The 60,460-nt window shown below is 33.1% G+C and overlaps 7 protein-coding genes and 1 long non-coding RNA gene across 11 annotated transcripts; 5 read left to right on the forward strand and 3 right to left on the reverse strand.

Annotated features, from left to right (window-relative positions):
• Positions 1–2,535: 2,535 nt before the first annotated feature.
• On the forward strand, positions 2,536–12,258 carry LOC11408623 (zinc finger HIT domain-containing protein 2). 2 transcript variants are annotated; one of them, XM_024783580.2, is made up of 9 exons: positions 2,536–2,806; positions 3,216–3,293; positions 4,341–4,754; positions 5,428–5,500; positions 5,928–6,084; positions 7,535–7,585; positions 7,711–11,410; positions 11,524–11,892; positions 12,053–12,258. In XM_024783580.2, the coding sequence occupies exons 3-7, from the start codon at positions 4,681–4,683 to the stop codon at positions 8,574–8,576; spliced, it is 1,221 nt and encodes a 406-aa protein (XP_024639348.1). In that variant the 5' UTR covers positions 2,536–2,806; positions 3,216–3,293; positions 4,341–4,680; the 3' UTR covers positions 8,577–11,410; positions 11,524–11,892; positions 12,053–12,258. The 2 variants fall into 2 exon arrangements, with proteins under 2 accessions (XP_024639348.1, XP_024639347.1); XM_024783579.2 differs by lacking the exon at positions 3,216–3,293.
• LOC112422018 (putative receptor-like protein kinase At3g47110) lies at positions 11,129–11,906 on the forward strand. Its single transcript, XM_024784717.1, has 3 exons — positions 11,129–11,240; positions 11,324–11,410; positions 11,524–11,906. The coding sequence occupies exons 1-3, from the start codon at positions 11,129–11,131 to the stop codon at positions 11,904–11,906; spliced, it is 582 nt and encodes a 193-aa protein (XP_024640485.1).
• A 5,501-nt stretch (positions 12,259–17,759) lies between the features above and the next one.
• On the reverse strand, positions 17,760–21,044 carry LOC11407070 (probable LRR receptor-like serine/threonine-protein kinase At3g47570). Its single transcript, XM_003612467.3, has 2 exons — positions 18,327–21,044; positions 17,760–18,242 (listed from the first exon to the last, which is right to left on the reverse strand). Exons 1-2 carry the CDS (start codon positions 21,013–21,015, stop codon positions 17,878–17,880), a joined length of 3,054 nt encoding a protein of 1,017 aa, XP_003612515.1. The 5' UTR covers positions 21,016–21,044; the 3' UTR covers positions 17,760–17,877.
• An 11,529-nt stretch (positions 21,045–32,573) lies between these two features.
• Positions 32,574–33,634, forward strand: LOC120580619 (putative receptor-like protein kinase At3g47110). Its single transcript, XM_039834634.1, has 2 exons — positions 32,574–33,528; positions 33,624–33,634. Exons 1-2 carry the CDS (start codon positions 32,574–32,576, stop codon positions 33,632–33,634), a joined length of 966 nt encoding a protein of 321 aa, XP_039690568.1.
• Positions 33,635–33,668: 34 nt separating this feature from the next.
• LOC11405832 (probable LRR receptor-like serine/threonine-protein kinase At3g47570) lies at positions 33,669–35,959 on the forward strand. The gene is made up of 3 exons (XM_039834265.1): positions 33,669–35,165; positions 35,280–35,648; positions 35,732–35,959. The coding sequence occupies exons 1-3, from the start codon at positions 33,695–33,697 to the stop codon at positions 35,752–35,754; spliced, it is 1,863 nt and encodes a 620-aa protein (XP_039690199.1). The 5' UTR covers positions 33,669–33,694; the 3' UTR covers positions 35,755–35,959.
• A 3,192-nt stretch (positions 35,960–39,151) lies between these two features.
• On the forward strand, positions 39,152–42,969 carry LOC11413493 (probable LRR receptor-like serine/threonine-protein kinase At3g47570). Its single transcript, XM_003612473.4, has 3 exons — positions 39,152–42,123; positions 42,238–42,606; positions 42,767–42,969. Exons 1-3 carry the CDS (start codon positions 39,423–39,425, stop codon positions 42,865–42,867), a joined length of 3,171 nt encoding a protein of 1,056 aa, XP_003612521.2. The 5' UTR covers positions 39,152–39,422; the 3' UTR covers positions 42,868–42,969.
• Positions 42,970–43,868: 899 nt separating this feature from the next.
• Positions 43,869–52,317, reverse strand: LOC11409434 (rop guanine nucleotide exchange factor 14). 3 transcript variants are annotated; one of them, XM_003612474.4, is made up of 8 exons: positions 52,162–52,317; positions 50,438–50,595; positions 46,383–46,775; positions 45,781–45,935; positions 45,618–45,692; positions 45,160–45,429; positions 44,631–44,978; positions 43,869–44,413 (listed from the first exon to the last, which is right to left on the reverse strand). In XM_003612474.4, exons 2-8 carry the CDS (start codon positions 50,511–50,513, stop codon positions 44,054–44,056), a joined length of 1,677 nt encoding a protein of 558 aa, XP_003612522.1. In that variant the 5' UTR covers positions 50,514–50,595; positions 52,162–52,317; the 3' UTR covers positions 43,869–44,053. The 3 variants fall into 3 exon arrangements, with proteins under 3 accessions (XP_003612522.1, XP_024640406.1, XP_039690200.1); XM_024784638.2 differs by having other exon boundaries at positions 50,438–50,558; positions 52,162–52,310; XM_039834266.1 differs by lacking the exon at positions 50,438–50,595 and having other exon boundaries at positions 52,162–52,285.
• Positions 52,318–55,215: 2,898 nt separating this feature from the next.
• On the reverse strand, positions 55,216–56,390 carry LOC112421704 (uncharacterized). Its single transcript, XR_003011915.2, has 2 exons — positions 56,091–56,390; positions 55,216–56,007 (listed from the first exon to the last, which is right to left on the reverse strand). It is a non-coding gene; the product is annotated as an uncharacterized lncRNA (long non-coding RNA).
• Positions 56,391–60,460: the final 4,070 nt, after the last annotated feature.

Consider the following 60,460-nt stretch of genomic DNA (forward strand, 5'->3'; position numbering starts at 1 on the left):
TTGTCTCATTCTCTCTCCTTCCATAATTCTTAGTCATCTGATCAATCTAATGGTACACAAACTAAAAGACAGAAAACAAAAAGGCTTAATTATTCTTTTGATCCCTTAACTTATTTTTTGGTTTCGTTTTGGTCCCTTAACTTACTTTTTGGTTTCGTTTTGGTCCCTTAACTATTAAAAGTTTCGTTTTGGTCACTTAACTTATTTTTTGGTTTCGTTTTGGTCCCTTAACTCTTCCTCCGTCAACCACTTTGGTCTTTTATGTTAGGATGAATGTATTAGAGTTAAGGACCAAAACGAAATCAAAAAATAAGTTAAGTGACCAAAATGAAACCAAAAAATAAGTTAAGGGACCAAAACGAAACTTTTAATAGTTAAGGGACCAAAACAAAACTAAAAAATAAGTTAAGGGACCAAAACGAAACTTTTAATAGTTAAGGGACCAAAATGAAACCAAAAAATAAGTTAAGGGACCAAAAGAGTAATTGGATGGGATATTGCAACTCTGCGAGAAGCTTCTTCATCTTCCTTTCCATTGTCTCAATTCCTCCATTTCTATGTTTTCTCATTTATGCACTCTCATCACTACAAACTTTATAATCGTAAGTTCATAATAGCTTGAATTTGGGATTAGTCTTATTGTGTCTGTGAATTCCATCTTTGGATAGGTAAAATCAAACTCATGATCCCCGTATTTTTGAGTAGTTTTTGTGAGTGGGAGGTGCAACTAAGGGATTGACAGACAAGTGACTAACATGCTTATCTTCATCTTTGAAATTAATTGTTGTCAATTTACCTTTTTTTCTCTCTTGGATCTTCATTTTTGTTGCAATTACATTTTTACAAAACAATGGCTTCGATGATTGGTGGAATCACATTCAAATTTATAGAATTGTTGATAGACACTAGCGGCGGAGTTAAGATTTGGTTTGAGTTATTTCCAACAACCAACAAAAGAAACCTTGAGTTATTTTGTCTTTTAATTTGTACACCGTTAGATTGATCCAATTACTAAGAATTGCACAAGGAGAGAGAAGGAGACAATTTTGAAGAAGAGGATCCGGTTCCCTAAAAGACTCACTCAGTGCAAATTCAATTGAACGGCGGCCTCTCTCTCTATCGTTCGTTCTTTTCTCCGTGCAATCAATTCAGAACCCTAATCAGTGTATTGGATTGAGATTTCAATGGATTTTAAAAAACTTTTTCGTTTTATAAAAGTCTTGTGATATTCAATCAAAATTTTTAAGGAATGTAAAACATTCTTGTGGTATTCAATTAGGATTTTCAAAATTTTTTAAAGAGTCCAATAAAATCCGGTGGTATTCAATTAAGATTTTGTACAACTTAAAAATTGTCTATTGGTATTCAAAATTCTATGAAATTTAATAGATTGTTGTCAGGAATGGATTTTGTGAAACTTTTTAGTATAAAATGTACATACTAACAATCTCACACCTAACCTTAAGACTTTTCTGTCTCCCCTTGAGATTTTTTTAGAAGATACATATACATTTTTTTTGGTCTAATTTGTTGTTATGTTTTAGTCCGATTCTTTCTATACCGTGTTATTTACATTCGTTTTTTTTTTCTTTCGTCCAAATTGTTTTAATTTTACAACAATTCATTGTTACTATTTTATTTTATTTTATGATTTGTTGTTACTTTTTCTTTCCACAATTGTTTCACTGATATTATTTTATTATACTGATTAATCATTTTCGTTTTATTGATATTGTGTTGTTGTTCTGGTTGTTGTTGTTGTTGTTATTATCATCATCATCATCATCATCATCATCATCATCATCATCATTGAGTGTTATTTTTATTATTAGGTAGTTTTTCTCTTTATTTTTATTGAATATATATTATTTGGTATATAGACATCATACTTTTGACAATTAGGAAACAACAATTGTTTTAGTAAAATAACTAGTTCGTTCTTTGTACATATTAGTGATCAAATGAACAAGAAAGCAACCGAGAGAATGGTAAAGACAAAGATATTTATGCAGCTTGGACCAAGGATAAAACAATTATGTTGTTGCACCTCCTTGTGGATGCTATAAATAAGGGGATGATTCAATAAGTCGTTAGCAACAAAATGTAGAGAGAATTTTTACGCAATAATCACTTTTTTTATTACGGAAAAACACTCGTTTTTTTTTTATTCAAATTAAAAAAATCTTAAAGGTAGTGTTATAAATCCATTGAAATATTTCTTATAAATCCATTAAAATATGTGATATAAATCCATTGAAATATTTCTTATAAATCCATTAAAATATGTGATATAAATCTTGAGTGTAAAAAGTCTTTTAAAAAAAGTCTTTTAATATCTCACAGAATCAATAGAATCTTACAAAGTCTATCTTACAAAGTCTTTCAAAATCTGAAACATTTCTTTTACCCAAATAGTCTTTTAAAATCTTAATTCAATACATCCCATGAAAGAATCAAAATCCGGGGGAGCCACCGCCACCCCCATCTCTAAAAAAAAAAAAAAAATATTTATACACTGGAAATTACTATAATGCCCTTAACTAATACGAATATTACCAATTCAATTTCATTTCCTCTTCCCCTTTCTCTTTCATCTGATGCGCGTTCCTCTTTTTTCTTCTCCCAGCCAAAGCAAAACCACCGAACAACATCCACCACCACACCACTGCCGGCGAGCCGCGACCACTCTTCTCCTTCTCCATCCATCACCGCCGCACCCCCCTCAATCTTCTGTATTGATTCTTTAGTTTAGAGAGCTATCTCCATCCATCTCTCTCCACAAACCCTAATTGTTGTAACTTGTAAGGTAATGTGAAATTGAATGTAATTTCCTTCAATTGTGATTCTGATTTGATGATTACATGTTCTTTAGTAATGTGAAATTGAATGTGAAATTGAATTTTTTTAGTTTTCGATTGCTACTGATTACTACAGAACTCAGAATGTTTTACTAAGACATGAATGTTCTGCTTATTATTATGGTTTAGAACATGAACTCTGATTGCTACTGAACTGTTTCTTGTGTTTAAATAATTGTATTGAGTGTGAGAGACGAATTCCAATTGAAAGCCTCGGTTTTAAATAATTGTCTTAAACAATAGTAGAATATGAAAGCCTGATAACTAGTCAAATTGTTTTAGAGTTACTATAGGTAATTAAGAAAAGTTAACTTACTTCCTTTGCCAATTTTATTCATGTATGGCAATGACTTTGAGAGGAGGACGTAATCAATAATCCTAAATAGTAGAGGTGGAAAACATGGAAAATGTAAGCTTATTTGATTCAAAAAAAATGTAAGCATATCTTCAACTTCTAGCATGCCTAGATTAGCTAATCTTCCTCTATTTTTGATAGTGTTTGGTTTTTCTGTATATGACTAGCATGTTCTAGCAACTTGTCATGAAAAGTAGCAACATTCATGGCATTTTCCATCAGAAAGATCTATCAAACCTGGCTCAACTTTTGAATTCAGCTATCATCGTCTTCTGTTTATGAAAATCAAGTGAAATTGGTTCATTTTGAAATCATTTATGTTATTTCAATGAAATTGAAACCGGCCATTGTTATGAAATTTGAATGTTATTAGAATTGATGTAACATTGAAACCATGTATTGTTAGTTGATTTTGAAACTGTTTCAACAGGAAAAGTTAAGATGAAAAGTCGGGATGCGTAAAGCATCACTTTGAATATGATGATCGGTTTTTAGTATTATTTTGTTGAAATTTTTTATGAACTACACCGAAATGGGTCGTATTGTATATTATATGATTTATATATTTTAGTTTATTTTTAAAGCTGCCACCCCAAAATTTTAGGTCTGGCTCCGCCACTGCAAATGTGTGATCAAGCTTAGCTAGGCTAGTTTCTTTCTGCAACATTATGCCACTGTATTATAACCTTAATATCACACTGAAGCATCAATGTTAGAATACTAGATGACCTTATCTCTTAATATCAGGAAATATTGAAATTTTAGTAGTGCTTATAGTGGATCCTCAATTTTTGTAATGTTTTCCCAAATAATATGACACAGACATACATCAGCATAACATTTTTATAGTGGAGTTGTTGCCTTGTGTCTAGGATATCACAAGTTGAGCTGTGAAATCAGCCATTTGCAAATGCAATGTAAGGCTGCAATGGCAGGGGATTTATGGCACCACAGGGTTGCCCTTTTTTTTTTTTTTTTTTTTTTTTTTTTGTGATTGTATGTGGAAATAAAGTGCAATGTGTTTAACTTCTAGTTGATTTATTTCATGCAGATTATGTTTGAGAATTTCGTGGATTGAACATTTTAAGATAATTTGACCAAGTGATTTGTGATTTTTTTTTTAATAGGAAATTAATAAAAATACCGAGAAGCCTTACCCAACAGAAGTTCAACTTCTAGGTGATTGAGGCTCCCGAGAGTAGAAAGCAGCATGAGGTAGTTTGTAGCTGATTGTGTTGTGATTTTCCTTGGAGAATGGTTGCTGATTGCAAACTCTGATTAGTGATCACAACTTAGTGTCAATTTGAAGTGGCTTGAGTATTATCTGAATATACTGAAATATCAAATACTTGCATTTGCTATCTGGACCCAACACCTTGGACTGGAACTGAAATACTGATTTCTCAAAGGAGAAAATTGCAGTTGGTAATCAAAGGAAATTAATTTGTTTGCTCCGGTGTTTGAATAATGGCAGATACTATTGTTACATCTGACCAATCTTCTACTTCCTCACTGAACCCTGCCCGAATAATCTGTCATGTGTATGTTACTCTGGAACTTATCAGTGTTTTTTTTTTTTTTTTTTTTTTTTAACATATTAGATTTTTTATACTGAGATCATGAATAAATAATGTCTGCCTGCTTTTGTTTTTTATTCATTTATTTAATTTTCAAAATCTCATCTCATGTAAGAGAAATATAACTCTGTTTCTTTTAGCTGTTTTTATAAGTGAACTTTATTAGGACCGATGAGCTGATATTTACTCATTTTTTCAATAGTTTCACTTTCAGTTGTTAAGCACGTAAGCTTGATAGTTGAGTCATGCAGCATGTCATATCATGTGTAGATGAAATAAATTTACTTTTACCAATGGTTAAAAGGAATTCTGATTACTGTATTGAAGTAATCTGTGAGACTTGCCAAGAGATGTATAGTGTTTTTCTAGAATAACTTTTGAAACTTACAAGCATTCTAAGCTTTATCATTATCACTGAATGTGTATGCAAAATAGTTTGGATTTCACTTCCTTGTAAATCATACGGTACTAAGACCATAGACCCTGGTTCTGGAAAACTGGTTTGATTTGAGTTCTATGTCGTGTTAGCCTTTGCAATGAAAATTAATCATTTTATGTAGATTTTTTCAAATATTCATTTCTCTGTTGAATACTGATCAAACTACTCTATTTTATACTTTTTTTCATACAAAAACAGATGTCAGAAGCAGTTCTCCCAATACACATGTCCTCGATGCAATTCGCGATACTGCTCCCTCCCATGTTATAAAGTAAGTAAAACTACCTCGAAGTAGATATGAGCTGGTTATGTTTAATTTGTGTTGCAAAGCTGTGTTTGTGACCCAACACCTATGCGGTAAGGGAAATATGTCAACATGTGATCTGCTTCAATATATCTAGAAACTCAGTCAAGTTTCACTGATCTATATTATTGAGTCTTTTCTCTGCTTTTAAAGATTTCATAAAACTTCTGATCATATCCTCAAAATTCTCTAATGAAAATTGTCAATCATTACATTTCTCTCATGAGGAATATATCATCAAACGAAGAAAAATTAGGAGACCAAAACCAAAGTTCATCTTGTGGACGTGAAACTATATTAGTAATTCATTCCTTTCTATAGATACTCTAAGTTTAAATCTTGTTCCTTGCTTGTTATGAACTTCTTTTGATCCCTTTTATTGTAATTTTTACAGTCTCATAGTCTTCGTTGTACTGAATCCTTCATGAAAGAAAATATAGTCCAAGAGCTCCAGCAAATGCAACCTAATGAACAAACCAAACAAAAAATGTTGGACATACTGAAGAGATTTCATTCAGAAGAGGAAATGGATGGCATGGATGAGGAGGATTGTAAGTTATCTGTATTTTTTGCTTTACTTTCAGAAATTCAGATATTTAAGAGTTGTTTCAGAGCACTCTTTCTGTTTGATATTTATCTTTACAATGCATGAACAGTATTATTAACTGTCACTCTGTCAGTTATTTCTAGCTGACATAGTTAATAGACACTAATCTATAAAGCTCTAAGAACTGCAGTTAGCATTGCTCTGCTCACTGTTCAGTGAGAGAGATTAGGATTATTCATGTACTCCTATCATACACGGACCATGCATCATTAGAAGCACTTGGCCGATAATTATTATAATAACGCCTATTTTCCTGTGTGTTATCCCCATAAGATGGGTAGGGTTTTCCAGAGAGAGCTGACTGGCTGAGATACAGAGAAAAAATGGAGAGAGATGATCAATTGAGATTTTTTATGCGTGTTATCCCGCTGCTCATCCGACCCTTTCATAGAATAAGGGTTTCCTTTTATTATTCTCAATATTAGGTTGATGAAAATCTGAAATATCCCCTAATGAATAAGATGGGCTACCCTCCTCTCTCAGCTTGGCATTGTCATCCCACTGTGCCAGTATACCTGTTGCTGTTGCCATGTCCTCGTGCCATTCTAATAGTCAGACTCATTATGGATCTAATGTAGTAAATTTCAAGAGACGGATTCCGCAAAAAAGTGTTGCAGAACCAATATAAAAGGAGTTGCCATCAGTTTGCTTTTTATTTTATTCTGTCAATGAAAAACATCTGTTTGCTGTTGCTATTTGTTACAGGACCACTAAATGTTTGTGACTTTGTAAAACAAGAACCCTAATTTTTCAATTTCTGTTTGGATCGATAATCCTAAAAATTAATATATGCATTCTTTTCTTCTCTCAATATCGATAAGATCCGTACCAAAATCATCGAGTTTTCACTGCGTAATTTGCCATGAATAATCGGGTTGCGCCGTGGGTTAATAACGACCCGTTTTCTCTGCAATCGGGTGAAGAAGAAACCGCTATTAAAAAAAAAAAAAACTGCCCACTTACGCATCTAGCTCGTGATAACATGGGTGCGAATTCAAGGAGAATAGGTATCGGGTCGGATTCCCTTGATTATCCCGGATACAATTTTTGCACTAATCCGGGTCCAAACCTTTTCTATTTTTGTTTTAAATGGGCGTGGCCTTATTCTTCTTACTGATCTGGCCTAATTTTATCAATTTTGAAGATGGTCTTTCATAGTTGCTGAATGATGTACAGTCATGGAAGCATTTAGTTTAGTGGATTTTAGAACAACTACAGCCTAGCATTTTGGATCATTTAACGAATGTAATTTTGTAAACAAATTATCACATCATAAGTGAACTCTTATTGTTGTGTTTGAATATGTTGTGAAGAGTTTTTGAGGTCATAATTTTCAATTTCCTAATTATACCAGTAAAGAAGGGTACTAAATTTCTATCTGATTGTTTTCTCAGCTTTTGAAGATTCTGCTTTGTCCGAGGAGACGATGGAAACAATAATGTCAGGTATGTTCCTATTGAATACATTTCCTTTATTGTGTGTCTTCTAACTGCTCTACCCTTGCACCACCAGTAAGACAGATTTTTGTCTATGGTTGGGTGAGGCTGATTTTATTTTCATTTCCCTACAGGACAAGAAATCAGTTTTGATGATTTATCTCTTGAAGAGAAGAAACAATTTCAGAGAGCTATTGCTTGTGGGGAATTGAGCAAGATGATCAAACCATGGGATCCATGGTGGTCAAAGCCTTCTGCCAGAGAAATCCGTCTTAGTAAAGAGGGTACTCAACTTGTTCAAACTCTTTCAGAGCAGGAATTGGAAAATGAAACTGAAAGTAATGAATCAAGCGAAATTCCTCTCGGCCCTGAAGTTCCGCTACCTCCTCTAAGTAGTCTTAGTTCCAAGGAGCCATCACCCCTTTTAACTGTTCACCTTGTTGATATATTATACAGCTACTGCTTCACTCTTCACCTCTACAACGGAGATTGGAGGTCAGATCCAATAGGGTCAGTCATGGTTGTGTTGAGTGTGTCCTCAGTTTTGGGTCAAGGTGGGCAGCCAGAGACTGTACTGGGAGCCCTCACTCATTGCTTGGAGCAGGTTTGCTCTCCAGCTTACAGACACATGGGGGGGCTGCCATTTGGTTTAGGTGTTATGGATGATGTGATCAGTCTACTTTCATTGGGAAGCCCTGCTATGGTGTGTGCCCTTTGCGACATGCATCGTTTGATTCAAGAAGGAGAAAAGGAGGTGAAATCAGAAAAGCCAAGAAAGTCGAGGAGGGATGAGATTAGTAGTATTAAGCAGGCAGAAAGGAAGATATATTTCATCATGTGTTGGGTTCATGAGCAGCCAGAGGAAGCTTGGTCCTCTTTAGCAGCCATCGTAACGGCACAAAAGACATCAGCCATGGAATTCCAGGGGAGTAATAAGCCTGAAAAATTGAACAATAGAGCAGAATCCAGAGGCAGATGTTTGATTGAGGAGATTGAATGATTTACACATATTGCTGTCCCCTTACCTTTTAACCACATTTATTTACCTTTCATTCGGTTTAGGTGTTATTCTCGTATCCCACCTAATTATCAACATCTAGCTCTCCGATCACCCCCCAAAAAAAGAACACCCTCTGTATAGCTCATCAACCAAATGAAGCCTTATATTTTCATGTTACCTATGTCTTGGTATGTATACCTTCATCTCTTTACCTTAGCCTTAATGTGGTTTGCCACAAACAGAAACGTGACAACGGCACAAGGAAACCAAACCGATCATTTCGCTTTGCTCCAATTCAAGCAATCAATATCTAGTGATCCATATGGTATTCTAGATTCTTGGAATGCTTCAACCCACTTTTGCAAATGGCCTGGAATCGTATGCAGTCCCAAGCATCAAAGATTTACCAAGTTAAAGCTGCCAGGATAAAAGTTGCATGGATCCATATCTCCATATGTTGGCAATCTTTCTCGTTTGAGATTCCTCAACCTTGGAAACAATGGCTTCTACGGAAACATTCCACAAGAAACGGGTCGTTTATCACGATTAAGATATTTTCTTCTATCCAACAACTCTCTGGTTGGAGAATTTCCTTTAACCTTGACAAACTGCTCTGAGCTCAAAAGCGTAGACTTAGAAGGAAACAAACTTTTTGGAAAAATACCTAGCCAATTTGGCTCTCTTCAAAAGCTTCACATTTTCTATATCGGAACAAACAATTTATCGGGAAAAATCCCACCATCCATAAGGAATCTTTCATCTCTTAATATTTTTTCAATTGGTTATAATAACTTGGTAGGAAATATTCCACGTGAAATTTGCTTCTTAAAACAGTTGAAGTTTATAGCAGTGCATGCCAACAAGTTGTCTGGTACATTTCTTTCTTGTCTTTATAATATGTCATCTCTTACGGGGATCTCAGTTGAAGCGAATAGCTTTAGTGGTTCTCTTCCACCCAATATGTTCAACACTCTCCCTAACCTCTATTTCTATGGAATTGGAGGAAATCAATTCTCTGGTCCAATCCCAACTTCCATTGCAAATGCTTATACTTTGATAAGGTTTGATATTGGTGGTAACCATTTTGTCGGACAAGTTCCATGTCTAGGGAAGCTACAGAAACTTTGGTCGCTAAGTTTGCAAGATAACAAATTAGGTGACAATTCCAGTAAGGATTTAGAGTTTTTAAAATCATTAGCAAATTGTAGCCAGTTGTACTCTCTCTCTGTAACCAACAACAACTTTGGAGGTAGTTTGCCAAATTTGATAGGTAACTTATCCCCTGGTCTAAGTGAATTATATATTGGGGGTAATCAAATATATGGTAAAATTCCTATAGAATTAGGAAATCTAACTAGCCTTGATTCTCTTAACCATGGAAGATAACCGTTTAGAAGGAACTATTCCAAAAACTTTTGGGATGTTTCAAAAGATACAATACTTAGGATTGGGAGGAAACAGGTTATCAGGGGATATACCGGCCTTCATAGGAAACCTCAGTCAGTTGTATTATCTGGGACTTAGTGAAAATAAATTAGAAGGGAATATTCCTCCAAATATAGGAAATTGTCAAAAGTTAGAATACCTAAACTTTTCACAAAATGACCTTAGAGGATCCATACGTTTAGAGATCTTTAGTATTTCCCCTTTGTCAAAACTTGACTTTTCACGAAACATGTTGAATGATAGATTACCTAAAGAAGTGGGTATGCTAAAAAGTATTGAGGGGGTAGATGTCTCTGAGAATCGTTTATTTGGGGACATTCTTGGAACCATTGGTGAATGCAGAGTCTTACAAGTCCTCTAATTGCAAGGGAACAAGACCATCCTCTTTTGCTTCTCTCAAAGGTCTACGGTATTTAGATATTTCAAGAAATAAATTGTTTGGACCAAATCCCGATGTTATGCAAAATATCTCTAATTTAGAATACTTAGATGTTTCTTTTAACATGTTGGAAGGTGAGGTACCAACAGATGGTGTCTTTGGAAATGCAACCAGAGTAGCAATAATTGGAAACAATAAACTTTGTGGTGGTATTTCAGAGTTACATCTACCACCATGCCCTTTCAAGGGTAGGAAACATATAAAAAACCATAATTTCAAGTTGATAGCTATGATAGTCAGTGTGGTTTCTTTTCTTCTCATACTTTCATTTATTATAGCTATCTATTGGATAAGTAAAAGGAACAAAAAATCATCATTAGATTCTTCAATAATAGATCAACTAGATAAGGTTTCATACAAAGACTTACACAAAGGAACTGATGGGTTCTCGGATAGAAACATGATCGGGTCAGGAAGTTTTGGTTCCGTGTACAAAGGAAATCTTGTGTCAGAAGATAATGTTGTTGCATAATGTTGTTGCAGTAAAGGTCTTGAACCTCCAAAAGAAAGGAGCTCACAAGAGTTTTATTGTTGAATGTAATGCACTCAAAAATATTAGACACCAAAATTTAGTCAAGGTTCTAACATGTTGTTCTAGTACAAATTACAAAGGCCAAGAATTTAAAGCTTTAGTTTTTTATTACATGAAAAATGGAAGCTTAGAACAATGGTTGCATCCTCAGATTTAAGTGCAGAACCTCTAACAACATTGAACCTTGGTCATAGATTAAACATCATTATGGATGTTGCTTCTGCATTACATTATCTTCATCGAGAATGTGAGCAATTGGTCCTTCGTTGTGATCTAAAGCCAAGCACACTTCTTGATGATGACATGGTCATGTGAGTGATTTTGGCACAGCAAGACTTGTCTCAGCCATTTGTGGTACCACTCATAAGAATACTAGTACAACTGGAATAAAAGGAACAATTGGCTATGCTCCTCTGGGTATGTTTTAAATTATTGATACTTCCATCGTTTATTTGAATCCTAATATGTTTTGAAGTAGTTTAAAATCATACCAGTGACATATTATTAACACCTTTTGTTACATGCTTTAGAGTATGGGATGGGTTCTGAAGTATCTGCATGTGGTGACATGTATAGCTTTGGAATCCTTATGTTGGAAATGCTTACCGGTAGAAGACCCACTGATCACGCTTTTGAAGATGGTCAAAATCTGCATAACTTTGTTGCAATATCATTTCCTGCTAATCTTAAGAAAATTTTGGACCCACATCTTTTATCAAGGGACGCAGAAGTAGAAATGGAAGATGGAAATCTTGAGAATCTTATTCCAGCTGCAAAGGAGTGCTTAGTTTCACTTTTTAGGATTGGACTTATGTGTTCAATGGAGTCACCAAAAGAAAGACTGAATATTGAGGATGTATGTATAGAGCTTAGTATAATCAGAAAGGCCTTTCTTGCCGGTGAGATAAACTGATATTTTTATGTGTATTCGAATCATAACTAAATCATTATTTGGTTATGGAGTTATCATTTGATTTTTATTATCATATTTTGCATTTAATATTCCTAAACTTCAAAATACAATGGTAATAATGGATTTCTTTTTGATTTGAATTTCAGGTGCTCAAACTTGTAATTAGCAATTCAGCTTGATGCGCAGTTTTTACGAAACTTATAGGTCAAGCTTGAAGCACATGTGACAATGTTTAGTTTACCCATTTGGTTAGCAGTATTTGTGTATTTTCCTCCAACCTAGGCGTTGCTTTAAATAAATAATGTTGCACTGCTTTTCTAATTCAATAAACTGAGAATTGATACTTCTCCCATATTTCTCTTCATTCTTCTGTCATGTATTTTCATTTTCATACTATTATAAATTTATCGTTGTAGTTAAAATTGCACGTTCAAAGTTGTTCCATAAAAAGCTAGTACAATTGGGACAAAAGGAACAGTTGGCTATGCTCTTCTAGATACGTACTAAAGTCTTGAATCTTCCATTGTTTCTTTTAATAATCCTATGTTTGGTGTTGACTTAAAATTATACCAGCGACATAGTATTAACAGCTTTTCCTACATGTTTTAGCGTATGGAGTCTTGGTTTTTAGCTATAGTTTCTAAATTAAACCTGGTATTTTATATTTTGATTAAAATTTTGATAATAACTATAAGGACTTTATGCTCTAATTTTTCAGTGTATGGAATTCGATCCGAGGTGTCAATTTAAGGCGACATGTATAGCTTTTGAATTCGGGTATCAATTTGTGGTCTTATGGAATTGAAGACCCACAAATGAAATGTTTCAAAATGATCATAAATTCACAATCTCCATAATTTTGTGAAACTTTCAATTTCAAATAACCTTTTCCATATTTTCGATCGGTCTATTCTCTTCATTGAATTAGAACACAATACAAACTATGGAAACCTTGGCAGCATTCATTCAAATTGTTGGACAATTTTACGACTCAACGTGATTATGACTCAACATGTAATTGCAACAAGATTGATACTATGCATTCATTTTGTCCGAAGAACATGATCAATTTGACGCTGTTGATTCATAACAGAAGTTCTCATAATTAGGGGTAGTTACAATCTTACAGATTTGGTAAAAGAAACAATAAAGCTCAGTAAATAAGAATAGCAGTTCATATGTGGAGGGACATCAGATGCCAAAGAGTCAATAATTACCGAACCGAGGACAAAGGTTTGTTATGATGACACAAATTAAAAATAACTTCTTAGATACGTGAGTGAGACCGCATTACATCGTATGATTTGGGCTGTACAAATCATATTGTGGTCAACGGCAATCCAATATCTTACTTTAATAATCTCATTATATAGTTGGTGTCTTAAAATTCATTCACAGAGTATGCTGAAAATTGCCAGGTAAAGTCCATATAAGAGAGGGAACTAATAACTACATAACATTTGTTGCGAAGAAGTGGAAGCATTGTCTAATGGGGAGGCACTTTATGATCAATAACAGACCATTGAAGCCTGAAGTTCCTAACTGACCAAAGATGTCAAAAATCACGACATAGATAGACTTCAAAATGAATGGATTTTGATTTTGAATCTATCATAAACCAGACAATGAGAATGAGGATGCACATAATTTTTCATGGCAGATGATGAATGCAGATTTCAGTTTACAAATAATTCGATCAAGATCATCTATTAGGTCAGATGAAGCTTGGAACTCAAGTTTCATACAAGGAACTCAAGATGAACTAGTGAAGAAAATTGAGCAACCAGTGGCAGGTTGAGCAGCTCAAATAGAAATGCATTTCCAATAATGCTCAAGAATTTAACAAAACTGAAACCAAACTCCAATCTATTATGACAACCAACAAGAGACTGAGGTGTTTAATGTTCCAATTGAACTCACACAACCTGCTAAACAAATAGAAATAGGAGTTCATCTTTTTTAAGCAAATTCTCTTGTCTGCATTCTTTATGTAACACATACATTAGTGTTGGTTCACTTACTAAAATTTTAAAGTTCAAACTTCATATATAATACCTTAAATATGTGTAGAATTTTTCTAGGAGGAAACTTTATGTTGAGGTTTAGTATACCAGTGTATCAGATTTTTTTTTAAGAAGCTAAATTAGTCCACCCAATCAACGTATCAGATGGCAATCAATAGCTCTTTGGATTAGCATGCCAAATCCAAAATGAATAAACCACACACCAATAAGAAATCTGCAGAAATCATTTGGACAAATAAGTTTGGAAGACTTTTGTTTCAGTTACGTGTTTATGAAGTTTTGGATATTTCATTTGATTGAGCCTTCTAATACACACTTATTATTATAGTCAAAAATAAATAAATAATACACTTATTGAGATTTTTTTACTGGAAATAGCTCACCTCGTTTCATTAGTAATAATAGTACTAATACAAAACTTATACAAATGGGTATGTGGGTAAAAATGCTGAAATGTGGTCGTTCTTGGTAATACATGAACAACTTCATTGACTTTTCTACTAGTAAACTCGACACAAGAGTTTTAGAAAAAGGACCTTACAGTCTTGGATAATAGCGCCCAAGCTCATAAACACTTCACTTTTACTCTTAAACCTGACAACTACCGTTTGAGAGTCAAGCATAAAATTGACGTTTTATCCAAACTTAGCCCTTGAACCCATTTGAGGGCATGAAGAAGGCCTATAGCTTCACCTTTGTCAACATCTTCCGACCGTTGGCTGCTTGCTTGAGAATGTTATACATTTCATATTCTAGGTTCATGTAAAAACGAAATACGTTTACTAACCTATTTCTAAGGGTAATGATCATTTCCTTGCAACATTATATTAAATAAATAATGCAAGGGAATTTTTGAAATTATGATATTAAACGTGGATATATTAGTTGATAATTTGTTAGTAATTTTGTAAACCAAGGTAAATCAATTTTTGTAAGTCATGACTAATCCATTGAGGTAACTCAATTCTCTTTAACGTTTTTTTTTATACTAAAAATAAGGTTTTTATTTTCCCTTTTATGCTCTAGGTAATGAATATTTATATAAATTTTACACACAAGATACCCGTTACAAAATTAAATTTTTATTAATACATCTTCAATTTATGTGAAAGTGAAATCTCAACATGTTGAGATTGGCGTTGGCTTATTCTGATGATGAAAGCACTCATATCATAACGAACGTATTAAACAAGGCACGACTGGTAGTAATACTCAAATCTAAAAGAAATAAAAACTAAAAAAAGTGGAAAAGTGATGCATTTCAAGAGTGAGGCAATCAAAATTTTAATATGTTGGTCCACAGTTTGGTGTTGACAGTATCTTTGAGTTTTCTACCCCAAAAGAAACGATTATCAAGCTAATATGTTAGTATTTGTTTTTATTATTATACGATGAAAGCACTTATATCATAAGGAACACGTATTAAGCACTGCAGGGAAGGACTGAATACTGATATGACAATGAGACGTAATTTATTTTCTACCCCAAAAGACACGACTCTCAAGTTGGAAAGTCATCAGCACGTAGCATTATCATATACGTTTGTCCACATAGATATTGGCATTGGCTTATCTTCCAGTTTTCTACCCTAAAATATACGATTGCCAAGCTGAAATGCTAGTATTTGTTTTTATTATGATTATGATGAAACCAACAATAAGGTCGTATTCAAGGCAGAACGAAGAGCCTAGCCCAAAAAATAAGTCTAAAATTGGAGACCCCAAAATAATAATAATAATAGTAATAATAATTAGGCCGGGGTCTATTCAGCCAAAAAAAAAAGATTACTTAAAACTTAGTTTTTTATTGTTCTATTTAGAATTTATCATGTGATGTTATTAAAGGGAGTTCAAACTCCTAATTTGCAACAACGGCATTGTTGAAGCTTATAGCAAAATAGAAAGGCACACTATAAGTGAGATTTTGAAACATGTGCAAATTAGACAATTTGTAAACCTCCACGAACAGCTATGTATCAACGTGATAAAAATCTCCGACAACACTTTAGAGCCGTTTGAAACCAATGAAAACTAAAATCATGTTAAAATTGTTTAAAATTTTGTAAAATAGACTTATAATGTTAAAAAAAAAAATGAGTGGCCTGTGACCTCCAACAACGTCATAGAGGTCCGGTTTAAATATGAATTCTTTAGTTATTCACTGATACTTGAAAAAAAAAAATGCAGAATTGATACGTAGAACCTTCATTCACCAGAGGTTTGTGAAAGACCAACGCCAAACTATGATAGGGCAACTTATCTCCAATTTGGCTTAGCTTTAGGGATGTGTTGTGACCTCACATTATCAGTAAATTAGATACTACCCCAATTGAAGACTTTCCTGTAAATGGAGGCTTAAAATTTTGATTGCCTCACTCTTGGAGATTTCACTTAAATTGAAGATGTATTAATAAAAATATAATTTTGTAATGGATATATTGTCAACCGGTTCCGTCATGAATCCGTCTAAAATTGGAAAAAGTGAGGAGGACCAATTAGAGGTATCGAGTTGCAAATCTCATTCCAAATCATGCCTATAAACTTTTATGAATTATTGTCGGGTTTACACTATGTTACTCAAATTATTATGAAAATTCCACATCTTGCTTATATGCCATATTCCATTGCACAGTTTAATAAAATTTTGAATATTCATGTTACTATTACTACTTTGATGGATGGGGAATATTGTTGCTAAAAATATAAAAGATTTGTTTCAAATATATTTTGTGCTGAAAATATATTTATGGACAATAAATATATTTTTGTATCGTATGAAGAACGATTTGATGCAAATATATTTTGAAAGGGAATATTATATTTTTGATGCAAATATTCTTTCACTGAAGGAGAAAAAAAAAACGTATCTTCAGTGTGGTATTTGTTCCAAATTTATGAGTTATACTTTTACTATAAATATAGACCTTGTATCAGGCTAAACTTTGAGAGAGATAGAGGGGCTGAAACAAGGGTTTAGAATGGCAACAACAAAACTAGAGTTTGTCTCTTTGGGAACAAACGATAGGGTTTGAGGGTTGATTCACCTTGGGAAACACTATTAGGATTCAGTCTCTTGCTTACGGAAAGAGATTGAGACTTTGGGTAGAATTAGGCAGGAGACTTATTCTTTTAACCCATTGATTTCTCTTTGTAACGTTACTCATCATATAGTGGATCGGAGGGCTGCTCTCTCCCCCCAGACTAGGTCAATTTGGACCGAACTAGGTCAACAAATTCTTTTGTGTTCTTCTCGCCGTTGTTTTCTACTTTTGACTTGTATTTATAACTTCCATACACTTTGTTTTGGTTGCTTGATTATCCTTGCTCCACACATCAAGTTTGTTATTGGTGTGATTTTCATCGAATTCACAACATATTTGTTAATTATTGTTTTTGCAGTGCTGCTATTTACAGCGAAACAAATCATCAAGAAAGTGTCCCGAAATGTTTTCAGCCGTTGGATATCCTCTTTAGTTAAAGTAAAGATGCTGAAAAAAAAAGGAAAGAAGTGATAGCAAGGCCATTTTAACAAGGTCGTGAATATGTCGGGATAAAAAAATTCAGGATACTTATCATTACCCTTGTTTTTGTTTTTGATTACTCATTTATTGCATTTACTAGATTGGATGTATGTTATGTATCTTTAAAAGTTTTGTGGCGTTCAGGTGTAAACTTCCTAACAATTTGCGCCATCTGGATACACACTTCTAAAAACATACAGTCCACAAAAAAAGTTGTTAATTTGGATACAAAATTTAAGTCTAGAGACAGTGCAACATACTGCATCCGTGTCTATATTACAAATGACAACAGAGAATTATTTCAGCTTTACCTACTCACGCAAGAACACCTGAAATTAGGAATTTTGAAATTTAGAGGTGAATACAAGAAAATAAATTATAATTACATAAGCATATGTAACGAAGAGTAGAAAACGCATATAAAATTTTAGTTTGTCTCGCCATCAACAAAGACCGTTCTGATTATATTTAGCTCTCTTGTAACATCTATTATGCTCATTCTTTCTTTTGGTGATTCCATTGAACAAGCAAGTCCAATCCTTAGAAGTGAAACTAAGCACTTCTCCTTAGCTGGAATAAGATTCTCATTATGTCCATCTTCTATTGAAACAAGATGTGGGTCCAAAATCTGTATAAGATTATCTTGAAATGAACTTTCAACAAACATATGTAGATTTTGACCATCTTCAAACATTTCATCTGTGGGTCTTCTTCCGGTGATCATTTCCAACATAAGCATCCCAAAGCTATACATGTCACCAGATGTGGATACTTCAGAACCCATTCCATACTCTACAAGATTAAGCAAAAGCATTTAATACTCTATAACTAGTAGAATGTCAAATATAAGTGATCTAAGAAAAGTCTACAAAGTACCTGGAGGAGCATAGCCAACAGTCCCTTTAATTCCAATTGTACTAGTTTCCTGATGAGATGTGTCTTCAATAACTGAGACAAGTCTTGCTATGCCAAAATCACTCACATGAGCAACCATGTCATCGTCAAGAAGGACGTTGCTTGGCTTTATATCACAATGAAGGACCACCTGCTCACATTCATGATGAAGATAATGTAGTGCAGAAGCAATATCGATAGTGATATTTAATCTATGAACAAGGTCCAACGTTCTTGGATGCTCTGAATTCACATTCCATGGATGAAGCCATTGTTCTAAACTTCCATTTTTCATGTAATCAAAAACTAAAGCTTTAAATTCTTGACCTTTATAATCAGTACCAGAACAACATGTTAAAATCTTGGCCAAATTTCGATGTCTAACATTCTTGAGTGCATTACATTCGGCAATAAAACTCTTATCAGCTCCCTTCTTTTTAAGGTTCAGAACCTTGATAGCAACAGATTTATCTTGTGATACGAGAATTCCTTTGTATACGGAACAAAAACTTCCTGATCCAATCAAGTTTCCATCTGAGAATCCATCAGTTCCTTGATGTAGTTCTTGGTATGAAACCTTAACTAGCTGGTCAGTTGTAGGTGTATCAGAAGATAATTTCATGTTTCTTTTCCTTACCCAGTAGATGGTTAGAATAAATATCAGTATAATAATGAAAATGACACTAATTATCACTGCTACCAACTTCAACTTGAGGTGTTTTGTAGGTTTTATAACTTTGATAGGGCATGGCGGTAGATGCAGCTCTAAAACTCCTCCACAAAGCTTATTGTTTCCAATCATTGCTAACCTGCTTGCATTTTGAAAGACACCTTTCATTGGAACCTCACCTTCCAACATGTTGAAAGATACATTGAAGTATTCTAGGAAAACAATATTCTGCAAACTTGTAGGAATTGATCCAGACAACTGATTTCTTGACATGTCTAAATATTGAAGACCTTTGAGAGATGCCAAAGTGAAAGGTATTGTTCCGAGGAAAAGGTTTCCTTGCAAATGAAGGTATTCTAAGTTTATGCAATCCCCAATGGTTCCTGGAATGCCACCTGAGAGATGATTTTCAGAGACATCTATTGTACCTATATTTTTTAGCAAACCTACTTCATCAGGTAAACTACCACTCAATGAATTTTGTGACAAGTCCAATCCCTTTGTTAAGGAATAAATTCTAAAAATTTCTAAGGGTATGGCTCCTCGAAGGTTGTTTAGTGACAGGTTTAAAAATTGCAACTTTTGGCATTCCCCTATACTTAGAGGAATATTCCCTTCTAATAAATTTTCTTCCATACGCAAAACAAACAACTGACTGAGGTTTCCTATGAAGGCCGGTATATCCCCTGATAACCTGTTTCCTCCCAATCCTAAGTATTGTATCTTTTGAAACATCCTAAAAGTTTTTGGAATCGTTCCTTCTAAACGATTATCTTCCATGGTTAAGAGAATCAAGCTAGTTAGATTTCCTAATTCTATAGGAATTTTACCATATATTTGATTACCCCCAATATATAATTCACTTAGTCCAGGGGATAAGTTACCTATCAAATTTGGCAAACTACCTCCAAAATTGTTGTTGGTTACAGAGAGAGAGTACAACTGGCTACAATTTGCTAATGATTTTAAAAACTCTAAATCCTTACTGGAATTGTCACCTAATTTGTTATCTTGCAAACTTAGCGACCAAAGTTTCTGTAGCTTCCCTAGACATGGAACTTGTCCGACAAAATGGTTACCACCAATATCAAACCTTATCAAAGTATAAGCATTTGCAATGGAAGTTGGGATTGGACCAGAGAATTGATTTCCTCCAATTCCATAGAAATAGAGGTTAGGGAGAGTGTTGAACATATTGGGCGGAAGAGAGCCACTAAAGCTATTCGCTGCAACTGAGATCCCCGTAAGAGATGACATATTATAAAGACAAGAAAGAAATGTACCAGACAATTTGTTGGCATGCACTGCTATAAACTTCAACTGTTTTAAGAAGCAAATTTCACGTGGAATATTTCCTACCAAGTTATTATAACCAATTGAAAAAATATTAAGAGATGAAAGATTCCTTATGGATGGTGGGATTTTTCCAGATAAATTGTTTGTTCCGATATAGAAAATGTGAAGCTTTTGAAGAGAGCCAAATTGGCTAGGTATTTTTCCAAAAAGTTTGTTTCCTTCTAAGTCTACGCTTTTGAGCTCAGAGCAGTTTGTCAAGTTTAAAGGAAATTCTCCAACCAGAGAGTTGTTGGATAGAAGAAAATATCTTAATCTTGACAAACGACCCAACTCTTGTGGAATGTTTCCATTGAAATTGTTGTTTTCAAGGTTAAGAAATCTCAAACGAGAAAGATTACCAATATATGGAGATATGGATCCATGCAACTTGTATCCTGACAGCTTCAACTTGGTAACTCTTTGATGCTTGGGACTGCATATGATTCCATTCCAGTTGCAAAAGTGAGTTGAACTATTCCATTTATTTAGGATACCATATGGGTCACTAGATATTAATTGCTTGAATTGGAGCAATGCCAAATGATCGGTTTGGTTTCCTAGTGCCACTGCCACAGTTCTGTTTGGGCCAAACCACATTAAGGCTAAGGTAAAGAGATGAAGGTATACATACCAAGACATAGGTAACATCAAAATATAAGGCTTCATTTGGTTGATGAGCTATACAGAGGGTGTTCTTTTTTGGGGGGTGATCAGAGAGCTAGAGGCATGGCCGTCCCTATGAAATAGGAGGCTCGGCTCTCTATTTAAAATAGACGCCAATAAATAAAAACGCAATTTTTTTGTGTAGTTAAGCTTTATTAAAAAATCAGAATCAGAATAGTTTCTAAACATGAAACGAAATACAAAAAAATTAAGTGAAAGAGAGGTAGAATTTACTAACGGTGCCGTTTGGATTGATTACTTATCCGTTGTGGGAAAGGGGATAACGAATGATTTTTGTGAAAAATAAATGATTGTTGTGATTCTTTCAATGAAATAACTTTTCAAATTAACTGATTAAGTGATTATACAAATTGGGGGTGGTTTGATAGTACCATATTTATGTTCAGATAGGAGAACTAAAGTCTAGAAAAAACTCAAACGTGTAAAAAAAGAACATATATTTTTTATTTAAATGGGGGTGGGTATTAGAGTTGATTTTTCTAAAGCCCATAGCTTTTGGAGGCCCGGCTTGATTGAGCACCTTGCACTCCCTCAAGGCCGGGCCTGGCTAGAGGGTGTTGATAATTAGGCCGGAATGCAATGCATGGTGATTCCTTCTCTTTGAGAATGCATTTAAATGCTAGATTCAACGTGAAGTACGAAATGCAAAATTTAATTTTGTGAATGGACACGTAAGAAATAATGATTAAATAATAAGATCAAAATTTGTTGTATTTAAAACATTTTTAGTATGAAAATTATTTATAATATCAAATTTTATTTAATATATGTTGATGAAATATTCTTTAAAAAAATGTTGATTAAATAAAATTCTAAAATTATATTTTTTTTTTGAAAACTTTAATAATTAGAATTGATAATTTGTTTTTTTGAATAATAATTATAAGTGATAATTAAAAGGCAACAATATATTAGAATTTGAACCCAAGAGCACTTAGATGAGATGGAACGGGTCTCTTCTAGATTAACCAAGGTCCTGGGTTCGAATCCAGCCTTGGGCATGCAGCAGTGTTAAAACTCTTAGGGAGAGTCTGCCGCCCATTTGAGTCCCACAATGCTCGAGGGATTAGTCTCTGCAGTTGCGCGCGGAGGATACCCGATTTACACCAAAAAAAAATTAGAATTTGAAATGGAGGGAGTACTAGTTATAACTTATGAGTAATATGGCTTGACTTCCAACTTGAGAATCGTGTCTTTTGGTGTAGAAAATAAGGTGTCATCGTCATGCTATATATTATATATATATGACCCGCTGATGTTGCTGCACACCAATCATTCATTATCATATCAGTATTAGTCCTGCCATGTTTAATACGTTTGTTATGATATGAGTGCTTTCATGGTATAATAATAATAAAAACAAATGCTAACATTTCAGCTTGGAAATCGTTTCTTTTAGGGTAGAAAACTGGAAGATACTGCCACGGCTGAAAGTGACTGATCTGTGACTTAGAAAAGTCACTCAACATTTTCCTCTCACCTTCTTCGTTCGTTCTAACTCCTATTGCAGCCAATATTTAAATCCACTAGAAGAAGAGAGAGCATATCAAACCCAAACACAACCACCATATAGCATAAGAAAACTAACTAATCTATTAGCGCCTTGTTACTTAAACAAATGAAGCCTTTTCCTTTCTTGTTATCTATATGTTTTGGCATGTATACCTTTATCTCTTTCTTCTCCATACTTTAAGCTTAACTTGGTTTGGCCCAAACAAAACTACAACACTGGCCTTGGCATTTGAAAACCAAACTGATCATCTGGCATTGCTCAAATTCAAGGAGTCTATATCCAGCGACCCATATAGAATCCTCGATTCTTGGAATGCTTCTACACAATTCTGCAACTGGCATGGAGTCTGTTGAGATTGTCTTCAAATTTGTGGTCTGGAAGAACAGGGAAATCGTGACACGATTTTGGTATCGTGACACGATTCCGGGTGCCGTGAGATAGGTTGCAGGGTGCAAAATCGTGGCACGATTTGGGAAAATCGTGACACGATCGTGAAACTTGCTCGTTAAGTATCCGTGATAAGGACTGGTCGTTTCTTCGGTGGTACGCAGATCGTGACACGATTTGGGAAATCGTGACACGATTTCAACAGAGGAAGACTAGTATGTAAGTGTTCTTGTGCAGATTTGAAGAGAGAGTTGGAAGAGAGAGAGACTTGGGAAATCAAAGGGGGAACTCTAGGGTTTAGGGTTCTTTGATTAGAGTATCTCTTGGGTAGAAAACATGGGAAACACCTTGTAAAGAGAGAATCATTGAGTGTCTTGGTGAGATTGGGAGAAGGGTAGAAATTAGGGTTTGTTCATAGTGAACTTGTCAAGCTAATTTCTTGTAACCTTTTGTATCCCTTTTGTAAGAACTCATTTGATAGTGGATTGGAGAGTACAATCTCTCCTCCAGAGTAGGTCAAGTTTGGACCGAACTGGGTGAACAATCTCTTGGTGTATTTGTTTTCTACTTCCCTCTCCTTGTTTATCTTGTGATTGTGCTTTGTGTTTCACACTTGTTTCCTAGATTAGATCTAGGTGGTGTTTTGTTGTTTGTTGCTTGCACAATACACTTTGTTTGGTGGTTACCACTCTCCGTCGCTCCACACATCATTATTCTTTGTATTGGTGTGGTTCGATCCGATCTTGGAGATACGGGGATACACAACAGAGTCACATGCAATTCCAAGCATCAAAGAGTTACAAAATTAATGTTACAAGGATACAAGTTGCATGGATATATATCTCCTTATATTGGCAATCTCACTTGTATAAGAAACCTTAACCTTGAAAGCAATGGTTTCTTTGGAAAAATTCCACAGGAATTGGGGCAATTGTTACAATTGCAGGGACTTTTTCTCAGTAATAACTCGTTTACAGGAGAAATCCCTACGAACTTGACAAATTGCTCCAATCTTAAAGTCTTGCGCTTATATGGAAACAAACTCACTGGAAAAATACCAACTGGAATTGGCTCTCTACAAAATCTTCATGCAATGAACATTGGGAAAATAATTTAATTGGAGAAATACCGCCATTCATAGGTAATCTTTCTTCCTTGATAGGTCTTGGGGTTGGTTACAACTATTTAGAGGGTGATATTCCACAAGAAATATGTCATCTTAAAAACTTGACAATAATGTTACTGCCTGTGAACAACCTATCTGGTACATTTCCACCTTGTCTTCACAATATGACATCTCTTACTGGCATCTCAGCCCCAGCAAATAGCTTCGGTGGCTCTCTTCCACCCGACATGTTCCAAACTCTCCCCAATCTCCAAGTTTTTGAAATAGGCGGGAATCAGATGTTAGGTAAAATCCCTATTTCCATTGCAAACGCTTCTACCCTAACATTGTTTGACATCAGTTCAAACCATTTTGTTGGACAAATTCCAAGTCTAGGGAAGTTACAAGATCTTAATTATTTGAACTTAGAATTGAACATTTTAGCTGAAAAATCAATTAAAGATTTTGAAAACATTGACAAATTGTAGTAAATTATACGGTGTTAGTATAGCTGCTAATAATTTTGGAGGTCAATTGCCAAATTTGGTGGGCAATTTATGCTCCCAACTTAGTAGACTAGCCCTTGGGGGTAATGAGATATCGGGAAAAGTTCCTGCTGAGTTGGGAAATCTAGTAAATCTAGTTCTCTTGAGCATGGAAAATAACCAATTTGAAGGAATTATTCCAGCTACATTTGGGAGATAACCGTTTAGAAGGAACGATTCCAAAAACTTTTGGGATGTTTCAAAAGATACAATACTTAGGATTGGGAGGAAACAGGTTATCAGGGAATATACCGGCCTTCATAGGAAACCTCAGTCAGTTGTATTATATAGGAATGCGAGGGATACAAAATGGTAGTGGTCAAATTTACCGAAAGATATAATGCAAGGGAATTTTATATAATAGCTTCACCTTTGTCCACATCTTCCGACCATTGGCTTGAGAACTGAACATTATTTTACAAAAAATTTACCACGAACCCCCGCCAACAAGATAGTCGACATAAAATGGGCGGAATGCGATTTTCAGCTTTATACCTCTAATTGGTCCTCCTCACTTTGTCCAATTTTAGACAATTCATGGTGGAACTGGTTCATCCATTTTATCATCCCTTGGTAGGACTATCAAAACTAGATATAAGCCTTCGTGTTGCGCGGATATCTTCAATGTTTATTTTGTGAAAAAATTATAGAATCAATACCTATTAACTATTTATATAGGGGAGCTTGCGGAAGAAAATGAAAGATTGGTGTGACGGAATTGGTTTTCTCTACTTTCGTTTTTTGTAACCGTGAAAGATAATTTTTGGTCGTTGAGAAGTAAAATTTACTGAAAGATGTATATATGATTTCAAAATTTATTGTGTTGTAGATTCTTATCTTATTTGCTAGCTTCTTTATTTTGAAAGTGTCGTGTGACGGTAATAAAAAACAATTTAATGAAATATTTCTGGTAAAAACAAAACAAATGTTCAAAGTGCAGAGCAATTCGAGGAAAAATAGCAGTGTAATATTAGAAATGAGTTTTTCATCAAAGTAAACAAAGAAAGAAGATGGTGAAACCTCTTCTCACCAAAAACGGGGGTCATTGTCACTGCAAGGGCAAGGTCAGTCCTCCATTTAGTTCTTAGAGTGCAAAAATTGTGAGTATGATGGACGTGACTTGTGAGCAAAAATTGTGCTAAGCCAATTAGAGAAAATATTTTAAACCTCCATTTAGAGAAAAAAAAGTCTTCCATTGGATCATGTGAGGTCACAACACATCCCTGAAGCTAAGCCAAATTGGAGATAAGTTGGGCCATCATCAGTTGGTCCACAGTTTGGCGTTGGCAGTAGCTTCGAATTTTCTACCCCAAAAGAAACGATTCTCAAGTTAGAAGTCAAGCCATATTTTATTCATATTGAATATCCATGTAGCATTATCCTATACGTTGGTCTACATGGATATTGGCATTGGCTTATCTTCCAGTTTTCTACCCACAAAATAAACAGTTGCCAAGCTGAAATGTTAGTATTTTGTTTTTATTATGATTACGATGAAACCAACAATAAAGGTTGTATTCGAGGCAGGACAAAGAGCCTAGCGCAAAAAAATAAGTCTAAAATTGGGGACCCCAAAATAATAATAATAATAATAATAATAATAATAAGGGTTAAATATGTTTTGGTCTCTGTAAATATATCAATTTTTTATTTTAGTCCCTCTAAAATTTTCCTTTAACTTTAAGTCCCTATAAAATTTTCAATCACTACTTTCAGTCCCTATTTTTAAGTTAATTTTTGTATTTTTTTTTAATGAAATTATGCAATAATGTGTAGAATATTGTCAAACTCTTTTCCAAAAAAAAAAGATTTTTTTAACCAAACATAAATTAAATATGAATTTTTAACCGCAAAAAATATAAAAATTCATATTTAATTCATGTTTTGTTAGAAAATTCTAATTCTTTTTGGGAGAGATTCTTATAATATTATCAATTTTCTACAAAATTTTATTCACTTATGAGAATCTCTTAAATATTATAAAAATTTGACATATGAGATTCTTATAATTCTTTCGGTGAATTTCTCAAAATTTGACAATTTGACATATGAGTTTAGACCAAAAGTGAAGATGGAAAACTTTTTAGGGACTAAAAGTTGAAGAAATTTTTTAGAGGGATTAAAACGAAAAGTTGACATATTTATAGGGATCAAAAACATTTTTAAATCTAATAATATATAATAATAATAATAATAATAATAATAATAATAATAATAATAATAATAATAATTAGGGAACTATTCAGCCTAAAAACCCAATACCTAAAATTTTGAGCTCAGAAATAACTAGTTGGAGGTTACTCAAACTTGAACAATGGACTGAATATTAATCTAACAACTAATGACTAAAATTTGCAATGAAAATATGTTATTCACATTAAAAAAATTGCTTATATTTTCTATTGTCAAATTCACCGGTCACCACATGGAAATGGTTTTTCAGGAAGATCTCATGTAGGCTTTGTTCCTATTATGAATAGCTTGTAGAACATATTCTCTGTTTGTGTGGTTGAAAAGGACAAGTCGTTTTTGTGTTTGGGTTTTAGAGGCAGTTTGCCTTCTGTTCGGATTCACAATTGTGGAGTGTCATTGAGTCATCCAGTTTTGCTTGATTTCGATTTCATTCCGGTTTTTAGTAGTTGCTTGTTTCTCTTATTTTCTATTCGGTTTGTTTGTACACTTATATTGAGTACATTTGGTACTCCTTATGTTCTTGTATGTTCTTTACTCGGCTCCCGTGGCTTTTTTTTTTACCCCTGAGCACCTCTTATTTTCTTTAGTTCTTATATTCTATACTAATATTTGGAGCGGATTCCCATTAAACTCCAACGAAGTTAACTAACACTAAATCATCAAATTATATATATTCAGACAGCCGTTCTAAGCACGTGTAAGAAATTTTTATATTTTTCACAATTTTGGTAAAAAAAAAAATACAAATAAATTGTTTTTATATACATATGACATCGCTTCATCACACATCGTGGTAAGTAAATTGTTTCCATGATCGACCTCCTAGACACAAAACCGAATTGGTTATCAATAATTCAATTTTCTTTTTTTAATCTCTGTTCAATCACTCTTATCCATAACTTTATGGTATAACTCGTAAGTTTACCCCTGTAATTTGAATAATTTTTTATATCTTCCTTATTCTTATAGATTGGAATTAAAATGTTTTTTATCCACTTAATTATCTGATATTCGCTTTAAACTCATAATTTCGATAAAAAATTTGGTGAGCCACACATTGCTGCTTTCTCCAAGACTTTCCACACTTCAATAGATATAATTTCAGACCTAACTATCTTGCTACTACTCATCTTTTTCCATGCTTCTTTTACTTTGTGATCTTGAATACGAAAATAGTAGTTATAGTTTCGATCCTCATCTCTAATGTCTAGCATGTTAAAGTATGTGAAATCTCATAACCTTCATTGAGTAATTTAATGAAATTAATACTTTTTCCCTTTATCATTCATATATCTCCTGAACAATAAATATACATTCTTCATTTTTAATACACTAAACTTGATCCAAATCATATAAATTTTTCTTTCCTGTCTCTTATCAAGAATATACACTAAATTTTTAATTAACTATGTTGTTTTTAACAGTAAAATTAGTATCATTAATTAACAATGTAGTTAGTGTATTCTTTAAAAGAAAAAAATCTATGCAGTTAGTGTAGTAGTTAAGTTGGATAAAATTTAATAAATAAAGATATAACAGTTGAAAAAAAAAATAACTACTACATTGGTATTTTAAAATGACAATTATTTTTGGGGTTAATGGTGCTTTACCCCCTGTAATATAGGTCATTTTTTGTTTTCCCCCCTGTAAAATATTTTTTTTTATTTACCCCCTGTAAAATATTTTTTTTTTTAGAATACCCCCTAATAGGTCATAAAAAAACGAAAAAATTATACAAAAAAAAATAATAATAAAGTCGTTTTTTTATCTTATAAAGTAACACCTTACTTATATAAGATACAAAGGATAGCATATACTTGTCAAAACAAAAAGGATAGCATATAAGCTAGTAGTGGAGAAATTTTCGTGTTAAAATTTCCACATAATTATTACAAAGCACCATCACTTCACTTTTGTATTTCCCACTACACGTTGAATCTAGTATTTATGTCCATGCCAGAAGAGAGGGAAGAACCATGCTTTTGTATTCCCCACACCTAATCATCAAACACCCTCTTGCTCCTCAACCAAATGAAGCCTTATAATACCTTCTTGTTACCTATGTCTTGGTATGTATACCTTCACCTTTTTATCTTAACCTTAATGTGTTTTGGTCCAAATAGGGCTGTGACTGTGACACTAGGAAACCAAACTGATCATTTGGCTTTGCTCCAATTCAACCAATTAGTATCTAGTGACCCATATGGTATCTTAGATTCTTGGAATAGTTCAACTCACTTTTGCAATTGGCATGGAATCATATGCAATCCCAAGCATCAAAGAGTTACAAAGTTGAGGTTGCCAAGTTACAAGTTGCATGGATCCATATCTCCATATATTGGCAATCTCTCTCATTTGAGTGAGATACCTCAACATTGGAAACAACAGCTACAATGGAAACATTCCACAAGAATTGGGTCGTTTGTCAAAATTAGGGTATCTCCTTCTACTCAACAACTCGTTGGTTGGGGAATTTCCTATAAACTTGACAAAGTGCTATGAGCTCAAAACCATAGACTTGGAAGGAAACAATTTGATTGGTAAATTACCTAGCCAAATTGGTTCTCTTCAAAAGCTTCAAAATTTCTTCATTGAGAGAAACAATTTATCCAGAAAAATCCCACCATCCATAGGTAATCTTTCATCCCTTGCTGTTTTATCGATCAGTTATAATAACTTGGTGGGAAATATTCCACAGGAAATGTGTTTCCTAAAACATTTATGGGCTATAGCAGTGGATGTCAACAAATTGTCTGGTACATTTCCTTCTTGTCTTTATAATATGTCATCAAGTTATCTCAGTTGCAGCGAATAACTTTAGTGGCTCTCTTCCACCCAATATGTTCTACACTCTCCCCAATCTCCAATATTTTACGGTCGGATCAAATAAATTCTCAGGTCCAATCCCTACTTCAATTTCAAATGCTTCTTCTTTGACATTATTTGAAATCGGTGACAACCATTTTGTTGGACAAGTTCCAAGTCTAGGGAAGCTAAAAGATCTTTATTTGCTAAATTTGGAAATGAACATTTTAGGTGACAGCTCAACAATGGATTTGCAGTTTTTGAAGTCATTGACAAACTGTAGTAAGTTGCAATCGCTATCTTTAACCTATAATAATTTTGGAGGTAGTTTGCAAAATTCTATTGGAAATTTATCCACCACACTTGATGAGTTAAAGATTGGGGTTAATCAAATATATGGACAAATTCCCATAGATTTAGGAAATCTAATTAGCTTGAGACTATTGAACATGGGACATAACCATTAGGAAGGAACGATTCCAACTACTTTTAAAAAATTTCAAAGGATACAATGGTTAAGATTGGATGGAAATAGGTTCTCCGGGGATATACCAGACTTCATAGGAAACCTTAGTCAATTGTATTATTTAAGATTAGATAGAAATCTATTAGAAGGGAGTATTCCTCTAAATATAGGAAATTGTCAAAAGTTACAATACCTAGACTTTTCACAAAACAACCTAAGAGGGTCCATACTTTAGAGTGTGTTTGGTTGAGAGAAGAAAGTGAGAAGAGAGAAATAGGTGAGAGAGTGTGAAAAGAGAGAATTAGACGAGAAATAGAGTAGATTTGTTGTATTATTTGTTATAAGAGAAAGAGGACAGAAATAGAAGAGAAAGATGTGTTTGATTTTTGAAAAGACAAAAATATCCTTATACTATATGTGTGATTTCTTTTTTTAATTAAATTAACTTATTAGGTAACAAAAAGTTCAATGTTCATATTTTTATGGATATAAAATAAATTACATTCCTTGATAAAAGAAAGATTACGTTGATTAACAATTGCAATAATAATAATAATAATAATAATAATAATAATAATAATAATAACTAAAGTGAAACACTATAATAACATAATATATATTCCTTCTACTAAAAAAAATAATATATATTCCTCTTTCTAAAAAAAAAGTAATATATACTCTTTTTTATCTAAATAATATAGCATGTACCATCTTCATAAAATAAAAAAATATACGCTGGACAATGAAGTTAAAGAATGATGATAATAAATGTTCACAACAAACTCAAAGTAAGAATGAAATAAAGGGTATTGTTGGAAATAACAAAAAGAATGCCACTTCTCTGCTCTTTCTCCTTGGTCTAGCGGAGAAACAAAAAGTGGGTGGGACCCATGCTTTTTAGTTCTCTCTTCCCTCTTTCTCTGCAAACCAAACAAGGTGACTTTGCTATCTCTCTTCACTAACTATCTCTTCTCAATCTCTCTCCAACCAAACACAATGTTAGAGATTTTTAGTATTTCCTCTTTGACAAATGTACTTGACTTGTCACGAAACATATTGAGAGGTAGCTTAACAAAAGAAGTGGGTATGCTAAAAAATATTGATTGGCTAGATGTCTCTGAGAATCATTTGTGTGGGGAGATTACTGGAACCATTGGTGAATATGTAAGCTTAGAATACCTTCATTTGCAAGAGAATTCTTTCAACGGAACAATACCATCCTCTTTGGCTGCTCTCAAAGGTCTACAATATTTAGATATTTCAAGAAATCAATTGTATGGACCAATTCCTGGTGTTATGGAGAATATATCTGGTTTAGAATACTTGAACATGTTGGAAGGAGAGGTGCCAACAAACGGTGTCTTTGGAAATGCAACCAGAGTAGCATTGATTGGAAATTACAAGCTTTGTGGAGGAATTTCACAGTTGCATCTACCACCATACTATGTAAAGCGTTGGACGCACACAAAAAAAATCATTTTCCCAAGTTGATGGCAGTGATAGTTGGTGTGGTGTCTTCTCTTCTCATACTTTCAATTATCATAGCTATCTATTGGGTGAGGAAAAGAAACCAAAACCCATCTTTTTCAAATATACCCTTATTAGCATGAAATATATATATATATATATATATATATATACATAAAGGACAATTTAATAAAACATAAACACATTTGTAACAAATTTATTATTTCAAGAATTTTTTTTTTTGGTAAAATAGTTTTATAAAAAAGGACTAACGGGGTCCTATTTAAGATGAAGTTACCTACTTTTTTGTTCAATCAATTTACTTGACTTTTGATTACTTTTTTTTTTCCTAGTGTAAAGCTTACTCCCTCCGTCCTAAATTGTATGACGTTTTGGCTATTTCACACATATTAAGAAATGTAATTAATATTATGTGAGAAATAGATATTATGAGTTATTTTATAAAATTGTCCTTAATAAATGATATGGAAAAGATAAATAAAGGAATTGAAAAAAAAAAAAAGAGTAATAAATAGTTAAGGATATAATAGGAAAAGTAACATTAATATTTCATTGGTATTGTAAAGCTACATATAATTTGGGACAAATATTTTTTCTAAAATAACATACAATTTGGGACAGAGGAGTATCAATTTATATTTTGCATTTCCCAATACATCTTGCATCAAGAAGGTTTGGTTGCAAAATTTCCACATATTTATCACACATAATTATCAATTCACTTGTGCAGTTGTGCTCCCATATGCCGTGCCGTGCTACTTCTTTTGTTTAATCAGTTGACTTGACATTTGATGACTTGTTTAGTCAAAATCAAATTTTAGCATGTCCCACTACATGTTGCAACTTGCATCTAGCATTTAAACCCATATTGAAAGAGAGGGAAGTACCTTGTTTTTGCATTCTCACACCTAATTATCAAACACCCTCTTGCTCCTCAATCAAATAAATCGTTATATTTTCTTTTTAATGTCTTGGTATGTATACCTTCATCTGCTTCACCTTTTTACCATATGGTTTGGTCCAAACAGAACTCTGACAATGGCACTAGGAAACCAAACTGATCATTTGGCTTTGCTCCAATTCAAGCAACTAATATCTAGTGATCCATATGGTATCCTAGATTCTTGGAATAGTTCAACCCACTTTTGCAAATGGAATGGAATCATATGCGGTCCCAAGCATCAAAGAGTTACAAACTTGAAGTTGCAAGGGTACAAATTGCATGGATCAATATCTCCGTATATTGGCAATCTCTCTCAAATGAGATACCTCAACCTTGGAAATAACAGCTTCAATGGAAACATTCCACAAGAATTGGGTCGTTTGTCAAAATTAAGGTATCTCCTTCTACTCAACAACTCGTTGGTTGGGGAATTTCCTATAAACTTGACAAAGTGCTATGAGCTCAAAACCATAGACTTAGAAGGAAACAAATTTATTGGTAAATTACCTAGCCAAATTGGTTCTCTTCAAAAGCTTCAAAATTTCTTCATCGAGAGAAACAATTTATCCGGAAAAATCCCACCATCAATAGGTAATCTTTCATCCCTTGCTATTTTATCAATCGGTTATAATAACTTGATGGGAAATATTCCACAAGAAATGTGCTTCCTAAAACAGTTATGGGCTATAGCAATGGATGTCAACAAATTGTCTGGTACATTTCCTTCTTGTCTTTATAATATGACATCTCTTCAAGTGATCTCAGTTGCAGTGAATAGCTTTAGTGGCTCTCTTCCACCCAATATGTTCCACACTCTCCCCAATCTCCAATATTTTACAGTTGGATCAAATCAATTCTTAGGTCCAATCCCCACTTCAATTTCGAATGCTTCTTCTTTGACATTATTTGAAATTGGTGACAACCATTTTGTTGGACAAGTTCCAAGTCTAGGGAAGCTAAAAGATCTTTATTTGCTAAATTTGGAAATGAACATTTTAGGTGACAACTCAACAATTGATTTGGAGTTTTTAAAATCATTGACAAACTGTAGTAAGTTGCAATCACTATCTTTAACCAATAATAATTTTGGAGGTAGTTTGCAAAATTCTATAGGAAATTTATCGACCACACTTAGTCAATTAAAGATTGGGGTTAATCAAATTTCTGGACAAATTCCCATAGAGTTAGGAAATCTAATTAGCTTGAGACAATTGACATGGAAGATAATCATTTGGAAGGAATGATTCCATCTACTTTTAAGAATTTTCAAAGGATACAAAAGTTAAGATTGGAAGGAAACAGGTTATTCGGGGATATACCAGCCTTCATAGGAGACCTCACTCAATTGTATTTTTTGAGATTAGACAGAAATATATTAGAAGGGAGTATTCCTCCAAATATAGGAAATTGTCAAAAGTTACAATACCTAGACTTTTCACAAAACAACCTTAGAGGGTCCATACCTTTAGATATTTTTAGTATTTCCTCTTTGACAAATTTACTTGACTTGTCACGAAACAAATTGAGTGGTAGCTTACCAAAAGAAGTGGGTATGCTAAAAAATATTGATTGGTTAGATGTCTCTGAAAATCATTTGTGTGGGGAGATTCCTGGAACTATTGGTGAATGCATAAGCTTAGAATACCTTCGTTTGCAAGGGAACTCATTCAACGGAACAATACCATCCTCTTTTGCTTCTCTCAAAGGTCTACAATATTTAGATATTTCAAGAAATCAATTGTATGGACCAATTCCTGATGTTTTGCAGAATATCTCTAGCTTAGAACACTTGAATGTTTCCTTTAACATGTTGGAAGGTGAGGTGCCAACAAACGGTGTCTTTCGAAATGCAACCCAAGTAGCAATGATCGGAAATTATAAGCTTTGTGGAGGAATTTCACAGTTGCATCTACCACCATGCTCTGTCAAGCGTTGGAAGCACACAAAAAATCATTTTCCCAGGTTGATAGCAGTGATAGTTGGTGTGGTGTCTTTTCTTTTCATACTTTCAGTTATCATAGCTATCTATTGGGTGAGGAAAAGAAACCAAAACCCATCTTTTGATTCACCAGCAATTCATCAACTAGATAAGGTTTCATACCATGACTTACACCAAGGAACCGATGGGTTCTCGGATAGAAACTTGATTGGATTAGGAAGTTTTGGTTCTGTGTACAGAGGAAATCTTGTGTCAGAAGATAATGTAGTTGCTGTAAAGGTCCTGAACCTCCAAAAGAAGGGAGCACACAAGAATTTCATTGTTGAATGTAATGCACTCAAAACTATAAGACACCGGAATTTAGTTCAAGTTTTAACATGTTGTTCTAGTACAGATTACAAAGGTCAAGAATTTAAAGCTCTAGTTTTTGATTACATGAAAAATGGAAGCTTAGAACAATGGTTGCATCCTGAGATTTTAAATGCAGAGCCTCCAACAACGTTGGACCTTGGTAAAAGATTTAACATCATTTTTGATGTTGCTTCTGCATTGCATTATCTTCATCAAGAATGTGAGCAATTAGTCATTCATTGTGATCTAAAGCCAAGCAATGTCCTACTTGATGATGATATGGTTGCTCATGTGAGTGATTTTGGCATAGCAAGACTGGTCTCGTCCATTGGTGGTACCTCTCATATAAATACTAGTACAATTGGGATAAAAGGAACTGTTGGATATGCTCCTCCAGGTATGTTCTAAATTCTTGAATCTTCAGTTGTTTCTTTCAATTCTACTCTATTCTGGTGCATACTTAATATTTTACTAGTTATATAGTATTTACATCTTTTTCTACATGTTTCAGAGTATGGAATGGGTTCTGAAGTGTCTATATGTGGTGACATGTATAGCTTTGGAATCCTGATGTTGGAAATACTTACTGGTAGGAGACCCACTGATGAAGTTTTTCAAGATGGTCAAAATCTGCATAACTTTGTTGCAACTTCATTTCCTGATAATATTAAAGAGATTTTGGACCCACACCTTGTAACAAGAGATGTAGAAGTAGCAATAGAAAATGGAAACCATACGAATCTTATTCCAAGGGTAGAGGAATCCTTAGTTTCACTTTTTAGAATTGGACTTATTTGTTCAATGGAATCACCGAAAGAAAGAATGAATATTATGGATGTTACTAAAGAGCTTAACACAATCCGGAAGGCCTTTCTCGCTGGTGAGATAAACTCATTTTTCTATATGCTTATTTGAATCATACAAAGTCGTTAATTGCTTATGGAATTAAAATTTGAATTTCAGGTTTTTGCACACCTTGTAATTAATGTTGAACAGAATTTACAAGTCATTATGGAAAGAGAGGTTTTGCATCATGATGTACTTTTCTGAAGAAGCTGCATGGTCCAGCTGGAACATTAGGCAATACTTAGTTTACTAGTTTGTTATTCACTGAATTCTGGTAGAAACATGTGTCTGCAACGTACTAGTTGCTATAAATAAACAATATTGTTTGTATTGCTTTCTAATTCAATAAAGTAAGAATTGTATGTTCAACATAGATTTTTATGCAACCTATTATGTTATCAAAGCCTAAAACACTCCAAAATTTATAAGAAATCAAACATTTCAAATTGCTTCTATATATTCATAGCGAGCATATAATAATTACAATTGCATTTATAAATCTGACATACAGAAGAAAAAAACCTATGGGGGATTTCTTTACAAAACTTATGTTATTCCTGATAAACATTGTGGAAATTGTATTCATAGTTGCATAGTGAAATATGGAATTGAGGAAAATTCTTATGTTTCTACTAGGTTACTCCATATGTATCTGTCATGTGTAGATATGGAGTATGGAGTATGTTTCAACACTGATCAACGACATGCAGCTCTGAAGGTGTTTAAAGATATGGGAAATTAGGGTCTAGAGCCTAATAAGGCTACCATGGTGAATGATTTAATTGTGTGTATTCGTAGTAGAGATATTGATACTGGGAATTGGATCCTCCAGCGTGTCTGCAAGGCTGGTGATAATCCTTTTATGGTCACATCTAATACTAGTATCATTCTTGCAACTTTCATTCTTGAAATGTATGCAAAATGTGGTAGCTTGAATATTGCAAGAGACCGGTTCAACAAAATGCCGAAGAGAAACATTTTTGCTTGGAAATGTTATTGTGATGAATATTGATTAATGCTTATAGTCAATATGAGAGGCATAGCAAACCACTTGAGCTCTTTTTCGACATTTTGGCTGACGGCCATAGTCCTGATGAGGCTTCTTTCCTGAGTGTATCGAGTGTTTGTGCTCATCGGTACACTTTGACAAAGGGAGAAACTGTTCATGCTTACAAGGATTGCAATGACAATTGGTCATAGTTCAATTGAAATGAAGCTATTAAGCTCATGATAATCTGAAGATTCATTTGGTGACTCAAATTATAAACTATGGTCTGCTGGAGTAGTTGTAGGGTTTGCTTAACTTCTTCAGCTGCCTTGTTTAGTTTATTCCAATTAATATCCAGGTCCTTTTAACTCTGGCACTGATGAGATTTTTGGTGGAAATGTCGTTGAAGACTTGTTTACCACAAAAAGTATAATAATTATGTTATCCTTGTTCACAAGCCTCTAAACTAAAGTATACACCCTTATTCTATATGCATACTGACATACTATTGAATTCATGTCACATACCATTAGAATTGTATCTTTGTTCATATCTCTAATAACAAAACAAGTCATGATGTTGAAACTCGTCAATTAAATATTAAAGATTAATTCAATTGCTAATTTAATTGCAATTTTCGAAGCTTGAGTTTATAAGGCAACCACAATATTGTTAAAGATTAATCTATGACCACAACAGTGTGTGCATATTACAGCTTAATTTCAGTTATTCAGTTAACTTAGTTAACTTTCTGTTTGTGATCAATTAGTTTGTTAGAGCTTAACTATGTTTCCTAACTCAACAATAATTAGAAATCTATATTTCATGATTTCTAATGTTGTATTTACCCAATTCAATCTGAGTACTCTTTATTTTCAATTTCGCACTTTTATTCTCTTCGATATTTCCACTTTTAACATGTTATTAGAGCCTAAAACCACCCAAAATTTATAAGAAAGCAAACTTATTAGTTTGCTTCTATATATTCATAGTGAGCATATAATAATATCAATAGCACTTACAAATCTGATATGCAAAAATCTACTTGGGAAATTTTGAGTAGATACACTTGTACAAGCTATATGTTTAAGGCTAAATTTCAAGAACTCTTGAATATATAGGCTTCCAAAATGGAAGGTCAAATATCCTAGAGAGATAAAAAGATATAAATCAAATCACATTATCACATGATCGCAATACTTTAAAGGTAAAAAGTGCAATTAAACCAAATTATTAGTAAGACAAAAAAGGGGATGAATATCTACTACCAAACAACACCAGTTCACTCACTTGACTTTAGCGAAATTATCAGTTCACTCCAAAGATGGCGCCGGTTGCAAGTTGATTCACTTCATATACATTGTGGAAAATGCATTCATAGTTGCATAATTGCATCATGAAAAATGTATGTTTCATGTGCAGATATTGAGTACGCGTTGAAACTGTTTGATAATAGTCCTAAGTGGAATGTTGTTGTTTTGACTTGTTTGATCGCTGGGTATGAGCAACTGAGGTTACCATTTTCAATGCTTTGATTGCATTTGCTCGCAGTCGAGACATTGATACTGGGAGATACTTTTATGGTCACATGACATCTGATTGTAATGACATTCTTGCAACTTCAATTCTTGAAATGTATGCAGAATGTGGTAGCCTGAATATTGCAAGAGACTTGTTCAACAAAATGCCGAAGAGAAACATTGCTGCTTTGAACTGTATGATTAAGGTATGTCTCAGTTGAAACTGTAATTAATCATTCAACATTTTTGGATCCTTTGTTATGCATTTCTAACCAATTACACATATATTTCGTATTTAATAAAGTATCAATTTTCAACATCTACAGTTTCAATATATTCGCAGCTTCATTTGTTTCCTTGCAAAACAGGGTGGTGTCCTGATATTCAAGCAGAGACGAAGTAGTCTTAATGGTTACTAGGTGGTGGATGAAAGATATGGAAATGAGGTTTGTATGTATGGCCTTGTTTTCGCTACTCGCATCACCTTTTCAAGTTTCAGAAGATCCCATTCTAATCAGTGATTTTTTACTTCATAATTTTTCTTCTATTTGTTGACTTATGGTAAACATAACTGTGATATTTAGTTTCATTGTAATGCAAAAAATTTAGTTAAGGATGAAACTAATAGTGTTCTTAAAGAGTGAATAGATACATACATTTTGGTTATAGTCACTTCATAAAGTCAATAAACTATAACAAACGCAGTGTCAAAAATGTCAGTTTGTTCAAATAATTTGACATTGGGGAGAAAGTGAAGACCTTATTCAACACCACTAGAGAAATTATGTATATATATGGTCAAGTTGAATTATTGATAATGATTTTCCAAAACTCCAACAGCAATAAATTAAAAATTTCAGACCAATTCATTCAGCATGTTGTAACCTATTAAAGAGGTTTTGGCCCACTTGCTGGTGTGGGCTAACCTTTACATCAATTCTACCTTATCTAAATATACTTTTGATTAGGATTTTATACTGGAACATTAATTCTCATGAAAGATATCTTAACCTATAACTCATAAATGCAGCAAGCGTGGAGTTAAAATGTCCACATAATCACATATATAGCACTGTCACTTCACTTTGGCTCCCATGTGCCCTGCTTGGCTGCTTCTGTGTATGTTCAAGCAATTCACTTGACTTTGGAATATAATATCTTTTTGTATGTGTGAAGTTAATAAAAATTCAACACTAACTCTTACCATCAGTATTTAAATGCATGCTTCTTCATTATTTCCCACATAATTATCAAAACCAAAACAAAACTATTTATCATAAACCTCTTTGTCCTAAACAAAATGAAGTCATTTTCTTGCTTGTCAAGGATACTTATGTACATACACCTTCATCTTCTTTTTCTGTTTACCTTAAATATAATGTGGTTTGGTACAAACAAAACTGTGGCAGTGGCATTAGGAAACCAAACTGATTATTTGTCATTGCTTAAATTCAAAGAATCAATATCCAATGATCCAAATGGAGTCTTAGATTCTTGGAATTTTTCCATCCATTTATGTAAGTGGCGTGGAGTCACATGCAGCTCTATGCAACAAAGAGTTATAGAGTTGAACCTTGAAGGATATCAGTTGCATGGATCCATATCACCATATGTAGGCAATCTTACTTTTCTTACAACCTTGAATCTCATGAACAACAGCTTCTATGGAACAATCCCGCAGGAGTTGGGTCAGTTGCTACAATTGCAACAACTTTATCTCATCAATAACTCTTTTGCAGGAGAAATTCCTACAAACCTGACACATTGCTCCAATCTCAAAGAGTTACGTTTGGGAGGAAACAATTTGATTGGCAAAATACCGATTGAAATTGGCTCTTTGAAAAAGCTTCAATATGTGACCATTTGGAAAAACAAATTAACCGGAGGAATTCCTTCATTCGTAGGGAATCTTTCATGCTTAACGCGTTTTTCAGTTACTTCAAACAACTTAGAAGGGGATATTCCACAAGAAACATGTCGTCTCAAAAATTTGAGAGGTTTATTTATGGGTGTAAACTATTTGTCTGGTATGATTCCTTCTTGTCTTTACAATATCTCAGCACTTACTGAACTCTCACTAACCATGAATAGATTTAATGGCTCACTTCCACCCAACATGTTTTACACCCTCCCTAATCTCAAATCTTTTGAACCTGGAGGAAATCAATTCTCAGGTCCAATCCCTGTTTCCATTGCAAATGCTTCTTCCCTACAAATAATTGATTTAGGTCAAAACAATTTGGTTGGACAAGTTCCAAGTCTAGAGAAGTTACCAGATCTTTACTGGCTGAGTTTGGAATACAACTATTTCGGTAACAATTCAACTATAGATTTAGAGTTTTTAAAATATTTGACAAACTGTAGTAAACTAGAAAAGCTTTCTATATCTAATAATAAGTTTGGAGGTAGTTTGCCAAATTTCATTGGCAATTTATCCACCCATCTTAGACAGCTATATCTTGGAGGTAATATGATAACAGGAAAAATTCCCATGGAAATAGGAAATTTGGTTGGCTTAACTCTCTTGTCCATGGAACTTAACCAATTTGATGGAATTGTTCCGTCTACTTTAGGGAAGTTCCAAAATATGCAAATTTTGGATCTAAGCGAAAACAAGTTGTCAGGATATATACCACCCTTCATAGGCAATCTCAGTCAATTGTTTAGGTTGGCTGTACACAGTAACATGTTTCAAGGAAATATTCCTCCAAGCATAGGAAATTGTCAAAAGTTACAATACCTAGATCTTTCTCATAATAAACTTAGTGGATCCATACCTTTAGAGATTTTTAATCTTTTTTATTTATCAAATTTATTGAACTTGTCGCATAACTCTTTGAGTGGTAGCTTACCAAGAGAAGTGGGTATGCTAAAAAATATTAATATGCTAGATGTATCTGAGAATCAACTATCTTCTTATCTTCCTAGAACAGTTGGTGAATGTATAAGTTTAGAATACCTTCTTTTGCAAGGTAACTCCTTCAATGGAACAATACCTTCCTCTTTGGCTTCTCTCAAAGGTCTTCGATATTTAGACCTTTCAACAAATCAATTGTCTGGATCAATTCCTGATGTTATGCAGGATATCTCATGTTTAGAACACTTGAATGTTTCTTTTAACATGCTGGAAGGTGAGGTCCCGACAAATGGTGTCTTTAGAAATGCATCCAAAGTAGCAATGATTGGAAACAATAAGCTTTGTGGAGGTATTTCTCAGCTGCATCTAGCACCATGCCCTATCAAGGGTAGGAAACACCCAAAACACCATATATTCAGGCTGATAGCAGTGATAGTTAGCATGGTTTCTTTTCTTCTCATATTTTTATTTATTATAACTATCTACTGGGTAAGGAAAATAAATCAAAAAAGATCTTTCGATTCACCACCAAATGATCAAGAAGCTAAGGTTTCATTCCGAGACTTATACCAAGGAACCGATGGGTTCTCAGATAGAAACTTGATCGGATCAGGAAGTTTTGGTGATGTGTACAGAGGAAATCTTGTGTCAGAAGACAATGTTGTTGCTATAAAGGTCTTCAACCTCCAAAACAATGGAGCTCACAAGAGTTTCATTGTTGAATGTAATGCACTAAAATTTATTAGACACCGAAATTTAGTTAAGATTTTAACATGTTGTTCTAGTACAGATTACAAAGGTCAAGAATTTAAAGCCCTAGTTTTTGATTACATGAAAAATGGAAGCTTAGAACAATGGTTGCATCCCAAGGTTTTAAATGAAGAGCATACAGCAACATTGGACCTCAGTCATAGATTAAACATCATTATGGATGTTGGTTCTGCATTACATTATCTTCATAATGAATGTGAGCAATTGGTCCTTCATTGTGATATAAAGCCAAGCAATGTCCTACTTGATGATGATATGGTTGCACATGTGAGTGATTTTGGCATAGCAAGACTTGTCTCGGCCATTGGTGGTTCCTCTCATAAGAATACTAAGACAATTGGAATTAAAGGGACTGTTGGCTATGCTCCTCCAGGTATGTTCTAAATTCATGAACCTTTGATCGTTTCTTTGAATTTTCCTATGTTTTTGTGTAAACTTAATGTTTTACTAGTGGCATTGTATTAATAGCTTTTGCTACATGTTTTAGAGTATGGGATGGGTGCTGAAGTATCCACATGTGGTGATATGTATAGCTTTGGAATCCTTATGTTGGAAATGCTTACCGGTAGAAGACCCACTGATGAGGCATTTGAAGATGATCAAAATCTACATAACTTTGTTGCAACACTGTTTCCTGCTAATCTTATAAAGATCTTGGACCCACATCTTGTGTCAAAATATGCAGAAGTAGAAATACAAGATGGAAAGAGTGAGAATCTTATTCCAAGTTTAAAGGAGTGCTTAGTTTCACTTTTTAGGATTGGACTTCTTTGTTCAATGGAATCACCCAAAGAAAGAATGAATATTGTGGATGTTACTAGAGAACTTAACACAATCCATAAAGCCTTTCTCACTGGTGAGATAACCTGACATTTTTATATATTTATTTGAATCATAACTAACTCAATAATTGTTTATGGACTAATTTGATTTTTATCATCTTATTGTGCATTTCAAATTTCCTAAACTTCAAAATATAATAGTAATAATGGCCTTCTTCTTGATTTGAATTTCAGGTTTTCTGTTACAGCCCAAATATGTTAATCCCCAAGTCCAAGTTGCATTAGATATTTTAGGTCACGAGTCAAGCTCTCTTGAAGGATCTGGATCAGTCTAATTGGAGGAGTCATGGTTAGTTTGTTAGGATTATGAAATGCTATATATAAATGTATGATTATCAAGAATGAATATGAAGGAAAGTTTCTCAACTGGTTAGTCACTCTTAGTCTAATTTCTCCTCCATTAATTTTTTTTTTTGAAAACTCGGTATCCGATCCAAGGACAGAATAATTTCTCCTCCATTAATGAATACCTAAAAGGTGGTTCATTACATTTTCGCACTCATAATCAGTAACTAAAGTTGAAAAAAAAAAATCATGTCATTTTCGCTCAGTTATGCAACAGGATGCTATGAAGCATGGACTCCGACACGGACACGTCGACACTGCTTATGAAAAAAATATAGGACACTGACACCGTTACATATATGTTAATTTATTTAAAGACAATCTAAAATGAAAACTAAAATACATATGTGGAAATGCTTAGTTTACTAATTTGTTATTAACTGGATTTAGTTTGCAACATTTGATTCTGTGAAAATTTGTTCGATGTAAATTTGTCTGCAACCTACTAGTTGCTATAGATAAGTAATGTGGTATTGCTTTCTAATTCAATGAAGTGAGAATTGATACTTCTCTCATATTTATCTTCATTTTCCTAAGAATTGTCATGGTATAGTTAATTCAATGGGTGTTGATTTAATCAAATCTTTATTGAAATTTTTGTTTGATTCTTAAGCATCTTAAACTATTTTCTTAACATTTTATTGTTAATATGAAACTATGGTTTTTTATTTGTCTGCTTTAGGTAAAAAGATTTGGCTGGATTTAGTTCAACCAACTATATTTAAATAAGTGACAAGGTAAGGTGTCCAATAAGTTTTTATGCCATATAAAACCTTATCAGCATGAAGACCTGATATAATCAATTAGTTTGTTAGATTTTAACTTTGGTTTTTGATTAAACAATAATTAGATAGCTATATATACTGATTTCTAATCTTGTCTTTACTCAGTTCAATGTAATCAGAATTACCCTACTCTCTATATGTACTGATTTCACACACAATTTTTCTGATATTTCCTCTTCAATGTCAATAAAGAGCTCTACATCTAATATGTTATCAGAGCCTAAAACAACCCAAAAAATATGAGAAGGCAAACATATCAATTTGCTTCTATATATTCATACTGAGCATATAATAATAACAATATCATTTACAAATCCGATATAAAAAAAATCTATGGCGAATTTTGAGTAGACACACTTGTACAAGCCTCTCTACTAATGCACCAGACACTACTCCTGTTTGGTGTAGCTATTATCACATCTTTGGATTTAGCATCAAATGATTTGAGTTCTAAATCTGAAGTACTGTCACAACATTTTCCATCTGCTTTGTTTATCTTTTGAAGTAAGGATTGCTTAATATGTGAATCCACCATCCAAGTTTCAGAGATATTTATTCCAGGGGAGCAACTTAGTGAGTTAGAACTGCTTAGACAATCCTCTTGTAATATATCTCCTATTCTAGACAATATGCTGAAGGCTAAATTTCCAAGAACTCTTGAATAAGCTTCCATAATGGAATGTCCAATATCCTACAAAGATAACGACATAAATCAAATCACATTACCACTGAATTAGGAAAAACTCTTTGGCCACATGTATAACAAAATGGCTTGATAAACTGTTGGTTTCTTTAGTTTAGAAAGGCTGGAATGTAGATGGAACAGATAAAAGTATAACAAAAAATATGTACTCGTATGTTTCATCAATCAGAATAATTTGTCAAATGCGTTATACTAAAAAACTTACCTTGCCATATTGAACTTTAGCAGCATCAAGAAATGTTTGAGGAAGATTAGGATATCTGATTTTAAGCAGCTGTAAAAGTGTTTCAGCACGGTCCAATAATAACTCCAATTTATCAGCTTCTGACATAGGGCCCTTCACAAAAGACCATGAGGTTCGAACCGGTGATTTGCCAGTGACTTGTTCCATAGTTCTCTCTTTCAACGAGAATATAACAGCTTCCAATTTATTAATGGTCTCAAGGGCCATATGTTCAGATTTTAAATTGAGAGATTTAATCATGTCTTCTCCAGAAGTTGATTCAGCTGTCAAAACCTTGTGCAGTTCTTGTCCAAGGTTTGCCTTTCCAGACTGCAACAAAGACACATTCAACATATCAATGAAGATCAATTTAATTTATTAAACATCAGACTGCAACATAAACACAATCAAATGCCAAGAACCAAATCACATATCAAGTGTATACGGTTAAAAGCCTTCGATGCATTAGAATTTATTTGCTTGAAGTTATTCAACATTACAAAACTATTACCTTTGCAAGTGCATCTCTAATAACCATTGGCACAGGCATTTCAAGCAACACATTATCATTGATAGATTTGGCAGCCTTGAATACTTGGCGTACCACCTTCCCCTGATGAACCAACCTCTTTCTTTCGGTATCAGAAAGCCCAGTTTTTGGTACTTGAGGTGAGGGAAGCCACCATCTTTTACTATGCCGCACACTCATGTCTTTCCCTTCAGTCCGGCTTCCTCCCTCTCCATACCAGAACTCTGTTTTCACCATTGAATCAAGTGCATCCTGTCAACAAATAATCCAAACAAAATGTTGCACTTAGCAGCCTAATATGTTGCTAGTAAAAATCTCGTTCAAAATTGCACAGATGTAGAAAACAAATGACATAAGACTTTTCTTAGAATAGCTAAATTTGAAAGAAAAAAAGTAGAACGTTAAAGATCACTGTTGATTGGAATAAAGAGATGACATACGATAAGCATACAGTCCAACTTCTGGAGTGCTGGAAGATTCATGTGAATGTCTGCACGAGCTTTAGGCGTCATTATCTGTTCCAAGAACAAAACTTTCTTATTTGGTGGCAAAGGGATGTATAAAATAGTTTACTTTTTCTTAACTAGCTGAAATGAAAAATACCTCAAAGATTCTACCATTGGCATTGTTTTGCTTAGCAGGAACTAGCTCAACCATATAGTTAGTAGGAGACAGTAACCAGTCCATTTCTCTTCGCCATTTGCTCTTTCTTTCTTCAGATAGCGGTTCCAATTTCCATAGCTCACCAAAAACAGTAACTGTGTATTATCATATAAGTACAAACATTGGTATCAAAAAATGAACCGAAAGAAAAATAGAAATTAATAAGAAACTGTTCATGTACTCTTGCAAGTGAAATTCTATTGATTCTATTAGTTGAGAGATTTTTATGTTTTTGGTGTTTGAACATAAAAACATCATAAGCTTCAAGTGGAAAATAATAAATTTTAGTTCACTTCTGCTATAAATTTGTTTACATGATCATTGAATTATACTATGAAGAATGTTTCAATACTCAGCACCAAATTAGACACTCGTAGTCAACAACGTCACAATCTTAGATAAACCTGAAACGAATCATGTTAATTTTGATAGACTAGATATTTTAACAGTTATTATGATGTAATATAATGTTAACTTCATAAATTGAAGATGTAATTTATCTTTTTAAATAGTTAAGTTTGTGATGGCATAAGAAGGCATACCTGATAAGTTTGTGATGGCATTAGACAGTGCCAAAGCTGTAGTAATGCCCTTAGTTCCTCCAGTAACATCTTCACCAAGTAAGAGCTTTGAAAAATTTTCCTTCATGGCTTCAATATCTGAATGTTGGATTGCATAAGAAGGTTTCTCTTTGACATGAAAATGTTGCGGACTTTCTGAGAGTTCCCATTCCTCAAGTCCTTGTTCATCCTCCCTTTTCATTGTTAAACACTTTGAAGAGAATGATCCAAACGCATCTTTGCTTGAAGAACAGCTTGAATCATCGTCATCAAATGAATCGGTTATGCCTCCGTCTCCTCTACTTGTTCTGCTTTCTTCTTCATAAGACTGATTGTTTAGAATGCAACTCTCAAGGCCATTATATGTCATAATTCCTGAAAGGTTCCATTATAAAAACTAATAAATATTTATGATTTTCCAAAAGGGGTTATGCTTAAATGTAAAAATATTATTACATATAACCAAATATAGTCTAGTACAAAGTGAAATCTTTGACACAAAAAAAACTAAGCAAAAACTAAAATGAAACTTGCTGTCAATACCAAAACAATGCAAGAATATATTCTCTGCTGTTGGACAAATAACCTATGCAGGCATACATCCAAAAATAGCATATGACTAAACAGCATGGTTTCCAATTAATTAAAACATGATATATTTTTGGTCACATAAAGTAACTTTAATTCGTCCCTTTGAGCTTAGCTCAGTTGGTAGGACAGGCATAATATATGCAGGGGCCGGTGAATTTCTTGCCACTAAGCTACTTAAACAAAAAAAAAAAAAAAAAAAAAAAAAAAAAAAAAACATCATTACCCAATTAATTTTTATTATTTAGGCTTACTGAAATCTAAATTATTTGCATTATTATTGGCAAATAGCTCAACTAGGCTCATTTGAAAAAAGTAATTCACAAATACTAAAGAACTTTGAATAAGGAAGGGAAAAAAAACAAATATGTATGTCACAAATGGTCAAAAGTGAATAATTAAGATTCTATCACATCTCTATCACGGATATCTTTTACTTTGTAGTTGATACAAACTTTTATACGGCTTCCAAACAATGTCAAGGATATCTCTGCAAATGCAGTTGATCATGACATATTGATGTACTATTGTATGTTATTATTGCAGAAATACACATGTTGTTTATGTCATAGTAATACTAACATGGCATATCAATTAAAAGATCATTTTTGTTAATCACTTGAATTTTTATTAAACTTTATCGCTTTTAAGAATGTTTGCTAGATCTAACACCTTAGTGGTTCACACCTTTGAGAAGTTTTTTTTTGAGCAAAACTCTTGAGAAGTCATAGATTATATATAATTATAAACCACATATAGTCACGTGCAAGTATTATTGGTGACATTTTTTATTTTAATTTCAAGTTTGGTCAGAGAACTTGAGAACCAATTAGTACGTTAGTACAGATCAATCATTCAATATATAATAACAAGATTATGCACACACATATCATAGATTTATACAATCACAAGATTAAAGTGTTTAAAAGTTTCATGAGCTTATTTTTCAACAAAAAAAAAAAGTTCCATAAGCTTATAAACACTAATGTTTTTCTTTTGATGTCCACTTTAATGTATTTTTACTTGTAAAAAAAGAACTTTCATGTTTTTTTAATTTTGATCTTTTCATAAAAAGGTGAACAAAGGGAAAGGTTTTGATATATTTATTTTCTAAACTAATAAATTAACGATCATGTGTATGAATTAAAAAGCTATTTCTCAGCTTTTGTATTTTAAAAAATATTATTTCATAAAAAAAATATAAAAAAAATAAAAACATGATTACATTGTTTATAAGCACTATATTAATTTTTTTTACATTTTATCGTAAAAGAATATTTAATATTCACTATTATAAGTAATAAAAATTCATAAACTCCACGGTACATTCGGATTAATAGATTCTATGTTACGTCAATTTGAACTTGCTCGATTTGTTCAATTGCCCCCTTATAACTTTTAAGAATATCATTTAACTACTAGTATTAATTTAACGACAAATAAAATTATCGAATGAACAAATGGTGTTTATACAAATATCACATGTATCGATCTGGAGTTATGTCCATAGAAGACTTGCTCCTACTACTATTACGTTTAATATGAGACAAAAGTTTTGAAGACACGAAGAAGCTTCCGAGGCAATGATAGGATAGAACAATGATTGCATCTAACTCAAGCATTTCAATCCTAATAATGAGAAAGAAAGAAAAAAAGAGCCAAGAAGGAGAGAAGAGAGCCCCACAAAAGGATCCTATCCAAATAGCAAGTAATTTGTAATATTAAAATGCGGGTGGTGGTACTCCTATCTCAACATGAATTTGAGTATACACATTCAAACAAAAAAAAAAAAACATAATATTAATTTAGTGTCCTTAAAAAAAACATATTATTGAAGGTTTGCCTTCATTGTCATTATCAAAAAAACAAATAAAAGATTTGTCAAAGTTAATTAGTCCAATTGATAAAGATTTAGCTCATATCTAACAAGGATGCGGGTTCGAATCTTGTTGTCTTTTAGCTTGTGATTTGCATATTTTTCGCATAATCTCATTGTTTGTTTGAGTTTTGTTACCTAGTAGATACTTTCTATGTTTTGTAATCTTCAGTAGGAACCAGGTCAACAATCTTAGCTTCGATCAATGATTCACCAATCTAACCGGTGATCCCGTGTCTTGATCAGATCAATCGCCGGTTTGGGTTTTAAACCACCCGCTACCCCACGGTGAAGCCACAAACTAAATTTTGTGAGTGTCCTTGAGAAGGACCATGGAGTGGAAGTAAAACGGGTAGTAGTTAGGCCTAATAAAAACACTGATGGTCCACCACAAACACGTCTTGTTAATGTATTACCCACCTTCAGATTGTGATTTGAAACATCATACTAACCTTACACATCAACCTCCTACATGCTTGATCTAAATCAAAACGACAACACCCTTATCACATCTAAAATGATAGAACATAACAAATGGTTCAAGTTGTGGGATGCCACCCTTTGTCTTTAGGGCTACACATCATTTTCATCCTTAAAACGGTAAGCATCTTTGAAGAGTGATGACATTTATGACGAATAGATGGCTCTCAATTTTAATTATAGTTTTGTCATCATTTCATAAATTTGGTGAAGTATGAAGTCCTCATTATCTCACAAATTTGTAAGAAAAATAACTAATCCATTGTAAGAGAAATATATGTATAGTTGGTCAGAAAACCCTGAAATCTTCTCTATTTTAAATTGAGACAGCATCTCCTTACTTTAAATTTAAGTAACCAAAATATTTAATCGCAAATGAAACTTTAGTGTGGAAGTTATTTTCATTGGACCACTAGCTACAATCCATTGGCAAACAATTCTCATCTTAAGAGTCCTTTCTGTGGATATCATTACAAGATGATTAGAGTCGTCTTCAACTCACTATCATTACAATAAAATTTAAAAAATAAAAAAAAAAAATGAGCCATAGTAAACTTAAATATTAAGCAAAACGAAACAGAAGTCATACCTTTTATATATTTTAAAATTCTGTGGAATTTTAATGTATCCTTTATCTTTTCAAAACAAAAAATGTATCCTTTTATGTTGAGACAGCTATCTTTTTTTAATGTGAAGTTTATGTGCTTGGTATGTCGCATAAAACAATAGCGAAGGTTTAATGCCTATTTATGACTCGTGAGGGTGGGACTGTAGGACAGGTATAAATGTGTCCTACAATAAAGGACTTGCTCAAACATAGAATGATAGAAATATAGTCTAGAACTAGTTTCTTTAGAAACATAGAGAGAAGTAGCTATGCATTTCAAATTCAAATCTAGGTCAAATACAACCATAGACAAAGTAACAAAAATAAATAAGTTTGTGAGAGAAAACGGTTACCAAATAGTTATGATTTTATCCTACTAACATAGGATAAATAATTAACAAAACAAACTATAGTTTATAATTAGGTGACTCTTAATTCTGTTAAAAAAAAAAAGACTCTTAGGAACAATTAAAAGTATGTACTTACTCTCATGGTCATGAAAATCAATGCTGATTTTCTTCCCTCTGCTGCAGCAAGCTAGTCCTTTCTTCATTCTAAACATCTCTTTCACTTTAACAAATGTACTGTGGCTTCAATAACTCTTACTCTGACACCGTCACCAACAATGTCCAAAATATATTATTCTGTACAATTTTCAATATTTTTCAATTTCTAAAATAATAATAATAACAATGCCCACACTATGAAATTTCGAAATTAATGCAGACTCAGGAAGCAATGGGCCATAATGTCACAGCATAGTGTTCCTAAGCATTTATTTTTACGTACCAAGTCACGTTCATGTACAAATTAGTAATTACTACCTCTGTCCCTTATCATAGGACCTTTTTAGAAAAAAAATTATCCCTTATTATAAGACTTTTTTGATATTTTTAAATGCATTAATTATTTCTTTAAAAAATTACCCCTATTTACTCTACATATTTTTTTGAAAAGCAATAAATTCTTTTTTTTCTTTGATGAAAGAACATCAATAAGTTTAGTGGGAAAACAAGAGTGATTCCAAATTTTTGTAGAAAAAAAGAAAAGAAAGGGAAAGGTTATTCACGTTTCAATTTTTTGTGTTGTTTTCCAACTAGTCTACATTCAATATACAAGGTTCATTCACGTTCATTTTCACAATGAAAAATTAATTTGGTGCATTATTTAAGTAGTAGTGGGTAATTAATATAGGAAAATAATGAATTGTGATTTTAATTATTAGAAGGGTAAACATGGAAAAATAATATCATTTGTCAACAAATTTAACACAATAATCAACTTTCTTAAAAACCGTAATTTTTTTTAAAAGGTCCTATAATAAAGAACGGATGTAGTACAATATACATCCAACGAATTTAAAAGAAAAAATGTCACAATCAGCTATTGATTCGCTCAAATATCATACTTATGTTAAAAATACTATATACTATATTAACTAAAAAAAATTACAAAATTAAGTTATCCACGTCCAAATCAATTATTCACCAAGGATAGCCCAAAGTCTCATTATAAAATTACAGGCCACCTAAATTAATAATGTGACATACGTTTGTAACATATACGGATCATTTCGCTAAAAAAGCATAATTACACTAACAAATTTTAAATGATTCCTTAAAAAAAATGATCATAACAAAATAGATAAATCAAGTAATTGAAATAATTAATGAATTGTAATGAATGTCAAATCCTTCTATAAAACTCGAGTTTAATTTATCTCTTGATCAAACTCGAGATAACTATAACTTATATCTATAAGAATCGAATAGTTAACACCAACGAGAATCCATCATAACCATCCTAATAACTTCTAAAATGAAAATATAATTGGTTAAATCTTTAAATAATTCATACACGGGGCAAAAAGGTAAAAGTGCATAACAAAAGGTACTCATTATGGTGACTTTATAGTCAAAAGAATCAGAAAGAGAGTCTGAAACCAGAACAGTAAAAAATACACTGGTTCGTGGTTACGCAGATTCCACTCTGTATCTAATTTCTGCTTAAAAAATAATTAAAAAAGTTTCTCAAAAGCAAATGAGGATTGAGGAAGATCCAATAAAAAAGACACACAAAAAATCAAAAAGATAGAAAAATGCTTTCTGCAACGTTCATTACAAAAAAAAAATTAAAAAAAAAAATAACAAAATTAATATGAAGTTTTAAGCTGAAAAAAAAAAATAACAAAATAGTAGAATAGAACATACCTTAGATTGCATTGTTATGCAGTGAAAGATTCAATGCTGATGGTGATGTAAAGCTTAAGCATATAGCAATGATGAAGAAGAGTGGTGAGAGTTCAATATTGCAGAGAGAGAGAGAGAGTTGAGAGGAGAGAAATTTATGAAGGAATGGATTTAAGAATGGAGAGATGAAGGAGGCTCTTATGAACAGTAACTGAATTTGGACCGTTGAATTTGATTGGACCTGGTTTAGATTAGACGGTTAAGATTGAAAATGGGATTGGTAAAGTGGGGTCCTTTTGGGGTAGCGACCTATCATATCAATATCAGTATCAGTAGCAGTTTATATTAATTGTGAATCAAGTTTTTGGATTTTCAATTTTCAAATTGTGGTTAGTGGTTACTATTACATGGGGATGAGAATAGGCTAGGTTGAAGTAGGCTTTGCAAGGCCTAAGTCTGATAAGTCATATTTTTTTAAAGCCTTGAGTCTGACATGCGATTTTTCATAGGCTTACTTTTTAAGCTTGAGTCTGACCTTCTGAAAGTATGATACGGCATGATAGTCTGTTTAAAAGTTTATATCTTATGAACATCTTTAAATAAGTTTAAATGGACTAGCAAACTAATAATAATTCAATTAAATTAAACGAGTAAATAGTCAATTTCCCCTCTGAAATTGTAAGTTTCGTCAATTGCCTCCCGAAATTAACAAAACTTCAATTACCCCCTGAAATTGCATAACGTTAATCAATTTACCCCTCCGTCAAATTTTTCTGTTAATTGTTTACGGTTATGATCAAATACCCCCTGAAATTTTGCACTTATATGCAAAATGCCCCCTAAACTTAAAAATTTAGATTTTTTTCTTACCAAAAATCATACATTTAGTTCTTCAAGTAGTATATTGTACCTATTGTCATAAAAATTCTATTCACAAGAAAATGAATGAATATATGCCAAAGAAATCATGGTTTTGTCATGTGCATCATTTTCATTCATATTTATCAACAAGCCTTGTTTCTTCTTCCTTCTGCAGATATTAACATATGGACACACAATTATCAAAGACTTGTGTACTTTATGACTGCATACTCTAACATGATTACCAACTTGTGTAAAAAAAAGTCTTCTATATATGTATATATTTAAAACACATGAGAGTAACATATCTTCCATAAAGATTTATATTACCAATAGCTGCATAAACATACATTTCATACATATTTATACGATCAATAATTGTTAATTTGTTTGCCTTTAATATCTTTTGAGTCAAGGATAAAAAAAAAATATATATATAAATTTTCAAGTTTAGGGGGCATTTTGCATATAAGTGCAAAATTTCAGGGGGGATATTTGATTATAACCGTAAACAGTTAATAGAAAAATTTGACATAGGGGGTAAATTGATTAACGTTATGCAATTTCAGGGGGTAATTGATGTTTTGTTAATTTCAGAGGGGTAATTGATGAAACCTACAATTTTAGGGGGGAAATTGACTATTTACTCTAAATTAAACTCTCTTTTGATAATCAACACGAGATTTTAGGAAATTCGACTATATATTGTATCATATTTCTATTCTAATTTAATATATTTATATATGCAAAAAATTAAGGTATACTAATAAAGCTTAAATTATTATTACACTACCAAAAAAAAGCTTAAATTATTTAAAAAAATTACAAATTTATATTTTAATTCAAAGTACAAAATATAATATAATAAATAATAAATAATATTATTTATATTACTTAAATAGGTCGGCCTAATAGGCTTAAGAGGCTTTTTGGGAGGCTTGTGTTCTGGCCTTTTAAGCTAAATAGGTTTAAAAAAATTCTAAGTCTTCTCTATTTAACAAAAAAGTATGGTGTGGTCTGGCCTGTCGTAGGCTAGGTCGTTAGCCCCTGTAGGTCGGTGTTAGCCAATATTTTTAAAGGCTATCATTAAATGCAGTCAAAGTAGGTTGACCTTGTAATCGAAGGAATTGTTCTTTTATCCTTATCGAAGTTGGGCTTACTGGAGATACTTGAAGGTACGTATCTCGGTTCGACAGACAGAAAACTCTCGAAGGGCAGTTTCTTTTTGGATAAGGTCAAAACAACGGATATTTTCAAGACACATTCGAAATTCAAATCGAATGGATAAGTTTCGTTAGTTACTGCAGTTATAGTTTTAAATTCAAATATAGGCAGTTATTTCTATTTGTATAAATTAATAGTAGTTTTTCCTAGGGAAAAAAGGGTCACAATTCTATCATACAAAAACTTACACTCAAATTATCCGCATGGAAGAGATAAATGAGTCACAAGTTGCAATGTATGAACATGTGTACCAATTTACATTCAATAAATACACTTTAAGTTCATTTTCTTAAAATGTCTTTGCAATTTACAATTTACTTGTTTCTTTTGAGCAATTCATTTACAGTTATTTACACCGATTTCGATTGGGTTCAAATGGGTTGAATTCAATTGCTTTTTCTTACTTTATTTTATTTATCAAGTTCTTCAAGAATAATATTAAGTTTTTGGAAAATAACAAAACACAATATGTCCTTAAGATTTACTGGTTAATCTTGCAAGTAAATATTTTTAAACCTGCGGTTGTTTGCCAAAATTCAGTGTAAACAGCCGGCCTAGCTTATTCCCATACCTACTCTTACTCTCTTTAGTTCTCTCACTCCTCATTCTACATTAGCTACTATTAAAGCTAAATTGTTATTTTCTTCCTTAACTATTTGTTTGGTATCGTTCTGGTTCCATAAATGATAAAAAAAAAAATATGTTTCAGTACTTTAATTTTATCTTTACATTTTTTTGTCCTTCCGTTATATTTGTGAAAAAAACTGTTAATTTATGGACATGTGTCATTTTGACTTTAGTTAAAAATTTAATTCATCTTCTTCATCTTTTTCATTCATCTCCTTCATCCATTTCTGGAAATAGGAAGAACAACAACATTGTCAACAACAAAAATACAATAACAAACAATAAGAACCTAGAAGCAAACCTGGAAAAACAAAAAAGAAATTGATAAGATGATAATAATGATAATTTACGAAATTGATAAGCTGATAATAACAATAATTCACGAAATTAATAAAAAAAAACGTGAAAAAAGAACGAAAAAGAATGATGAACAGATCGGAGCAAACCTAGAAGTAATGCGGTGAATGAGAAAGCGGCGGAGAAGAAGCAATGAAAAGAGAAATTGTTGAAAAAATTGGAACGAAAATGTTGTGGTTCATGTAAGCTTTTTTCGTGAAATTTAAATTGATTTATTGTTATGCATTTGTTTTCGTTAACGCTAACTAAATTTACTAATTGTTTTGTAGAGGGCTAAGGATCTTATCAAAATGGATATGTCATCTCAGAGAGTGTATAAGAATTTTAATGATGATTCATGTGGTGTTTGTGGAGACGGGGAGATTTAATTTGCTGTGATAGTTGTCCTCCCAGCTTTTCATCAAAGTTGTCTGGATATAACAGATAGTCTACCACCTTCTAGTAGACTATCTACTATATCCAGAAAACTTTGATGAAAAACTGAAAGAACTGCTATCACAGCAAATTAGATCTCCCCCATCTCCACAATCAGCACAAGAATCATCATCAAGGTCCTTATACACTCTCTGAGATGAGATCTTTAACCCTGTACAAAACAACTAATAAATTTAGTTAGCGTTAATGAAAACAAATAAATGCATAACAATAAATCAATTTAAATTTCATGAAAAAGCTTACATGAATCGCATCATTTCAGTTCCAATTTTTTCAACTTCCATTGTGTATGAAACATCTCTTGCGGGTGTTGTTTATGCGTCAAATTCATCTTCTTATATGAACAATTTACTCATCACTCTTCTGCAAAAAGGAAAACATAATTAACATGATAGAAAAAACTAAACACCTAAACAACAGTAAAAGAAAAGATATATGATACCCACACTCCATTTAATGCGTCTCAAGAACTTGCGGTATGTATTTTCAATGGTGGTACATCCTCGGAAGTAGTCCACACCAACACAAAGGAAGCGTGTCTTGCCTAGATGTCCCACTCGAAGATCAAATTCTACTTCATGATATTTTCACAGATGTAGAAGATTAGAGATGAAGATGATGAACTCTCGAGAAGAGACATGAAGTTGTGGTGAATTACCCTAATTTTAACCTTTTTTATGTCTTTCATTTTATAGATTCCACGTAATCTTATCCTATCACACGTTGCCACGTCATCTAAAGTTTGTCACATCGATAAAAAAAATTAAATCAATAAAGACTAAAAGTGACGGTTTAGAATACTGCATAGATAAAAAATAAAATATTAATTATAGGGATTAAAGTCTGAATTTTCTCATATATCAAAAGTATATTTTTTTTGTTCTTTTTACTAATTAAGTATAAACAAAATTAGTCATGTGGTCCTTTAATGTAATTTCAGACAACGATTTAGTTATTTAACTTTTTTTCATGTTATCTTGGTCCTTTTGGTCCATTTGCATATGAATTTGTAACCTTCAAATCTATGATTTTATTTTTCACTGATCTCACAATCTTTAAATTTATGGTCCCTCACATGTATTTGTATACAAATCTTAGCCTTAAATCTTGAAAGTCCATATGCAACTGGACCAAAATGACATGAAAAAAAAGGATTAAATCGTTATATGGAATGAAGCTAACGAACCACAAGAGAAATTTTCCTAAAGTATATTTGAAGTTTGAATCTTCCTTTAAGTATATCGGATATAACTTCTTTAGCATTTTAATTTATTTTTTATTTCAATATATATATATATATATATATATATATATATATATATATATATATATATATATAGATATATATATATTGGCATGGATGGTAAAAAGAAATTATAATACTCTCCCATGTTTTTATCTTGTTGAAAAGTGACTCAAAAATGTGTATTCTGTCTGTCAAATTCGGTGGCCGAATGGTTCCACATGGGGGCCGAATTTTTAACCAGTTTTTTGGTGACTTTTGTCTCGTAAAAAATCGGTGGCCAAACAGGTGCATTCGGTGGCCAAATTTGCGTGCAGCAAAAATCAGAATCGCGGTTTTGGGCCTGTTTTGTTCCAATTTTTGAGGGATGCTTTCCACTATAAATATAAGCCTTGTATCAGATTATTATGTGTGTAGAAAACAGGGTTTAGAAGCCAACATACAAACTAGTGTTTATAGAGAATTTCTCTTAGCAACAAACACTAGGGTTAGGATTGTTTTTGATTCACCTTGAACAAAACACTGTTAGGATTGAGTCTCTTGGTCACGGGAAGAGATTGAGACTAGGGTAGAATTAGGTTTGAAGACTGATTCTTGTAACCCTGAATATCTCTTTGTAAATAAACTCATATCATTATAGTGGAACGGAGAGCTGCTCTCTCCCCTAGAGTAGGTCATCATTAGACTGAACTGGGTAAACAGATTCTTGTGTTCTCCTTCTTCCTTTATCTCTTGTTGTTTATTTTTGTTTGAATTAAATTGTCACCCGCTTGATTTGATTGCTTGGTTTTAATTTGCTCCACGCATCAAGTTTATTATTGGTGTGGTTTTCACAATGAATTCACAACAATTCACCGAGGGGGCAAAGGTCAAATTAATAACCAGGTATCATGGGTTCGAAGTGGGATATTGAAAAGTTTACCGGTAGTAACGACTTCGGGTTGTGGAAGGTAAATATAAGGGCAATTCTAATTCAACAAAAGTGTGTTGAAACATTGAAGGGAGAAGCACAGATGCCTGCGGATCTAACACTTGTTGAGAAGACTGAGATGAATGATAAAGCTGTCAGTGCCATCATTCTGTGTCTTGGGGATACGGTATAGAGAGAGTTAGCAAGGGAGACTATTGTTGTGTCTATGTGGAATAAACTTGATTCATTGTGCATGACCAAGTCCTTGGCACATAGACAATGTCTGAAACAACAACTCTACTTTAACCGAATGGTGGAGTCAAAACCGATAATGGAGCAACTGACGGAGTTCAATAAGATTATTGTTGATTTGGCGATTATAGATGTAAATCTGGATTACGAGGATAAAGCCTTAGACCTACTGTGTGCTTTACCTATGTCATTTGAGAATTTCAAGGATACAATCCTTTATGGCAAAGAGGACACTATCACTTTGGAGGAAGTTCAAGCAACTTTGAGAACCAAAGAGTTAACCAAGTTCAAAGAGTTGAAGGTTGATGATAGTGGAGAAGGCTTGAATGTCTCAAGAGGGAGAAGTGAAAACAGAGGAAATGGAAAAGGCAAGAATTCCAGGTCAAAGTCTAGGTCGAAGGGTGGTGGTCATAAAACAAAGTACAAATGTTTTATTTGTCACAACATAGATCACTTCAAGAAGGATTGTCCTGAGAGGAAGGGCAATGGAAGTGGTAATTCATCCGTTCAGATTGCAAGTGAAGAGGAAGGTTATGAGAGTGTTGGAGCACTAACTGTGACAAGTTGGGAACCTAAAAAGGGTTGGGTCTTGGACTCTGGGTGTTCTTATCACATTTGTCCGAGAAAGGAGTACTTTGAAACTTTAGAGCTGAAAGAAGGTGGAGTTGTTTGCCTTGGTAATAATAAGGCTTGTAAAATTCAAGGTATGAGTACTATTCGTCTCAAAATGTTTGATGACCGTGATTTCTTTTTGAAGAATGTGAGGTATATTCCTGAACTTAAGAGAAATTTAATATCTATAAGCATGTTTGATGGTCTAGGATATTGTACTAGAATTGAACGTGGTATGATGGGAATTTCTCATGGTACATTAGTTATAGCTAAAGGGTCTAAAATACATGGTTTATATATTTTAGACGGTTCCATTGTTATAGCTCATGCATCGGTTGCTAGTGTAGACACTCTAGACATAACTAAACTGTGGCATTTGAGGTTAGGTCATGTCAGTGAGAGGGGTTTGGTTGAGCTAGCTAAATATTTGCAGTGTAAAATCTAGGGTATTGTCAGGTAGGAAAGATTATAGCTTGGAACTTGTAATCGATTAAGATTATAGCGAATTAATACTTCGATTGTAATGAGGTGAAATTTCTTGCAAGGGGAGGACTGGAGGTAGCTGCTAAGTTTGAAGCGAACCAAGATAAACTTGATATCATGGACGGCCCCATGTTGGTAGGTGTGTGTGGGCCTAGGCCCTCACTTGACTTGTAACTTTTTTTTTTCATCCACTAGAAGAACATGTTAAAGCATGAGGAATGAAGCATAAAATTTGACTATAGCCAATACTATAAAAGAGATTAAAAGTGTAATTTTGTCTTTCCAAAACTATCTTATTTTATGTTATTTAATTTTATGCAATCAAATCTACTGCCTTAGGCATTAAAATAATTTACACATCCTAAATAATAATTTTATTGTTAAATTGAGATTAACACAGTCCTCATGGATACAAACTTATTTTATTACTTCGATAGTATTTGGTACACTTGTCAATTGTCTATCAGAATGTTTAAATGATTGTTTGGTTACTTTTATATTGAAATAGATACTTTTATATTAACAAAAAAAAAAAAACTCATAGTTTTTATTTTTAATCAAGTAACCTAATGACTAAATATTCATCCTTAAGGATTTAAAGTGAACAAGTGAAGAATTCGAGGTTCAACCTCCGACCCTTATATATCGCAATGTCCCTAGAAACTGTGGAGGAGATACTTTTATAGTTTTATTGGCATTGAAAATGAGGAAATGTTCAATATTTATAACATGAAAAACATCAAAGAACAATTATAATATCTATTCCTTAAAAATACACGTATACATTTATGCTTTTAAAACTAAAATATTATGTGGCCTACAATGCAGAAAATTTCTGGGTCCTTGTTATGCATCACTATCCATCCTTTATCTTCTTATTAGTGAAATCCATCTTCAACCTCTTTGTTCTGCAAAAGAGAAAGGTTTTTCTTTTTTATAAAAAATCTCGCGCAATTCATACTCTCTCTCTTGTATTTTTTTTCACATTTACAGCGAACATAATTCTGCCAAAATTACCATGTCATCATAATTATTTTATTAGTAGAAGTAAGTGGTAAGCACCACTTAAACCAATATTACTATGATCTCGTCAAACACACATGTGATTCAAACATACATGAATTTCAGTTTTATAGTATATACACATGGAGAAGAGATAATTGTCAAAACCTACATACACGGCATGAGGGGTGTGAATGTGACAACATACCTATGTGCGTAAATTCCCTAATTTTAGGGCCTAGAAAAGCGCCGGTACTTAGGGCTTATGTCTCTAAATTTGTCCGTACTCACATGTATTAACCCAAACTCGTAGT

This window comes from Medicago truncatula, chromosome 5 (genome assembly GCF_003473485.1).
Source record: "Medicago truncatula cultivar Jemalong A17 chromosome 5, MtrunA17r5.0-ANR, whole genome shotgun sequence".
Lineage (NCBI taxonomy): Eukaryota > Viridiplantae > Streptophyta > Magnoliopsida > Fabales > Fabaceae > Medicago > Medicago truncatula.

Excerpts from the sequence above, each read along its gene's own strand:
- LOC11408623 (XM_024783580.2), top strand. The coding sequence starts at position 4,681 with ATGGCAGATACTATTGTTACATCTGACCAATCTTCTACTTCCTCACTG. Across the intron at positions 6,085-7,534 it reads TGGCATGGATGAGGAGGATT|CTTTTGAAGATTCTGCTTTG; the intron begins GTAAGTTATCTG and ends TTGTTTTCTCAG. Across the intron at positions 7,586-7,710 it reads GATGGAAACAATAATGTCAG|GACAAGAAATCAGTTTTGAT; the intron begins GTATGTTCCTAT and ends ATTTCCCTACAG.
- LOC112422018 (XM_024784717.1), top strand. The coding sequence starts at position 11,129 with ATGGTTGCATCCTCAGATTTAAGTGCAGAACCTCTAACAACATTGAAC. Across the intron at positions 11,241-11,323 it reads ACATTATCTTCATCGAGAAT|CAAGACTTGTCTCAGCCATT; the intron begins GTGAGCAATTGG and ends ATTTTGGCACAG. Across the intron at positions 11,411-11,523 it reads AATTGGCTATGCTCCTCTGG|AGTATGGGATGGGTTCTGAA; the intron begins GTATGTTTTAAA and ends TACATGCTTTAG.
- LOC11407070 (XM_003612467.3), bottom strand. The coding sequence starts at position 21,015 with ATGAAGCCTTATATTTTGATGTTACCTATGTCTTGGTATGTATACCTT. Across the intron at positions 18,243-18,326 it reads TGTTGGCTATGCTCCTCCAG|AGTATGGAATGGGTTCTGAA; the intron begins GTACTTTGTAGA and ends TTAATCTTGTAG.
- LOC120580619 (XM_039834634.1), top strand. The coding sequence starts at position 32,574 with ATGGCACTAGGAAACCAAACTGATCATTTGGCTTTGCTCCAATTCAAG.
- LOC11405832 (XM_039834265.1), top strand. The coding sequence starts at position 33,695 with ATGGAAGATAATCATTTGGAAGGAATGATTCCATCTACTTTTAAGAAT. Across the intron at positions 35,166-35,279 it reads TGTTGGATATGCTCCTCCAG|AGTATGGAATGGGTTCTGAA; the intron begins GTATGTTCTAAA and ends TACATGTTTCAG. Across the intron at positions 35,649-35,731 it reads CCGGAAGGCCTTTCTCGCTG|GTTTTTGCACACCTTGTAAT; the intron begins GTGAGATAAACT and ends TTTGAATTTCAG.
- LOC11413493 (XM_003612473.4), top strand. The coding sequence starts at position 39,423 with ATGAAGTCATTTTCTTGCTTGTCAAGGATACTTATGTACATACACCTT. Across the intron at positions 42,124-42,237 it reads TGTTGGCTATGCTCCTCCAG|AGTATGGGATGGGTGCTGAA; the intron begins GTATGTTCTAAA and ends TACATGTTTTAG. Across the intron at positions 42,607-42,766 it reads CCATAAAGCCTTTCTCACTG|GTTTTCTGTTACAGCCCAAA; the intron begins GTGAGATAACCT and ends TTTGAATTTCAG.
- LOC11409434 (XM_003612474.4), bottom strand. The coding sequence starts at position 50,513 with ATGTTTAGAATGAAGAAAGGACTAGCTTGCTGCAGCAGAGGGAAGAAA. Across the intron at positions 45,693-45,780 it reads CCAATGGTAGAATCTTTGAG|ATAATGACGCCTAAAGCTCG; the intron begins GTATTTTTCATT and ends TTCTTGGAACAG. Across the intron at positions 44,414-44,630 it reads CTAAAGTTCAATATGGCAAG|GATATTGGACATTCCATTAT; the intron begins GTAAGTTTTTTA and ends TTATCTTTGTAG.